General features: G+C 34.8%; 5 protein-coding genes and 1 pseudogene across 12 annotated transcripts; 3 read left to right on the top strand and 3 right to left on the bottom strand.

Moving 5' to 3' along the window:
• Window positions 1-916: 916 nt before the first annotated feature.
• On the top strand, window positions 917-7,784 carry LOC113716982 (uncharacterized). Of its 5 annotated transcripts, none has more exons than XM_072072225.1 (4): window positions 917-1,351; window positions 3,753-5,293; window positions 6,184-7,005; window positions 7,146-7,784. In XM_072072225.1, exon 2 carries the CDS (start codon window positions 3,783-3,785, stop codon window positions 5,226-5,228), a length of 1,446 nt encoding a protein of 481 aa, XP_071928326.1. In that variant the 5' UTR covers window positions 917-1,351; window positions 3,753-3,782; the 3' UTR covers window positions 5,229-5,293; window positions 6,184-7,005; window positions 7,146-7,784. The 5 variants fall into 5 exon arrangements, with proteins under 5 accessions (XP_071928326.1, XP_071928324.1, XP_071928328.1 ...); XM_072072223.1 differs by having other exon boundaries at window positions 3,748-5,293; XM_072072226.1 differs by lacking the exon at window positions 917-1,351 and adding an exon at window positions 1,427-2,415.
• A 151-nt stretch (window positions 7,785-7,935) lies between these two features.
• LOC140021444 (zinc finger CCCH domain-containing protein 17-like) lies at window positions 7,936-10,456 on the bottom strand (annotated as a pseudogene).
• Window positions 10,457-15,001: 4,545 nt separating this feature from the next.
• Window positions 15,002-41,608, bottom strand: LOC113719391 (DNA-directed RNA polymerase I subunit 2-like). Its single transcript, XM_072072220.1, has 27 exons — window positions 41,234-41,608; window positions 41,041-41,123; window positions 40,785-40,904; window positions 39,752-39,828; window positions 39,530-39,593; window positions 39,260-39,330; window positions 38,914-38,991; window positions 38,778-38,823; window positions 38,067-38,247; window positions 37,926-37,978; window positions 37,644-37,717; window positions 37,327-37,444; window positions 32,548-32,632; window positions 30,569-30,684; window positions 28,121-28,248; window positions 27,912-27,991; window positions 24,295-24,536; window positions 24,061-24,225; window positions 23,754-23,918; window positions 23,599-23,673; window positions 21,756-21,859; window positions 21,607-21,682; window positions 19,281-19,409; window positions 19,070-19,210; window positions 18,161-18,373; window positions 16,517-16,771; window positions 15,002-15,864 (listed from the first exon to the last, which is right to left on the bottom strand). Exons 1-27 carry the CDS (start codon window positions 41,451-41,453, stop codon window positions 15,451-15,453), a joined length of 3,573 nt encoding a protein of 1,190 aa, XP_071928321.1. The 5' UTR covers window positions 41,454-41,608; the 3' UTR covers window positions 15,002-15,450.
• Window positions 41,609-43,195: 1,587 nt separating this feature from the next.
• On the top strand, window positions 43,196-51,906 carry LOC113719589 (uncharacterized protein At2g02148). Of its 4 annotated transcripts, none has more exons than XM_072072457.1 (9): window positions 43,196-43,303; window positions 43,510-43,804; window positions 45,187-45,310; window positions 45,423-45,764; window positions 46,322-46,484; window positions 48,482-48,562; window positions 48,696-48,761; window positions 49,453-49,647; window positions 51,608-51,906. In XM_072072457.1, exons 2-8 carry the CDS (start codon window positions 43,601-43,603, stop codon window positions 49,616-49,618), a joined length of 1,146 nt encoding a protein of 381 aa, XP_071928558.1. In that variant the 5' UTR covers window positions 43,196-43,303; window positions 43,510-43,600; the 3' UTR covers window positions 49,619-49,647; window positions 51,608-51,906. The 4 variants fall into 4 exon arrangements, with proteins under 4 accessions (XP_071928558.1, XP_071928557.1, XP_027100618.1 ...); XM_072072456.1 differs by having other exon boundaries at window positions 48,482-48,605; XM_027244817.2 differs by having other exon boundaries at window positions 48,482-48,605; window positions 49,390-49,647.
• A 7,403-nt stretch (window positions 51,907-59,309) lies between these two features.
• On the top strand, window positions 59,310-60,038 carry LOC113718350 (beta-D-glucosyl crocetin beta-1,6-glucosyltransferase-like). The gene has a single exon (XM_027243261.1). It carries the CDS (start codon window positions 59,310-59,312, stop codon window positions 60,036-60,038), a length of 729 nt encoding a protein of 242 aa, XP_027099062.1.
• A 749-nt stretch (window positions 60,039-60,787) lies between these two features.
• LOC113717799 (UDP-glucose iridoid glucosyltransferase-like) lies at window positions 60,788-63,014 on the bottom strand. The gene is made up of 2 exons (XM_027242610.2): window positions 62,394-63,014; window positions 60,788-62,252 (listed from the first exon to the last, which is right to left on the bottom strand). Exons 1-2 carry the CDS (start codon window positions 62,896-62,898, stop codon window positions 61,351-61,353), a joined length of 1,407 nt encoding a protein of 468 aa, XP_027098411.1. The 5' UTR covers window positions 62,899-63,014; the 3' UTR covers window positions 60,788-61,350.
• Window positions 63,015-71,840: the final 8,826 nt, after the last annotated feature.

Here is a 71,840-nt window from a genome sequence, read left to right as displayed (position 1 = left end):
ACTTAATATTTAGTATTAGAATGGCATTTAACATTTTTTATACAATAGTGATCGGACATGTGATTTTTATGTGACTTTTTCTGATAGCAATTTGGGGAAAAATCATCAAGGGTACTAAATGTATTCAAAATTTGAAAGTTTGTGTACCAGATTTGTTTTCACCCAAAATTTGGGGATTAAAACAGCTCATATGTCAAAATTTGGGTACAAAAACTGCATTTTTCCCTACTCAATTTTCACATGGTAGAGGTAGAACTCTACCTTAGTCAAATTATTTCTTAACTATCAACCATGCAATGCCTCGGATGTTATTACCAAAGCAAATAATATACATCCGGAGCAAATTTGGTTTGAGGGACAAGAATACCCCTAAAAAAGGAAAAAAAATCAAATGTTACTAGTATCCCATTAATTCTCGTGGACCCAACATTCCTCTTTCCTTTTCCTATATTCATCTCTCTTTCCTTCATCAACGGTGATCAAGTGACAAGAAGTACAAACGAATCGAGTTCAATTAAGTAACTCATAAGCTTACTTGATTAAAGTTTGAGCTCCAACTCACGGTGATTGAATTCAAATTCAAGTTCGAATAACTCAGTCTACTTGACGAGTTTGAACTCATACCTAATAAGTGTAACTCGAAAGTTCTTTAGGGTACGTTTGGTTCTCCATAGAATTGGAGTATAGAATTGGAATTGAAACCTCAATTTCAATTCTTGTGTTTGGGTATTATTTTTCCTATAGAATTAGAATTGAATTGCAATTCTAAATCCATCGAATTCCGTAGTTCCAATTCTTTGGCTGGACCAAAGAATTCCAATTCCAATTCCACGCTTGAACTCTTAAATCGGGTCAATACGCGGGTCTTTTACGGGTAAAATCTAAAAAATGGGTCAACTATAAAATTGATGGAAAAAACTCAAACGTCTCTCTTCTCTTCCCATTATCGATCGCCATATCTAATGCTCTGTTGGAGCATTCCTGCCGCCGCCTCCTCCACTTGGGCTGGCCACTGCATAACACAGGTTGAAATTATGGGGTTTTAATTAGTATCTGTCAGCCTTCCCCTTCCCTTCCAGTGAATGAGTTGAGAATTGATTCGATGAGTGAAGAATGAAATTTCATTACCAATTTGGCAAAATTCATTGATCAATTCCATCTTAGCGTCCAAGGACAAACAAAAGTGCCCAACTTCTTCGTTATTTCCTTGAAGCTGATACTTGTTCAGGAGAGAACGAGGAATAGTCTCTATTATTAGCAGTCTCTCCCTAGCATCAGGCGAGAACGACATGGCTTTGTAATTTACTCCCTACTATTCCAGATTTTTCAGATAGAATTAGAGTATATAAAGGTAACTTCATAATTTTATTTTTTTCTATTAAACATTATTTTTTTAAGGTATTTTTTTGATAATTTGTGGTATTGATTGATTCTATGCGATTATTATTATTATTTTAAGCTTGTAATTTATGATGTTATGAGAACAAAAGAACAAGTTGGTCTTTGGTTTCCATTTTCTTGTTTGTTTGAGTTTTAGTTAATTAGTCAAAATTTGTCTTGGAACCCATTCGGGATAATGCCTGACTTATAGGATTTGAGAGTACTTATTAGGAACTTGGACATTTTTTTATTGATTCTGAGGCTTTTGGAAAAATCAACTTTGATTAGAAGTAAACAACTTTCATGAAACTTGAGAAGAAAAAAGTTCATGGAAATTGTCCTGCCCCTGATCGTGGTGAATTCTGAGCTCTCTGTTTTTTTGAATTTCAATTCTTTAGTTTAATCGAGTTCAATCGAGATTTACATATATATGTTTTTTTAATTTTTTATTTATCAATGTAAAATGCCTACATTATCTATTGATTAAAAGTATATAAATAAAAATTTATACCATTATTTAAACTCGATTAGACTCAATTGAATTCAAATTAAGCTTGATTGGTCTGGTGATGCCCAACCTAGCAATCCGATGTCAATCTCCGGCAGCCCCCTCCTCCGCTTTCTCACCAATTAGGCAAAATACCGCTTCTTCCATTCTTTTAGTACCCAGGTCCATCAGTTCATTCTGAGACTTTTCCTCCTCCATTAGCCCTCCCACTTGATGCGTCCAGTCTATTCTCATCTCTCTCTTCTCTCCGTCTGATCTCCTTAATTTCCTTCTTTATCTCCTCCGTCGCTCCAACGCTACGAATTTGCTTCCACTGCTACTAACTTGGCTGTTAGATACTCACATTCAGCCCCATCCATTGGCATAATTTGGCTTTGTTATGCTTTCATTTCTTGTTTGATGACATTTTTCCAATTGCAAGGTTGCTTCAAGTTTGGATCTTTTTCGTTTTTTCTTTTTCTTTTCGGATTTTATAATCGCCGGTTATTGTGCCCCGCTACCGCCGTTGGTTCGCCGGATTGTTACAGGTTGGTAACCGAAGCTTTTTTTTTTTTTTTTTCCCGTGTAGCCCTTAGTCTGCCTGTGTTAGGAAATCGTAGGTTTTTCAGTCAACTGAATTGAAGTGAATTCTTAACTTTAGTTGTGAAACCTCACAAATTCAGTTCTAAAGCTTCAACTTTGACACCATAATTAAGCGTTAATGTAGTGAGGGAGATGAGAAAGAAAGGTAATATGACTACATGGGTGTACTGGTGTTTTGTTTGATGCCCTTCAAGCTTCTTAATCAACAGAAATCTAATTTACTAAGCAAACAAATTTACCGAAGATGCTGGCTTGATATAAGAAAAAGAAAAAGGAACGATCATTGAAAAATAATTTTCTTCCACCAGATTGAATTTCATTTTCGTTTTAGGATTTTCTGAATGATCATGTACTTCGGAATTGGAATTTCTTATAAACTTGATGAATAAGAATTGAGCAACAACATTCCTCGAGCAGATGATGGAATTTGATTTGCATTTAGGATTTTTGAGTGAATGACTGCGTCCTTCGGGCTAGGAGTTTCTTTTGAGCTTGAGGAATGGTTTAGTGTACTGGTACAATTTGGAAGCTACCAGCAGTGTTTAAAGTTTACGATTTGAATTTTGGCCATTAAAGCGAATTAACTTAGTAATTGAAAGATTATTGCTAATGAATATCTAGATCGGTATAGAATTGGTGTAGGACTAAATGGAAAAGGAATCATTGTAAGCTTTACCTGGTATTAAGTTGCATCTTTTATGTGGACAAAAGATATTGCAAAGATTTCTTGACTAAACAAACAAAGAATATTGGGAAAAGCGGATAAACACTGATTTGGTGCTAATTTTGTTCATACGAAGAGGACTTCTTGTAAATGGGACAATTAGTTTATTTGAGTGATCCCTTCTTAATTAGTTCATTATTTAATAACAAAAGAAGATTAGAATGTAATCAAGGTTTTGGAGACTACAGAGTCCACTTAGTTTTGTTTCTCTTTTCCTCTATTTTTTTCTTTTTCTTTATTTTTGTTTCTTGTCCATCAATTTTCAGAATCCAATAAGATTAAATATCTCTTAATTTTCATTTGCTTTTTTTGTATTTATAGTTTATGGGCTTTAAGATGTTAGGCATATTTTGAGCCTATTGTGTACACAGTGATCTGTTCTGGATTTCTGAATGAGACCTACTCTTGAAGTGGCTTATTTTTTTCTCCATCATGTTTAATTTGGTGAATTAGTATTGCTTCTCTTGTATTATGCGCTTGCTCTCTTTCCCTAGTCTAAGCTGTAGTTTATCTCCAGTTTCTCTCCACCTAACCTAAGGATTCTGAATATCAGAACAGGAGTCAATTGGTTGAAGTTTGTTTAAACATATGCAAATAAACAAACTTCCTAACCAAAAAAATCACTGTGCCAGCACCTTAATGTTCCTCGCTTCTAGCTTCAGTCTACATGGAAGAGCTTGTCCTGCTGTAGGACACTCTTTCACCACTGGCATCCTTGGGTGTCTTAAAGCCTTATCAACTGCTGCTGTTTCTGGCGGTAATCAGGGCAGAACTTCCAATGATGACTACTTTGCAACCATTCATCATATATCTAACATTGTACGGCGAGATATCTACATGGAAAGAACGCTGAATAAAATGTGCATTTCCAACATTGTCAACTCAGAGCTGGTTTATCGAGTGCTGCGCAGCTGCTGCCGCAGTGGTATTGAGTCCTTCCGTTTCTTTAATTGGGCAAGAACCCACCACCCAAACTATGATCCAACAACACTTGAGTTTGAAGAGCTTCTTAAGACCCTTGCTCGTACTAGTCACTGGGAGACCATGTGGAAGGTAGCCCATCAGATGAAAGTGCAGAACCTCCATATTTCACCTTCTGTTGTTTCATTCATCATTGAACACTATGGTAAGCATGGTCTTATCAACCAAGCTGTTGAGCTCTTCAATCGTCTTAAAAACTTCAACTGTCCACAAACAACAGAAATATACAACTCATTGCTATTTGCTCTTTGTGAGGTCAAGAATTTCCAAGGGGCTTATGCTTTGATTCGAAGGATGTTACGCAAAGGTGCTGTGCCTGACAAAAAGACTTATGCAATTCTTGTTAATGGCTGGTGCTCAGCAGGAAAGATGAGGGAGGCACAGGAATTTTTGGAGGAAATGAGTAGAAAGGGCTATAATCCTCCCGTGCGTGGTCGGGACCTTTTGATAGATGGATTGTTGAATGCTGGCTATGTTGAATCTGCAAAAGGATTGGTTAGGAAGATGACGAAGGAGGGTTTTGTTCCTGATGTAGCCACATTCAATTCTCTAGCTGAAGCTATATGTAAATCTGGAGAAATTGACTTTTGCGTCGATCTTTTTCGTGATGTTTGTAGATTAGGGCTTTGTCCTGATGTGGAGACATACAAGATTATGATAACCTCAGCCTCGAAAGTAGGGAGGATTGATGACGCATTTCAGTTTCTTCATAGATCTATTGAGGATGGGATCCGTCCATTTCCTAGCCTATATGCTCCTATTCTGAAAGCTCTTTGTCGGAAAGGACTGTTTGATGATGCGTTGAGCTTTTTCAGTGACATGAAGCTGAAAGGACATCCACCAAATCGACCAGTGTATACTATGTTAATAAAGATGTGTGCTCGTGGTGGCAGATTTGTTGAGGCTGCCAATTATTTAGTAGAGATGACAGAATTAAATTTGTTGCCCATGTCACGAAACTTTGACATGGTGTGCGATGGACTGAAAAATTGTGGGAAGCATGATTTGGCTAAAAGGATGGAGCAGTTGGAAATATCTCTTCAGGGTGTTTGACTTCATTCAGCAAGTTCTATTAAGCTACATGCATATGACTTGGATTGATACCCAATCCAGGAAAGGTGCATTTTTAACATTTACCATACCCATGCTTGGAAATTCTGATATGAAATAGTAATACATAAAGTCTTGTTTTGCTCACATTGTAAAGTTGACAAATTTCCTTAATCATTACTTAAAAAAATATTGTATTACCAGAAGATCAGAAAATAAATAATTATATTAACAGTTATGTGCAAAAGAAGGGGGTTGAGGGAATTGCACTTCACATTCTTGATTGATGGTGTGACTTTTCTCGTAGGCCTTCTCCTTTTATTCTGGGACCATATAATGTAGCTTATAATGTATGCATTCCTAGAGGAGTTGGCTTTATCATGAGGAATTGAGATGAATATTGGAACAACCAAACATGAAATCTTCTGTAAGCCTTACTTAATGCTACTCTTTTGAATAATGTTTTAGTACTCAATCAAGGACTGTGCCAAGTTTTTTAATTCAGTCATCTAAAGCGAAGCGTGGCTGCTAATGCAAGTGCAAGACTCTATTTGAGGTTTTAGTGTCCGGTCTTGACACTTGTATTGACATGTTTCTACAAAGAAATCAAATTGAAGATTTCACATTTTTCAGCATGTTTACCATCCCAATATCAGTTTTATAATTTGCTCTGAACGAGTTTTTTAAACTGTCTTGCAAGAATGCATGTAATTGTACATATCCATGTCAAATTACTATCTGAGGGTATCTGTTGCTTATCTATGTAAAGAAAGGCCTCGGTCTCTCACTTGGAGTTAATATTAGAAGATAGTAGATGTATTTCGTCTGTGTTTGTCTTCTTATTAAGGTGTCTTTCCTTCCTGCTTGCTTGCTGACGTAAACCTTTGCTGTATGTGGATTCATGTCCTGGTTTAACTGTTGTTTCTAGCTAAAAGGTTGCTTTCTTGATCTTGAACAGGATAATTGTTCAGAAAGGGGCTTGGTACAGTGTGCCTCTCTGAACTAAATTTTGTACTTCTTAGAAGGTAGGCTGGTGCAAAAGAGGCAAATGACATCATTAATGCACGAGTCCATCAGTAGGTGAACCCTAGTCTGAATTTAAGCATAGAGGCAAATGACATCATTAATGCACGAGTCCATCAATAGGTGAACGCTGTTCTGAATTTAAGCATAAATGAAGCCCATTGAAGAATTTTCTACTGGATTGGTATGATTTGTGATTTTACTGGGGAAAAGCGGCTGCAATGATTCTGAGTGAAATATTGATGGACGAGTAAATGCAAATATGAGAGGCAATAGAAAGCAACTCTTGGCTCACGAGAGCAATGGATTGTCGCTGATATTTGCAGGAGTTTATGCAGTAGAGCTGATTACATTAACTTGGAGCAGACTGGGGGTAAGAATATCAAAAGTGATTTAATTCTCTGGAAAAAGACTTTGGTGCAAGAACCTGGGTGGATACCGGTGATGCTTCACAACCTTGCGGAATAGTAACACCAACAAATGGGACAATTGCTTGTGTGGTGTCGTGTTGGGGTGGGGGTGGGGTGGGGAGAGAGAGAGGAGGGGGCAGGGGAGAAGGGATTGGTCCACAATGAAATGCACTGTACTAGGTGAGAAAGTAACATGCAAAGTTGCGATACAACCTAGAGACATTGGGCGACTTGAATCCATACATGTAGCATGAATTCAGTGCCTTTTGTTGCTGGTCCTTGTCTAACCTAGGCTAATTGGCATTTGCATTCAAATATATCACAAAGGTTATGTACGCATTATGCAGGTAAAGAATGAAGTTGCATATCTGATTTCTTATTATATATAATTTCAAGACTAGGCGGTTAAATGCGTGCATTTCTTTTCCATTTTTTATTGAGATGTAGACTTTTTGGTGTAGCTTTGACTGTGTGCAACTGTATTCAGGTAAGCTCATGGTCTCTGATTGACACCCTGAAGGCTAGAACTATTCAGGAGGAAGAAGAGCACAAATCACTTAAAAATCAAGCTCATCAACTGGTCACTTGGTTTCATTAAAACAGCCAAATTATATGCTGGAACCGGTACTTGTTATCTGGATCTTTGGATAACACAATAAAGGTGTGGGCGTCAATCGATGATGATGGAAATATAGGAGTAATCCATGAGGTTAAAGAAGAAAGTGGTATAGTTGCTCTAGGTGGGATAGAAGATGCAATTGTAGCTAAGCATATATTGCTCTGTTCTTATAAAGACAAATCTGTACGACTATACGAGTTGCCTTCCTTTGCTGAGAAAGGCAGAATATTTTCGAAGGCAGAAGTAGAGACAGTTGAAAGAGGCTATGGTGATCTCTTTTTCACTGGTGATGCTACAGGAGAGGTGTCTGTTTGGAAACTGCTTGGCGAGCAGACAACTGCAGCAGAGGCTGCCTCAACATGAAAGCTTTCCTAGATTTTCCTAGTCAAATTGTAGAAGCAAAAAAACTCCATGCACGTATTCTTTAAGGAACTGTACAGCCGAGGATGGATAAAGTAGAACAGGTTTTTGCCTTTGTTAATCCATTCTCTCAGCAACATTGTTTTATGTTATGATCTTTTTTTTTTTCCGGAAATTTATGTTGCGGTCTTATATATATCAAGCTCATCAACTGGTCACTTGGTTTCATTAAAACAGCCAAATTATATATATATAAGACCGCAACATAAATTTCCGGAAAAAAAAAAAGATCATAACATAAAACAATGTTGCTGAGAGAATGGATTAACAAAGGCAAAAACCTGTTCTACTTTATCCATCCTCGGCTGTACAGTTCCTTAAAGAATACGTGCATGGAGTTTTTTTGCTTCTACAATTTGACTAGGAAAATCTAGGAAAGCTTTCATGTTGAGGCAGCCTCTGCTGCAGTTGTCTGCTCGCCAAGCAGTTTCCAAACAGACACCTCTCCTGTAGCATCACCAGTGAAAAAGAGATCACCATAGCCTCTTTCAACTGTCTCTACTTCTGCCTTCGAAAATATTCTGCCTTTCTCAGCAAAGGAAGGCAACTCGTATAGTCGTACAGATTTGTCTTTATAAGAACAGAGCAATATATGCTTAGCTACAATTGCATCTTCTATCCCACCTAGAGCAACTATACCACTTTCTTCTTTAACCTCATGGATTACTCCTATATTTCCATCATCATCGATTGACGCCCACACCTTTATTGTGTTATCCAAAGATCCAGATAACAAGTACCGGTTCCAGCAAATAAGAGAGGTCACAAAATCAGTATGACCCTTTAGCGTCTGCAGACATTGGAAGGTTCTAATGTCCCACACTCTTATGGTTTCATCCTTGGAACCTGAGAATAGCCTATTATTAGCTCCCACAATAAGGGAGAGAACAGCAAGCCTATGACCCCTAAGCGTTGCCATCGATTCAGTGCAGCAACTCGAATATTTCCATGCCAAAATTGTACCATCTTGGACACCACCAAAGAGTTTCTCATCAGAATCACCACCCACAACCATGGCCTTAACTAGACCAACTGCAGGAAGTGTAACTTCAGTTTGAGTCTGAATATTCCATGCCTTGACAGCATTGTGCAAACCAACAAAAACCCATGAACCTTCACTAATTAAGCATCCAATATCCCTGCCTTCGTTGGGATTAACAACATTAACACACCCGCCAGTGTGGCAATCCCCAATACAGAGATGGAAGTGCGATTCCTGTAACAGCCCTATTGTGCCGCCTTTCCAACTTTGTCAACAGGGAGAATCCAGAACCAAGAAACCATGTATGCAAATCATTGCATTTATCACCATGAACACAGTTTCCAGTAATCCAATACTTGCACAGCTTTTTCTGATCACCCTTTTCACCACTTGCTCCACCACCGGAGGCTAGCTCTGCAGTTCTTGAAAACTTACTTTCCTCCTTAGAACCACCACAACCACCACCACCACCACTACTGCTGGAAGACGAAACTTTTGGATTATTCTTAGAGCTGCTGGAGGAGGAGAGATTGGGATTGGTCCAAGTTGATCGCTTTGGTTGTGAAATTGGTGAATTTGAGTGAAGAAATCTACAGGGATTTCTGTTGCACTTTCCAGCAAGCCAATACTTACAAACTACTACTGGATAATCATTCTTGACATAGTAATGCTGGCACTGCTGCTTTCCGCCCAATCTATGAAAAACTGAAGATCTTGTCATGACATCCATGAAGAATTTTGCAAGCAGAGAAAGAACAGGAAGAAAAATCGAAAAGTCCTAGAGGCCAGGACTGATAACTGAAAATCCCGTCCAAAAATCTAGCCAGTAGAACTTACATAGAATAGAAAAGGGAGAAGCTTGAATCATCAGCAATGTGGATAGATTTTTAGTGTATCTATTCAGAAAAGGAAGGAATAGTTCCGTTGGGATCGGAGTTTCCTATTCTTCACCGTTTGTTTCCTAAATTAAGTCAAGTCGGTGTTTTTTAAGGTTTGCGACTTGCGAATACTTTCCTTAACTGTTTTGCTTTCCTAAATCATAGATTACTCGGGAGTGAGGAACGACGGTCAACGGATGGTCAAAGTTGAGGTCAAGAAATTGGCGTTAATTACATCCACCCACCCTTGTACTTTGGCCAAACTACAAACGTTCCCCCTGAGCTCTGGAAAATAACAATCAACCCCTTGAGCCATAAAATCAAGTAACAAAATGCCCCAGTCCGTCGGTAGACCAATGTTCCCAATCTAAGAGCTGCCAAAATCCAACTCAATCTTCCAAAAAATATCCCTTGGCAATCATTAATTTTTAATTTTAATTAAAGCTTAAAAAGAAAATAAAGAATAAAACTCAAAGAAACAACAAAAGTGGATGTAGAAATAGTTAAAAACTAACAGTGCCTTTGAGAACACCCAATAAAATTGCAAAAGATCCAACAACAAAAAAAAGCGCAAAACTCATCTCATCCTCTTCCTCCTCGTTACTAGGCTCTCCATCTTCTCTTCCTTCTCCAATGGATCAAAAAACTAGACTTGAGTTCATCATAAAAAGAATAGAAAAAGATGAAAAAACAAGTTGCATGGGTTAGGAATTCAGAAAAGGAGGTTAAAAGGTTGTTGTTTTGGCCATGGAAAGATTTAGAAATTGTAGGAATATTAAGGATGGTAGGAAACAAAAGAAATTAAGGGCTCGTTTGGTTCGCAGATTGGATGAGATAGGACGACTCATCCTTAGATTATTAATCGTGGGTTGAGTCATCCTCGAATTAATAATCCAAATCATCTAGTATTTGGTTGATTCTAAGTTGGATAGAATATATTGCAAACTAATCATATTCTGTGTTTGGTTGGAGATTGGATGAGGTAGGATTACTATTTTAATGACCAAAATATCCCTTAATTTGCAGGATCATTTTAATAAAATAATTTAATAATTTATAAAATTTATTAAAATAAAATAATTTTAAACTTTAGAATTATAAAGTAAATCAAGGGCTTTGATACATAAAAATTTGCATTCATTCAAACTCAGCCCATTTGGACCCTTAAAAATATGTTCTAACCTAGTTTTTGAATCTAAATATTAAATTTGATTAAATAATGCAAAATAGACAGCGGATCTAATACTCTCTAAGCCAAAGATTTTGATACAGATCTTATGAGAGTTGGTGAGTCGGAGATAATTTTGCAGGTGATTATAACTAGGCATATCAATTGTTAGGGGATTCTTGATTTATATTCACTATCCAAATTTAGACCTAGACCTTTATCAATTTAAAGGAAAAACTAGGGATCAGACTCATGAATTTGGATATCCATTGGGTATCTATAGGCATCTTTCTCAATATACATTGAATAACTAAGGTAAAAATATTAAAAATATATAAAGCTCAAAGATAATATAAATATCATCTAATTTTTGTTTTCAAATAATAAAATTAATATTTAAGAAGTTGAGGAGTATTATAAATCCAAAGAAAGAACTATTATAAACTAATTCTATATGCACACATAAGTTTGGGTAGAGTTTAGGTTTGGTTCTGGATTTGGGCATTGTCATAAAAAATCAAATCCTATTCAAATTTGTGATTCTCTTACAGGGTCTACATCTAGGTTAGAAAAATTAAATTCAAATCCATAAAAAGTATGTTAGGTCTGGATTGGATCGGAATATGATCCAATTCATTGACATGCTTACTCATAATTGAGCCACAATTGAGTTTGGCCTTGACAGTCCTACAGTTATTTTCAAGTTGAATGTCAAATTCTTATTCCTTGAAAAATAAAATAAGTTGAATGATATATTTTGCCTATAAAAAAAACCTCATCAGAGGTGGTGGCCAGCTGCGGTGCATGATGGAGCCAGTGACTGCTACCTAGCAAGTTGAGTATTTCTTTTGACAATTAGACAGCCTAAGGACTAAATTATAATTAACTTTTCTCCGGCCAAACTATTCGGGATGCTATAGTAAATTCACCACATCTTACCATTTTTTTTAAAAATAAAATTAATGAACATTACTAGTTCCCCAAATACAAATGCATAAGGGGAAGAGAAATACATTGGATGGTACTCACGGGGCAGGTCTTAAATTCGAAACTTTTCACTTTCATTAAAAAAAATACAAATTCATAAAAACTTTATCCTACTTTTGAATTTTCAGTCTTCCTATCAGTATATTTGTAATTTGGAAAAATTATTTAAAATATCCCTCACATTTCATCAAATTAATTTTTTTTGTCCTTTACTTTTAAAATATTAACTTTATACCCCTTACAAATTCAAATTAGCAAAATTTGGTCTCAACCTAATTTTCTAACCACTTTTTAGCTGTGTTTTGAACTCGGATCGGACAGACCGGTTCAACTGGTTGAACCAGGAACCGGATAGACATCCGGTCCGAGTTGCTTTAAAAAATCGGGAAACAAAAACTCGGTCAAACCCGGTCAAAATCGGGGTTTGACCGGAAAACCAGAAGAACCGCTTCAACCGGAGTTTGAGGTCTAAAGAAGAGTAAAGACGGATAGTGTGGGGACCACTTAAAAACTATAGCCACAGGACATGTACTATTCATAATTGCCGCCAAGAATTAACATCTCTGTCTTGTGTGCCGTTTCTGACCTTTGACCGTTGTTGTATTCTAAGCTTTTTTAATTTTTTCCATCTTTTCCTGTTTTACCCTTTTTGTTTTCCTTTTTTGATTCTTTCTTTTAATTATTCTCAAATCTCTTCACATATCCTACCATAGATCTCTCTCAAACAACTCCAATGGAAGATCTAAGTTAAAAAAGGGTTAAAACATTAAAAATAAGAAAATAAGAAATTCACCTAGAAATATTTTATCAATTTTATGATTTGACCCTTAGAGTACTAGAAAACTAGTATTACACCTAAAAAGATTTTAGAACTTATAGCTATAGCCCTAAATTCTTGTATTACTTTTCAAATAAGCCCTCCAATTTGGTTCTAAACCTGTTGAATATGCACTAAATTGTAAATTATATAAATTGCTACTCAATTATACTACCTTATTTGTATTTTCTTGTAAAGTATCTTAGAAATACCAAATATATATTGAACCTGCATTTCTTAGTAGTAATATATTTTTAGAAAAATTACATAATATATTAATTTTTAAAATTAAATATATTTATGACGTCATCCGGTTCTTGAATGGGTTCGACCGACCCTTGACCTCGACCGAGTCGATGGCCGGCTCAAGTTTCAAAACATAGTTTTTTAGTATAAAATCACCATGTGACCCATATGCACTCATTTTTTATGTACAAAAAGGTCATATCTCAATTTTTTAGTGGCAAAAATGAATATGAATTGGATTAGATCTTACTTTTTTAGAGAAAAAATGAATATAGTTTAAGTCAGATCCTACTCGCATTGGATAAAATTGAATATGGATTGGATTATTTATTTAAAATTGGGATTAGATTTGTAAAAGGGAATGGTCTTTTTTCTATTTCTTCTTTGACTACAGGTACAATCTAGAGACATGGATGGAAGCCTGGACTTGTTGGTAATATGTTGTGTGCTTTCTCCTAGATGGTTTGATAGAATTCTTGAAGTTCCACAACAAGAAAATTACTCTGCTTTATCTTCTCTTTTTTTGCAGGTTTAGGGCATCCACAATGCTATTATACCTTGTGGAGTGTAATCCATATGCCACGTCAACATTCCACTTTCTCCTCTTTTATTACACTTCCTCTCACAATGGATTACACTCCACAAGGTGTAATAGCATGGATCCACAATTAAATCAAATATTTATTTTAATAATGCATAACTCATATCCCATAAATAAATAAAGTAATTTTTAAAAATAATTTTGTTATTTTTAAAAAATAAAGTACTAACTTTCATTAAATTTTTTACCTTTTGAATTTTTTATTTTCTAAAAATGATATTATTAATTTTTAAGTTTGAATAAGATATCTTTTTCTATCTCTCAAAAATAATATATTGTTATTTTTTCAAAAATAATTAGGCAGAAAATTAAACAAATATTTGATACCTCAAATGCGAAGATATCATAATAATCCATATTTAATTAATAATTTGGAATGTAATTAGTTGAACTCCATAACATAATATTACATAATTTAAATCAAATAAAATACAAATAATGATTATGGGTTCCACAACATCATGGATTACACGAATAATAGATATTATGCGTGTAGTCTCCATGACACAGCTCCAACGGAAGACCGTGTCATGGAGCGGTGTAACGGGGGGCCATTATACCCCCCATTACACCGCGCTGTGGATGCTCTTACTGATCCATTATGCGTGTAATCTCCATGACACGGCTCCAACGGGAGACCATGTCATGGAGCGGTGCAATGGGAGGCCATTATACCCCCCATTACACCGCGCTGTGGATGCTCTTACTGAATTTTAAGGTGAAATTCCTTATTGTCCAGCTAAAAGACTTGCCACTCGATATAGTTATTATACTTGGTGAATATGGTGTATAGAGCTCCCAAACTTATGTCCCTGTTGTTATTCTTTTGTTAAACTTGCAGTTTCACCTCACCCTATCCCGATAAGAATGTTTTCTATTGTGATGCCCCTTGGAAACTATCAAGAGGTATCATTTGCTTTTGTTTGCTTACATTTCTCTCAATTAGAAATTGAATTCAACCTTTTCTCCTACTTTGGATTCTGCATTATAGGCTCATGTTTTTAAATCAAAATTCGGAGCTAGTGCATTATTTCTTGTCTACTACAACTCTCAATCTTTTACAAGGGTTGCTTTTGGCAATATGCACCACCACCTGCCTCCTTGGGTCTTTCAGCATCCTTTCTCAGTGCAAGATCTTGGTCCATCAGCATCCTTCATTTTCTCATCTAACACACCTTTTTTTCACGTATATATGTATGTTCAGTTGATAGATTGATATATAATCTCCTAATTTTTATTGATTTCCATTGATAAACATATATACATAGGCCAGTTAGTGCAAAAAAAAAAAAAATCAGTCATTGCGTACTTATTGTAATCATATTTGGTAATTTCTAATGTGATTTTATTTCTCAAATACATCTCACATAACATTAATCTACAAACTGCATTTTCACCATTCACTTTCCCATTGACACTCAGCTCTCCCATGCTTAAAAACACGAATGAGCCAAAATTGCTACCGGACACAAATTCCTGTACTGTATATTATCAGACATATATACTAACTATCCACCTCCCAAATACATTAATTTGGCATTGTCAGGAAATGTAATGCATGAGCTTGTTAGGCTCATATATAAAATATAACCTTGTGCGTGACTTGTTATGCCGAGAAAGCGGGAAACTAATAATCAATTATTTCTTTATACAATATCTCAAATCTCCTTTTGTTCTTTCATTGGAAGAGCTATCAAGTCAAACATATTACAAACTTGGAATCAGTATCCAAGGAACAAAGATTGAACAGCTAAACCTACTCAAATGAGACAAATAATACAATGCGATAATTTTTATTAAATACAATATAATGAGATGTTGCAGTACAAACAAGAAGAAATCCGCTCTTATAACATTTTATCGACCCAAAATTTGCAGATAAGCCATCTCAACTCTGACAGCCTATAACCCAGTAGTGTGCTGTCAAAAGGCTGCTACCAACAATCCCCCTGGTGCGCACCAGCTTATTGCCCGATTGGAAACTTTCGAGATAGTCTTTCTGCATTATGGATGGCACACTCCCACCTGTCTTACTCAAGCAGGTTTTGTTGCCAAATTTCCAATCAAATGGTTATTAAGCTTCTGCTCCACTACTCAACTGTAGGATCATTTTTATATTCATGGCTGCCAACTCTGCTGCTAAATATCGAAAGACATAAGGCATTGCAACTGTCTCCATTCCCTTACTTGTCTGGCAAGCAACACATATGACTTTTTTGGGGATCCTACCGGGTGGCAGACCAATGATCTCCCGGATTGCTCGTTGCTTTGTTGGGATGAGTGATGTTGTCAAGAGGCTTCCGCAAATAGAGCACACATCAGCAACGTGATGATCAGAACTAATATGAAGCCTGTCATGCAACAGATATGCTGCACCATGGGCAAGAAGGGAATCTCTTTCCATTTCCCCAAACCGGATACCCCCACCACGCTTCCTTCCTTTAATAGGTTGTCTGGTTATTTGATCTACCGTTCCAGTAGACCGTACCTGAGAAAAGAAAGGAGCAAGTTCAACGTAACAACTATGTCTATAACCGCCCAAATGCAAAGGAATTATACACAAAGAGCATATATAGATAAAGCCACGAGAATGTGAGGAAGTCACCATGCAAAAGCCAAACACTGTTGGAAACTCACCGAGAAGCAGATCAATTTTCCACAACGTTAGTTACTTTATTTTGTGCATATCATTCAAATCAATCCCCTATTACACCCACGTAAACTGACAACGTGGGACAAATTCAACAATCAGATTTTGTACGGTTAGTAACTAAGAAAATCAAAGATGCCACTGCAACTGCTAGCTCTTAAGATTTTTGTCAAAAACATGCCAAGAACTCGTCTACAAATTCTACCATGCAATAGAAAGGACAAGAAGCTGATTTTTCCAAGTAGTGAACATGACCAAGCAAGCCAGCTTAGGAAAATGGTACTAGTTACATTCTGCATCAAATGCAGAATTTGGACAACACTCAAAAAACAGAAAGCAATATTTGTCTTAGATGCATTTTCTAGGCAAATCCAAAGTCTAGATTTTGTACACTAAACACAAAACATTAACAATTAATTCATTAATACACCAGAACTTTCAAAGAGAACCAATATATTACTAACTTATTGTTTTTAACAGAAGACGATACCTGAAATTTATCAGATACCATATGTCGGAGTCGTTGATAATAAACAGGCCCAATGAATATTTCACATGTTAGTTCAGTTCCATAAACTCCACTGTACAGTACTTCTGAACCATGGTAGTTGAACCCATAAGCAGTCAACATTGAGCCAAGTTCATCAACCAGTGAACTTGATTCAGACTCCTGTCCTTCATTTCCCTTCTTCAGCAAGCTCGTAAAAGGAGTTGCATCCATAAATTTCCCATGCAAGGCACCACCCTATAACAAGATAGGGATGAGCTAGCTATTAAATCAATGATTAATCGTTACAGACAATCAAAGGAAAGACAAACTACAGGAAGTGGCTTAAATTAAATTTCATGTGTAATAAAAGATAAAAGGCTCCATATTGACAAGAATGGGAATGCTAAAACTATTATAACGTTTAAATGCATTAATCGACCACAGGCACTTGACCAAAATATACAAAGTTCATCATGAATTGGATTAGGAGAAGAAAAGGAAGGAATAAATTTTAGTTGAAAATCAACTCTTCATTATGATTCTGCCGAAGGAGGGCCTTCTTTTAAATTTTTAACCTACTCATAACAATTAACACCTATCTATACCTATGAACTTGATCCAAAAAACCATACAAAAGATAAGCATACACTTCAAGATCATCTATAGTAAAGGCTGCTCCTGAAAACAATTTTTAGTTGCACTGTGAGGTTCTTCCTAAGCCTGGTCGATCCTTTCTGTTCAAAGTGACCCATAATTGCATGAAGGTGAAGTACCCTAGACGTTGTCCTTATCTTCTTCCAGCAATAGTAAATCACATCTCAACAGAAGGCTTCTACGTTACGAGTCACTGCTCATTGCACTCCAACCAAGGCCAAGAAGACTGCCAAAGTCCACCAGCAGTTTGACAGTTTATTAACAGAGTACAAGTTCGCTCTTTATCTTGTAGACAAAGAAGAAGTAACTCATACAACTTAGGCTCAACTTTGAAAAATTGAATCCCATCTTAGTAGACCAGATTTACTTTGAGGATAAGTCCTGCACATGATGGCCTCTTGAAGAGCTATGGCAGGACAGACATTCAAAATCTCTGTGTTCTGACATTTATAATCGCCCAAGTTGGAATGCAAAAGCTTCAAAGCTAAAAATATTCTGTATTACATGCCTGCATATCTCATGGACGATATTTATTAGAAACAAGCAGTTTAGAATTGTAAAAATAGCAGTACAAAAAATATGTAAGATTCAAAATTAATACTATTTGGCAAACATCGAATAATATATTTTTTTTGCAGATTATAGGTTTATTCCCTGGAAAAGAGCTGCAGGCTTCAAGAGCTGGGAGAAAATAAAAGAACTCTGAATTTACTAATGCATTTGTCATTCCACTGACAGGCTCTAAAAGATGGTCGTGCTAGGCTAAGACCAGAAAGAAGCTCCGCTGTGTAACACAAATGTTAGGAAAAGCTTTGACACGTCATGGCTGAATGACAATGTCAGCAGTCCAAAAGACACTATGCAATATTGCAAATAATTTGGATTCATCAACTTGATCAACAGATGATATCCAACTTACATGTATTTCTGCTAAATTATGTACTTTGCACTATTCTAGAAGAGAACATAATGCAAGCTTGCTAGCATTACCTTAGCAGCAATAGATTCTAAAAGCATCCCAATTGTCATTCTTGACGGAAAAGCATGAGGGTTGATAATAAGATCTGGCCGCATTCCAGTGAGTCCTGCGAATGGCATATCAATATCTGGCCAGAGTTGAGAGCATACACCTTTCTGGCCATGTCTACTGCTAAATTTATCACCAATTATAGGATTTCTGGGACGTCGGAAACGTATATTAACCTGAAAAAGAAAGGGGGAAAACATCCAATTGAGCCAGTGCCACTTCCAAGAAATATGTGAGAAAAGCAGCCAGAAACATTTAAAGCATGCTAAAGCATTGTGCTAAGTAGATCAACATGATATGATTTTGTAAAAAGGTGAGGAACCAAAACAACAGGACCAAAGCTAAATAATCTGCATTGAACTCTCTCTCTCTCTCTCTCTGTCTCTCTCTCTCTATATATATATATAAAAGATGCAAGCATGTTCTTGCATGTTATGTTTCTCAAGCATAGATACAGCAATACACGAGCAAACATTCTCGCAAAAAAGAATAAAAGTGACCGCCAAGGTAACGGTTATCTAGCAATCAGAAGGACAATTCACATCGTCAACACTCAGAATAAAATTTAATCACATCATCAAACTACAAGTCCTCAAGTACTTCCTATCAGATATTAGATAATCTGAATTCACTTATCAACATAGCTGCTTTCTTTGGCACATATATACACCTGAGTGACAAAGAGTAGTCGACCAAGGGCAAAAAGTCAAAGACAAAAGGAGTAGAAAACCTTCAAATGCAACATATAAGTTCAACCAAAAAAATTTTTTCATGTGAATATTTAGAAACATAAACAAATTAGCATACATTCTTTCAGAACCAACAATAATATTAATTTCATGTTAATATTTAGAACAAGCAGGAAAACTCACCTTCTGTAAGTTATTCTTGTTTTTCACATCAACAGCAACATAGTCTACAACAACGGACTCAGATCCTTTTAACTTGGTGCTTGATGTTGAACTTGTTATCTCATTATAGATGCTGCAGTATGGTTCATTTGGCCTTATCCTCTGGCATTTATGCTAAAGAATCAGTAATTGGTGATGGGAAAGTTGTTTTGATGCAAGAAAGATTTTTTACCTGCCCAACATATGGAAGACCGTCAGAATCAACCAGATGCTGAGATGACTTGTCTAGGTTGCTTCTTCTAAATATTCTCTGTCCACGACCAGAATTGCTTCTCTGTTCAGTAAGGTCTATTGTTTCTGTCTGCATATTAGAACTCAAAGAAGTGAACAAGCAGAAAATGATAGCTGTGAATCAAGCAAAAACAATAACCTAGCACAACCAAATCAGAAATGAAAATGCATAATAAGTATTTGTGAAAGACATCGATCATCTCTTTCTGTTTATTCTATTTTAAGTTCTCTCTTTTCAAGGGGACAGGGAAGGTGATGTTTTTCAAGCATGAAATAACCCTAACAACATATACGATGTAACAATATCATCGTAGTCTAAAGCTGCAGTAAACAATTACTACAACTCAAAATTGTCCTAAATACTGTTAAGGGTTTGAAATGAAACAAGAAGACAAGTTGAAATAGTAGCACTCCTTGCCTCCTAAACCAGTCATTTAAGATGAAAACAAGACAAATCAATCAAGCAATAAGTACAAAGCAACAATATTAGCTAATTAGACTATGATATTTGATTCCTATAGTTGAAGAAAGACAAAAAATGAAGTTTGACAGTTATTGTAGTGTAGATGCGTATTACTTTAATGGATATAAGGAAATTAATTAGGAGAAACAAATCTAAAATTTTCCTTTTTTCTGCTTTATACTACAGTCTCGGGGAACCACGTCTTCCATCCTAAAAGATGGTTTTGTAGTAAAACAGCAAAAGAAAAAAATCAGCAAATGCCTGCGACATGGTTAGCAAGTATTCAGTGCATTCAAACCAGTGCTCCCATAAGGCACCTTAAACATCCACTACCAAGTATCATGAATTAGAAGATGTATAACGCCTTTTGGAAGAAGACAAAAAACACACTTGGAGAAGGTTTTGGTACAAAGGGAAGATTCCATTGTAGTGAATAATGTCTTCCAATATTAGCAGTTGGATATTGAGTTTGTCTAATGGTTTTCAGTGTGTTTTCAGCATGTGCAAACATGTAGAGTGGACACACAAGTGTTCTTGGGAGGAGAAAGTTGGTGTAATCGGCAAAGAAACTTTTTTAATTAAAACTCAAGAAGTTAATTGATCACTTGTTGTGGATAGCCAATCTTTCCAGTTCACCTCAACATTCCCTACTTGTCCGACCGTTGCTGAGCAGTTTTTGGATAGTAAGATGCATTCTTGATTCCTTTATTTAGTGATCTTACCTTGAGTAGCAATACTAATTGGAGCTAGAGATAATAATTCTAATTCCAATTTTATTTCTAGTGAAGATATAACTTCACTTAATTTAATCAAACCCCATTTCAAGATTCAATTCCATTACTCATGTATGACTGTATACTTCACCAACCAGAAGACAGTTCATATTCAACATTTCAAGCAAGTACTTGAAATGTTTCATACAAGTGCATCAACAAACATTCTCTTAAGAACACAACTTTTCGTTTCTAAACCAGAAACCTCTGAAGATGGTTTATTAATCCCTAGAATGCTTGCACACTGGTTCATTGTAGTGCAAGAAGAAAGTTTAGGTGAGTCTCTGAATGGTTTTTAGGTTATCAAACACATTGCCTAAAATTATTTTGAATTACGTTTTTCGGTTATCAAACACTCGGGGAAGTGCTATACGGTAGTAACAACCACTTCTTTCTAATTGCTAACTTAAGAGACTTGGTAATCACACAAGTAGAAATGGCCCACATTTAGCCCAAAAAACATAGAAGATGACCCAAAACACATTTCTTTAACATAGATATCTAAAAAACAAGCATAAGTTACTTAGCATAGCATATGATGCCTTACCTACCTGAAAACTTCTAATACTGGCATATATAGTTCACATGATTGGAAGCACTACAGACCATGTAAAGACATTCCCTTATTCCAGAATGAAAGGAGATACAGTCCATAGTCCCAGACCAGAGCCAACATCAATTACATTCTTGGGGGTCAATTATGCAAACTTCTATTAAATCCTAATTAGACTACATGACTTAAAAAAAAAAAAAGTACTTCGATTTTAGCCTGAACACTACTAACAAATGTTTGTTAGTTCCTCAATACTCTTAGCAAAAGATGCAGGATGATAAAAACCTAGTACCCCAGTAAATTAAGACAAGATCTTAGATGTAAAGCAAAAGTGTTGAGATGAAGATTGATAATGTTCAACAAACAAATCAGTGAAACAAAAATTAAAGTGACTACAAGTACAATATAAAAAGATCATTGCATACTGCATCTTTCTGATTGTAGTCAAGAAACTAAAACTCCAAGCACCACATGCTACCTGATATATGTGACCATGAAACATCCCACGTTCCACAGATGATTTATTCAAGACCATGGCATCCTCCATATCATATCTACAGGATACCAAGAAAAGTATAAGTACCTATAATATATAATTCAGATTTTCAACATGTTTATAATTCATACCCTGAATAAGCCAAAACTGCCACAATAGCATTTGTTCCTAATGGAAACTCATCAATGTGGTACTTTTCATATGCCTTTGTGCGTACAATGGGTGTTTGAGGAGTCTGTAAGGCACAATATCAAGCAGAGTCAAAAGAAGGGTTAATCAGCCACATTCAAAATATATTCAAAGACTGGAAAGTGAAATCAAAATACCCCCCAAAAATGAGAACTATACAAGTCATCAGAAGGGAGATCAGCAATCTGTTAAGAGTACGAAACTTGCTACTCTAACTTTTATGCTACATGACAAATTGTCCACCTTGTCTCCCAGAATCTTGCATGATACTCGCATCTCACCAGATATCAAGTATAAATGTCTCCCTCACTTGTATCAGCAGTTCCAAAGTAATTTGCAAATAAATATTTGTCCAAAGTCACAGTAACATGCTAAATTATCAAAGAACGAACCTTCTTTGATTGTTTTAGATGTTTCCATTAAGAAAATTGTTTAAAAAGCAAATAGCACTATACCTCCATTTTACGTATATTACTTATTGCTACTGCTGGCACATCAGCAATCTAGATATGCAAGTGTAAATTGATCCATCTCACAGTTTCATTGAGTTGGTTAAATGTTTGTGTTTAGGATACCTCCATAGTTGTTCGCAAACAGGTTAATTTATCACAAGACTTCTTACCACATCAAAAGTAAGGTCAGGTTAACTATGAAATACAACACATAGGAGATTCTTATTGTTTTAAAAAAATTAGAATGTAAACAGTGTGCCTGAACCTAAATGCAAGTGTACAACAATCAATGCCAATGATAATCAAAGACCTACTGAAAACTAAATATGAAAATTTCCCATTCTTAATTGATCATAACAGTAAAGGCAATCCTGAATCAAATTATTGCCTAATCTTGCAAGGAAAAACCTAATAAGCAAGGGGCAGAAAGACAATCAACCTATTACATATTCCAAAAAGTGATTGACTCCAAACACACAGATGAACAAGGCAATACATGGAACAATATCACCTTTAATGGGTGAAAAAACTGCTTCATGAAGATGCACACCTAGAAGTGACCACTTCTTGAGTAGATCTTCGGGAGACCAAGTCATTGCCATCCTAATAATGAAGTTAACATAAACTAAAGTATCATCTAAAAGAACTCAGGTATTATGAACAATACCATTATTCATCAAGGTTCTTAACCATGATAGGCACCCCACCACAACCACATTTATATCCTCCCAGCATAAGTTCTGTTTGGTACAATCATGAAACGATTCAGTGTGAAATCATCTCATCATTTGACCAGGACGATACTATTTATTCCTATCAACTTAACCTGAATTCTTGTGACACTTCTCATTGTTCACTAAAACAAAAATGTCATTGAAAAAGGAAAAAATTAGCGAAGTAAAATGGGATGAACCAGAAGGGACTGAGAAATCAACTCTTTGAATTATTCCATATTGTCCTTTCGTTTCTCTTTTCCTTTTTCTCTCTTTTTTCTTATTGACCAAAGTGAATTAAAAAAAAGACTCCTACAGCTCATATTTGGCTCTTCTATATAGCAGCATTTTCTGCTTTAGCTGCTCCACCACCCAGAGATAAAAATTTAAAGCAATCGTCTTACACATTTTTTTACATTTATTAAGCATGAAACAGTGAGAATATCTATTACCATTAAAAACTAACTGAAAGGAAAAGAATTTGATAATGAGGAGGAAGCAATACAACCAAATAATAATAGTAATAATAATGTTGCTCTGCACCGCCGCTACCAAGGAATCATTTTATTGGAAATGCCATTTTCTATAAAAAGCAAAAGGACAAAACTTTCAGAACAAACCTGAAGATGATAAAGCTTTTGATCAGCACGACTGTGTAATGCTTGAGAAGGGAATCCCATGGTTTGTTTTCCCATCTAGATGACATAGAGCATAAATAGTAAGAATAGCAGCACTTATACAAACAAATTAACTGTTTGAACCACATGTGGCAAACCTGGCACTGGTACATATTACGAGGGCTTTGATTGTGATCTGACCAAGGTGTAAGATTAGCAACAACACTCAATATCCCAGTTGGGTGAATTTCTTCATGAGTTGCAGGAAACATATTCTTCCTCCCACCACCTCCACCATCAGGACAGCTTATTTCCATATAGACCTGCACAAAGCAGTATCCTTATAAGAAGGCAAAATTCCGCACTACAATGGATCCAGTGCAAGAGTTAAGTACATAGCAGAAAATCTTTATGTAGTTACAGATGCACAAGTAGGCTGAAGTACCTATTGGCAATTATAACTACCTGTTCAAAGGGTCCGATAAGTTCAACCATGTTGCCCTCTTCAGGAGGGATCGAGATATTTCTGACTGGACGAACAAATCTTGAAGGAGATGTGAACAGGAATAAGCCAGGGTATGCCCCACACATGCTCAAAGGAACATATCCCACCTCGAGATCCTCAGGAATCTATTATTTCCGTACATTATAAGTACTGATTTAAAAACTAATTTTGAAACATAAAGCAACAGAACATACCTGTGCTGTTGCTGACAATTTTAATCTTCGCATGTGTGTGACTGCCTTTTCAACTAGGTCAGATGGTATTGAACCAACAACACGACCATCTAAAAGAACAGAAAGAACTTTAGGAGGACCAGCCTGCACAAGCTTTGGCAGCGAGGGTGTCATTCCAACACCAACAAGAACACTCAGAATTGACATCCTAGTTTTCAGGAAGTCTCTGACATTTCCCTTGTTATCGTAGTATGAAGTGATACCTGGCAAAATGTTACATTCCATTATAATTTAACCATGAAAAATACAGCTATCAAGTTTGCAAGCATTCCACGTTTCTTGTTAGGCACAAAACCTACATCTTGGCAATTCACACAAATTCAAATGACATCTTCTGAGAAGCAAAATCACAGGCCAGAATACACACACACACAACACAGCCAGTATCATATGTATACCAACCTAATCTTTGTTGAGAAAATCTCGTTGTTGAAAATGTCTAGTTACTAGGATCCTATATCAATTATGACTGCTCACAAGTTTCATTCTTTGCTTTGACCTGTGATGTCATATGACTGTTTCAGCAAATTCTATTTAAGTATTACTAGATCCTTCAATAAAGACTAAAGAGTAGAAGAAATTTTATGCATCTTTACCCATGCACCAAATGGCAATTTATTCACCTCCTACATTCTTGGAGATAGCCTGGTTCTTGATATTAACTAGAATGGAATAGATCCATGCATTTTGTACATCTTACATTTTTCAGTGGGGCTCATATGCTTTACATCCTTATTTAAGGCATGACTCTCCACTTTAGCTTCTGGCACCCAATCTGTTTAAGTACCAAGGCTACATTAGAGCTTTTAATCAATGGGTTCGGAATGCCAGTTGACAGAAGAGGGGTGCTAAGAGATTGCGAGCAAGGACTCCAGAATAACATCATTAACTGATTACTGAAATGTTTGCAGACAACTAAAGAAATCCCTTTTAATTGCCTAGCACCAGTTAGGAGACATTTTGCTAAATGCTTTTACATTTATCACTTTACTTTTTTTCAAATTATATACAGAAAGAAAAGCATTTTTAAGTCTAAGAAGTAATGCTACGATTCTTTAACTTTCACCAGGCTAATCAGATGTGACGTGCCTGACTGTATCTAAACATAATGCATAATAAACAGCCTATTAAGAGGCATATCTTCTAAGTTTTTGAGTGCCCATTAGGAGGCAATTGGAAATCAGTCCAGTGACAGGTCTCATTCATTTGATGGACTATACGGATTTTATTGTGTTTGTTATTTTATACCTTTCAACATAAGAAGGAAGGATGGAAGTTGAGATGGAGGTAGGAAGCTACATATCTGCAATGGTGGACAAGTGGGCAAAGAGTTGGACAAGATTAGTAAATTAAATGAACATGGAACTCTCAAAATCTTTTAGGACTAAAGCATAATGATATTCTAATATGTTGCAGATTAGTTTTGTGGGATTGACAGTTAAATTTTACAGAGCTTGACAACAAATAGTATATAAAATCTTAGAAAGTTAAAGCACAGCAATTACAAAATATAGCAGCTAAAAATGCTAGGTATTGGTTGGCCAAACTTCAGGTGCTACTTGTAATTGAGTTGAAAGACATTATCCTTACATGGTTTTCTTGCCAAAACTTACTTAGAGCACAAATCATCATATGCTCTATACTTACCTTCTTATGACCTTTCCCTGAACATCTTTTTATCTTTTAAGATTTTAATGAGGCATTGTCTTAACTATTATAACAGGCCAATTCTTCAAATGTCAACCAAGTATCATATGATTCTCGCTTTCCTAGCCTCCTATCATATTCTAAAGCAAGCAATTTAGAAGACATAAACCTCCTTCAATCTTATTCTATTAAAATATATTTTAGAAACATATTTCCCACATATATGAATCTCAAAGAAATTTTCATTGCACCAAAGAAGTACAAATAATACCAAAAGAAATTCAAGGCCCAAATGGATTTCCTTGCTTGTCTTTTTAAGAGAATTAATTAAATGAGATGGGCCACAAATAATTTTTTATGCAGTAATGCAGAAATTTAAGACCTTACTTGAATTCCCACTAAATCTAAGCTCTTTATTTTCAACCTGTGTTTGCTTTCAGAGCTCCAAGCCTTAACAAGTTGACCTTTCAGTATTGCTATGTCAAGATAGCATATGCAGTTGTTCAATTTGACCACTTGAAGATTGTCAGACTACATAGTCACTTGTCTTACTAAAATTCTTCAAGTCAAATACTAAAGACAGAAGCTCTTTAAACTAACTACACAATAATGATATACTCTACAAAATAACTTCACCCAAAGTAATAACAACTAATGGCCAACACATGTGCCCCTAGAATATAAAAAGGACATGGAGCTCACTATAAGAGGATTTTTCACAGACAATTGAGTTCTCAATTTGGTGAAAATCAATTTCCCTAGGACTATACTTAGCATCTATTTTCTTGGTGTTATACTTAGCATCTATTTTCTTATTTACTTGGTGTTATACTTAGCATCTATTTTCTCTGTTTCCCAATTCAGGTTTCCCTTGTTTACTTGGTGTGATACTCACTTTCCCTTTTCCCTGTTTCAGCGTACTCTGTATCAATTCAGGTTCCAAGTGTAGTAAACTACTGAAGTCAAAAGCACCAGCTGCATCATATATTTACAGGCTGTCATTTGCAAGGCCAGAAAACATGTTTGGTATTTGTCTGCTTTATATCCAATAAGCACAACAAAATGGATTGTACCATATAGGCTTGACTCTTTTACACAACCTTATCAATAACTCGATTCACAAAACAAAAAATATATTATATTTGAGTTAGGAGCGTATGAGCCATGAGTTAAGAGTTATCAACTTTGATAGATTTCTAAGGTACGCATGGCCTTCAAGTTAAAACTAAAAATCTTGTACGCTAATGAAGGAGCCATGGAAAAGAAGGTGTGTGTCTCCATTTTCTCAGCATTCTCTAGCCAGAACGCTCCTGCAAAACACACATGATCTCCATTGTTCTTTCCGCAGAACAGTTTTCACTATTTTTGTAACATGCAATCAGATTTCTGCAACCAAAGCAAACTGAAATATCATACGTCTTCAAGTGGTTTCAGGCCAAATTCAAAATTTAAGCCACATGTACGAGTTTTTTTCCCCCCTTTTCTCTTCTTTTCTTTTTTTGACAAGACATGCATGAGTTAACTCAAAACAATCCACATGTGACATCACTAGAGAGTATATCCTTGGTAATCTTGAATCACCAAAACCTTGAATACGTTGACCAAACCAACAGAGTGATATTCTCTCTTCATCAGAAGCCCAGCTGATCCATCAGTATCATATCTATTTAACAAATGTCAACCATTTTTTTGATTTCTCGAACAATTTCTTCATAATCTATCGTGTTTATGACACATTGTGAATTATCCATAACATGTGCAAACCCAGCACTTGCTAGAGATCAGCCATGACCATTTAGGAAATAGGGAAAGTTAAAAATTTCCCATCTTTTTAAGCATCAGTGCCAGCTTGATTTTCTCAATTAAACAAATATAATAAACGAGCATAAAAATCTGTTTTGGAGATCAATAAGCAGAGGAGACCAACTTACGGCAAGAAGAAGACATATGGTTCAGTAAACCACAGGGCTCCCCATCAGGTGTGTGAACAGGGCAGAGAAAACCCCAGGATCTGTAAATTATCAAAGGGTCCAAACAATGAGTGAAAAGCAGAAAGACAGGGAAACATACGTGCACAGCGAAAACCTCAAAGTGAATAACAATTTCAAGCAAAATATGAATCAACAGAAAGAAAACCCACTCAGGAAGCAGTTTCCGCACAGTTGTAGTGCGAAGACCAGCAAATGCAGAGCCTCGATGTACAGCTCGAAAGTGTGAAAGGAATCGGAGAAAATTTAGCCTCTCTGCCTGAACTGTCATACCAGCTCTCTAACAATCAAAACATTATTGATAGATTAGATCCAAAAATTTCAAGGTAGAACAACAAGAACAAAATGCATATGGTGATTTGTTGCTGCTCTTGGATCAGAATCCAAAATTGAGACCAGCAGTGGTCTTTCTATAAAAACACAAAATGTGAAGATAATAACTTCAGCTTCAGAAAAGCTGAAGCTTGACAAAAGCATTCATGACATCTCAGATCAATAAAACAATTTTAAAAGCAAATATCAAATATCCAAGAAGCCATAAAATGTGTCACAACCATGCTTCCACATAATCTAGGATAAAGAAACCAATCTTTGATGCAATATAGATGCATATTTTCATGCAATGAGAAGTAAAATATAGTTTGATGAAGAAACCAAGAGATATAAGTCTCCAGCATATTTTCATTAACATGCCTGTTTGAAAGTCTAAGTTGTTGGACTAGTATTATAGTTGTAGCTTATCCATCTACAGAATATTCTAGTTTTCATTGTGTTGAGCCAATATATATGAGAAGGCATTAGTTTCCAAGGTATTTGAATTATTAAAGAAGATACGCCTTTTTTTGTTAACATACAATCTCAAATGTATCTTTCGTCATATATGTTGTTACAGTCATGAGCAAGCTCAATTGTTCTTTTTTTGGTATTTATGGCATATTTTGGTGACTACACAGTAAATATCATATTTTCTTCGGAGAATTGGTACAATAGTCAGTACTAATGTTGTTCTACAAATCATACGTAAGATCTATCTTTTCACAGCATATCACTATCACATATACCGATGCTCCTCTATCTTTTCTTCTTGCTCTAAGAGGTTATTAGCCCTAGTCACTCAGCAACTGTTAACTTTAAGTCTCAAGTTCTTGAAGAAGTTCTACGGCAACCATAAGAGAGAGAGAGAGAGAGGAGAAACAAAAATTCCTTTTCTCCAACATTGACTCACTGCTAGATGGCTAGATAGTGAGCTGACTCTACTATGGCCAAGAACAGATGGATACACAAAATTTTCCACGTGCAGGAGAGGCCTAGGCCTGTCCTCACAACAACAAAAAGAAAAGCACCATGTAATACATTGCCTTTTATCATTTTTGATAATCTGTGTTATACTCCTTGTAATGGTGATCTCTCACAATAGTAACCATTTAAAGACCATAATACATGAATCCTGCTGATATGGATCATCAGACCATGTGCAATCAAAACAAACAAAATTTCTATTTCTGATTACACCAAAAAGAAAGGAAAAAGGTACTTTATCACGTTCTTAACAACTATCCTAGGTACAGCTCAGCTAATATGAAAACAATTCTAGTAGCCTCCAACTTTCTCCAATGCAATGGGAAAATAGATGTTGCACAGTAACTGGTCAAAAAGCATCCATCTAGATTCCCCAAAAACAAAGAAAAAACTAAGGATTTCTAACAAAGTAGGTCTACTTGGAGAATCAACCATGAATGAGGTCCACAAATAAATGAACAAAAAAGGGTACCCACCAGAAGACTTTATTGACAATTTTTCGGGTAACTAGCTTGTTTGATTTGAATTGAGTGGAATAGATTCTTTTGCTACTACCGTGCCTGTTGATAACCCATATTCACTATAGGGCTTTAAGTTTTTTATTGCTAGGGCTAGCTTTCCTAGTTAGTTTCCTATCCAGATCAAAGTTCTAGTGTCATCTAGCGTCAGGCTTCCTGTCATACTGTAGTGGAACAAATCTTTCAACAGAAAAAGGCAGAGAAGGGTTTCTCCCATACATATTTTCTCTTGCCCTTACACTACTTGGATCCACTTAGATTTTCAATATGTAAAAAGAATCACCAAGAAGGGAAGTAGACAAGCATTGTTCTTAACAAGTTAGCAACCCAGAACTAACAAGGCTTTCATGGCCACATCACTGATTTACCTTTTATATAATTTCCAAATTTTAGAAAGAGAATGTTATTTAAGTTCAGGATAATGTTGGATCATATTGGAGGTTAAAATGTATTGGCATTAATCTTTAACTAGAAAAAAAAAAAGGAAGCCCAATCCACTAGATACTGTTAAATCTCATCTAATGAAAGAAAGACAGGAAAACAGTATCCTGTGCCAAACAACAGTAGTTGCTCCTCATATATATTTATCTATCAAACAAAGTGGGAATTCAACAACACAATAGAGATAATTTAAACAGCAAATTGAATTGCCAGAATTACTTCTATACTTCGTAAAATCAAGCAAAACTCTAAGCAACATACAGAAGATAGCACCCCGACAATCAACTTTGCCCCCAGGACTACTCCGAAAAAATGATGAGAAGACCAGTAGTATGTAAATACCTGCTGCAAATCCAGCCCAGATTGGGTAAGCAGTGTTCCGGTCTTCAGCATGTTATCAATAGCTGAGCTGATCTGTTTAGGAGAATTTTTTTCGATAAGCTTCTTGATGTCAGCTACTGCAATAGCCAAAGCAGAAAAGAGATCAATTCTGCTGGTTAGATGTCTAGATTATGAAGATATCCTCCTTTGTGCTTCCAATGCACCCCCAAATTAACGATTAAATACGCAAAAACTCAATTTTGCAAGCGTCATCAATATAAGTGCCAAATAATGTCTTCAACCATCCTATTCATTTAGTAATCTATGGACCTAAAACCAATAAAATGTATATAATAAAAAGGTAATTATGCAGAAATATTCTTAGGTAAGTAATTCAAGGAAAATACAGTTTATATCAGTACAGTAGTTTTTGGAATGCTAACAAGTTTGAATTAACAAAACAAAAATTTTACCCAAGCACTATATGGTAAACATGATAGACATTAAATGCAGTCTATCTGCTGCTTTATCATCCTGGATCTTCGCTATATCCTAATCCCTACTCTCATAATCACCAAACACTCCATTGTCTTCATTTCTCTCTCCCTGAACTTTAACTTTGTTAATGCTACTATCTTAATGTCCTCCAAAAACCATTTGCTAATAATTGAGGCTACTTCTTTTACATGCTTTGGTGCATTTTGGTTTCACACAGAGAGATAAATGAACTAAAAAAAGGCTGGAGAAGCAATCGGAAAATTTAGAGGGACAAAAAACACACCTATTTTACACACCTACATGGCCAAATTTAGCAGGCCCAGAATACAGGATCTAACAAACACAAGGAAAGTCTTTACTGAAAAGGAAGGAGAAAATTCAGCTTAGAGTATTTTCTGTACTACCGACTTATTTTCCCACTTGTAATGCAAGGTGGAAGCGTACCTAATGAAACTTATCAGATCCTTCCTCTATCTCTGATATGCAGATTTATTCATCACCAAACAATTACTATTTAAAAAATGAGACGGCACCCCAGCTCTCAGCACTACAATATACAAAAAGACCTAAGTAAGGAAGTGATAGCCACCCAAAAAGAAGATACAACAGTAACACTTTCTACTCTTTCATCAATTGAAACACCAAATTAGTTCCTTAATGTGATACCCAATTGTTGGGCAAGTTTGTACAGCATATCAAGTCAAATCTTCAAGATTTGATGTTTCCATCAGCTCTATTATAGTTCTGCCCTATGTTATAGCAAACCTCCTGTAACCCAACAGGCTTGATCTTTATTTGCCTTTCCAAATGTCTAACTTTTGCCTAGTTCAATCTATATGTGAATTCAGGTGATAGAATTCTTTAACACGAATAACAATCTAATACAACTAGTATTTCAATTTGATAAGATGTTTTGCAACTACTTTCTTAACTGTTAGGAAATATTCAATAATGTATTGACTATAAAATCACTATTTTCTCATTCAATTAGCTAATTATTTAGTTAGTCAATTAACTTTGCAAGTTTCTTAACCTTTTTTCCCCTAGAAGGAACACAATCAGGATCTAGAAAACTAAAGGTCTTTAAGAATTGTGAATATTTGTTTCTAAGATTGATGCAATGTTGACGTCGTCTAATTTCTTTTACATGAAGTTGCCCTCTTTCCTGTCTCCTCTGCAAAACATTACGACTTGCTTTTCATCTTGTTTCTCCTTCTGCCTTTCCTGTCCTTTATCATAAGTTCCAAGTACATATTCTCCAGATCACTGTTTCTGGTATAGTTTATTAATCAATAATCATAACCTACAAATAACAACATATGTTCATTCACTATGAACTTCAAACTGAAAAAGAAGAAAAGCATATCAACCCAATCGCCAAAAAAAAGCATGTTAAATATTGTTACTTCAGGATAACAGAGGAAGTTTCAATCTTATTGATTTTTAGATGACCATGGAAAAAAGCATCCAGCCGGAATTTGAGAATCATAATAGTAACATACAGCTGTTGATGTCAAATTTATTGCTGTTATTAGCTTCATCTTGAAGGAGATTTTTCGTCTTGAGCAACCACTCTTGTAGCTTTTCCTGAAAAAAGGTAACACAAATAACAAAAATAGAGTTTGATAATCCATTTTGCTGAATATTGTGGTAATCCACTAAAAATTAACAATACCCTTATTGGGGGGAATTTGCTTGAACCCTTACAACGTCATTTATGCAGAAAAATACATGCTATGCAACGAGGGAAAAAAAAGAAAAGATCAAACAACATAAGGATGTCTAAATTAAATTAGAAGTTAGACCATTGACATCATAAACATTGAAATAGTAGAAAAGACAACTTCAAATTTGGAGCGCCAGTTAAAATGTGGGAGCCTAAATTTTAAAATTTGAGAAAGCCATTTTGCAATAGTAATAAACGTATAGTTTGACGGGCTACTGATCATGGTATTATAGCCAAAAGGCGGCAGACTCTTGGGTAAATTTGTAAGACCTGGATTATCCACTAGGTAGAATACAAAGCTGGCCACTCAAATCAGATGTGAGTGCTTTCCTTTTTTACCTTGTTTCTTTTTTGGAACTTTTTTAAGTGTCAGTCTCTTGATCATTCCTCTACTTTCATTGAGTCCAATTTCAGTTGACTAGTTTCTCCTTTTCTGGATCATGATTATAGTCACAGATATAATTTTTACACAACTTTTTCTTGATCATTTGTTGATTCCTTCACTTTAACAAGTCCAGTTTTGGTTTATTTCTCATTTCTTTTTTATCTGGAGAAATTTTACTTCCACAGGGTGAGGTTTCTACACTCTGGACAATGGGGAATGAGGAGGGTGACGCGATAGAAGGAAATTTTTAACAAATTCATACACTATGGTTTTGTTGTTCTCTTTTTCTTGTGGGGGAAGGTGGATAAGACTAGCATATGAAACATCTACCATTATGACTTGATGAACAATCACATAAAGTACGGACAAGATATAGAAAAAATGTTTGTTTTAGTGAAGCTAATTCTGCACTTATAAAATCTCAATCAGATGTGGAATTATTTTTGTACTTGTTAAACCCACTCATCCTCCCATTTTGATTGCTAGGACTATAAACAACATCCAATACAAGACCTTAATTATGTCTTTAAAACATCAATAGCCAACATCTTAATAGCATTGACATTTTAAATTTTATTATATTTCTACAATTTTTTTTGTTAAGCATATTCCTACAAGTGTTAAAGAAGATGAATTTGAGGCTACATGACACACACAAGGTCATAATTTACCACAAAATAGCACGAGATTTCTCCCACCAATAAATGAACTGATTATATATATGACCTGTGTTTTGGGAGAAAGGAGACCCCAAGGCATTGTTTGGATTGAGGGAATGGGAGGGAAACAAAAGGCAAGGAATTGGAGAGATTTGATTTTTGTTGTTTGGATTCATTTTTGAGGAGGGAAAGGAAACGATAGGGAGGGAAGGGTCTAGTTTTGTTGAGTTATGGCGAAATGAAACTAAATTAGTTGAAATAATTAAATTTTTTTTTAAAGATCATTTTTCCCTGTCTTGTCCAATAAATTAACACTTGAATCTTTTTCTTTCCTTTCTTTTTCTTCTTCAATCCAAACAAAAATTCAGTATTTCCTTTCTTTTCCTTCCATACTTAATCCAAACAAGGTAGATGAAAATCACTCTCCTCTCCTTTCTTTACCATTGGTATCCTTTCCTCTCCTTTCCCTTCATTTCCTTCAAACTAAACGGTGCCTTTACAGAAAATCATACCCCTCTCTAACCTAATTGTCAAGTACATAAATTTCTCCATAATTGACAAGTTTTGGCTGTTGAGGAATTATTGTTTTACTACTCTTTTGCACAAGACAATGCAGTTTTTCTCAATCTACTAATACATTTATAGATAATTATTATCCAGATATATGTTGACTTTGGTAGCTCAACCTGGTCTGCTACATGTAAAAGAGAACAAAGAGTATGAGCTAGATTCAAGAGTTGGTCATAAAAGAATTTTTCAAAATAGTTGTCTGTAGCTACCAAAACTCAGCAACTGGATTACGTGAGATTTGGTGTTTCTTCTTATCGTGGCAATCGCACTATATAAATGGTGTCACAGGTGGAAGCACAAGAAATGGAAAATCCCTTTAACCCATGATCAAAGGTTTGGTTTTTAGAATAAACCAATAAAAATCTCTTGATAAAGGGGCTGGTTCAGCACACACCCTTAGTAGTTCTAATTGAAGAACTAACAACAACAAAGCTTTCATTAGATGTCAAACAAAATTACACATGATAAGTCTGCATACTTCTAGAAATGCATATGTGAGATAGGATTTAATCTAATTCACATCTCTAACTATTCCTAAGAATCCTAATCTAATTGCTTCATTATCCTTGCCTTGATTATAATGGAAGTAGACCTTATCCTGCTAATTTTAAAAAAATTCATCCTGCATCAGATGGTGCTGCGTATGTTCTTGAGAGACCCCAAAACAAATTAAGATGTTTCAATGTTGAGAGAAATGCATGTCTAGTTGTGATTGCATGGTTTGTTAACTAAGTACACATGCATGTTACAAATATGCAATCTATGAACTCTCAATTGCTAGCCAGCCAAGCTGCTTGGTGAATTACATCTTTAGGTCTTTGATCCCCTATGTGTTGTCTATCTCATTAATGACTATCAATGAAATAAAGGTTTAGAAAACCTAGAAGATTAGGTAGTCAAAATTTGAATTACAAAACAAAACTACTTACAGCTATACTAATCCATAAGTAGGGTTGATTGAGTTTAAGCTTGCAACCCACCTCACTCTTGCGATCCTAGTCATGCCCTAGCAAGACATAATACAGCATACTTTCCAGGACTTCAAGTGGTGTAAAGCCAAGAGCAGATTTAAACCCTCTATCACTTTGTTTTCCAGTCATGCCCTAAAATCTCTCCAAGACAAACTCGAGCAAGACATAATAAACCATGCTTCAAGGGGCTTAACAGGTGTAAAACCCAAGAATAAAACATTTCCATCTGCGCCTCTCCAAAAGTGAGATAATATACCGTACTTTCGAGATGTAACACCCAGACTTTCTTGGTTCATATCCCAAACAAAATCCAAAAGGAACAACAGCAAAACAGATTTGAGCTCTCACTCTGCCCTCATTGCTTTCTTAAAGCCAAAAGGAACAACTGCAAGACAGTTTTGAGCACTAACTGAGCCCTTGCTTGTTTTCCTTTACTGTAAAATTGCTGGCTTAGATGCCCAGGAACTAATATATCCTACCGCTTGAAGAAGCACTATCAAACATCTATGGAAATTTTAGTAGGTTTTGTTAGGGTGTTATCTCTTGCTTGTATATTAATGCACAAAACTAAAAACTGCCTTTTAAAAACTTTGATCTTGTTGCACTAGATAGATTGTGCCTCTCACTAGAAGTCCTGACTGTGCAAGTATTAGTCTGCTACTACTATTCTTAAAGTAAGAACCTGCACCACGATAAATCAACATAATAACCAAACACCATGGTCTACTACAAGCAACCTACCACAGGTTTACCAATTTTCATGCAATGCATTTTGCCACTTTTAAATAAGTATCATAAATTTGCCTTCTGTCTCCTCCCATTTCCGCAGCGATAGTGAATTTCATTAATGCCCAACCACCTATGATTCCCAACCCAAACCCCAACTGAAAATGGAAAAAAGAGACACGCAGAGGAGGTAGGCAACAGGAAAACTAATGAAAGCACAACACTTGAGAAAGATTTGCAATTCTCCAGTCCGAGATTTAGTTCATAGGGATATGAAGAAGGCTTGGCTCAGGAATATTGTCTTGCTTGCAAGTCCATTCTCGGATCCATTATACTGTTTTTTTTTATTTTTTGCCAGATCGACTTTTAAAATTTTTTTAAAGGAGGATTTCCTGAACAAGACTAGAGTAGAATGCAAATTAACAAACCAGTTTATCATAAAGTTTCTACATCTGCAACCTCAAGAGTAGAAAATAACATGAATGCACTTTGATAGAAAACTTTGGTAGTTTGGTGTGAGTATAAGGTAGCTTCATTTCCACATAAAGTTTCATCTAAGAAATTTTAGAATAAACAAAGCAACCTCTCTTCATAAGGCAGCAAAGGTAAAAGGCCTTTACTGCAAACTATACCTTATTCATGATATCGGTTTCCTTTAACACAATACATTGGTTATGGTGGACCTTCAAATGACACTGCCATCTCAACCAAGATTTCTAGAGGTCCCTTGGGCAAAATGGTTTCATTTGAAAAGCATTTTCTTGCCATGCAACCTGGAATTTGGCAACCAACGGGACGTAATCCAAAACTAACCATGTGGAGAGACATTTACTAAATGAAAGAGGGGGATGATTAAGTTAGAGTATGATAAACCTAATCCATTTCTTGTCAAGCCCCTGGTCCAACAGATACAGCAGTAATAAAATGATAATAGTCCTCAACTATCACCACTTGAAAACCAACTTGTGACAGGGCAAAAGGCCAGTAGCAGGATGAAAATCTTAAAAAGCAGGATTTGATTATCAACAATTAGCTTATTCAACAGAGAAATACGGTCCATTTTTTAGATAATTTCTTAAACATCTGCATCAAAATCTATATGTCCAATAAATCACATGTACCACTCTTCTTCTTAAAGAGTTACCACAAATTGTAGCCATAAATTCTAGAAGTGTTCATTAAAGCAATCACAACAACATTTAACCCTTCTATAATGTAAAAATGAGAAGTGTTCAGAGCTGGACCTTGAGGTAAATGGTGATCAAGTGACCAGGCAACAAAACTTCATGATTTTGCAAAGAATCTGGATTGTCTGGCATAGAAGTATGATCTACCAGAGAAAAAAGCTTCTGCACCATAAATCTAGAGAGAAGAAGATGAAAAAACGTATATCAAGGCTTAACGTGATATGCATATGACAAATATACATACATACATACATACATACACATATATATATATATAGGTGTGCATGCGTCTACAAAGACAGAGACAAAGGGAGACAAACACACTCTATCAACACATGCACACAGTCACTCACAAACAGAGAAAACGAACTAACATGAGCAAGTTGAATTTGTCATGATTGTTATCAAGATGAACAAATATGTAGTCCTTCAAAACAGCAGCAGCAACCTGCAAAAAGGAGAGGTAAAGAACCATTACACAGAATAACGTAGAGACCAACAACTAGAAGTTAACCAAACAAACAACCGAATATACTTCTGACAATCCGCATATCCAGATAACAAAAGCTGATTAAGAACTCATGAGAATCATTCTCAATAAAAATTAGGACATAAAACTGTCTAAGACCTAAAAAAAAAAAAAAAGATGGACTTACAACAGAGGGACTTTCATTCTCCAGTCCAATCATAACAGGTTGAAAGTGTTCCCCTGAAAAATGATGAGATTCATAATGCATGATGCAAAAAAAGAGAACTTTAAGCAATTATTAGTGCCAATGGACAGAACCATTACGCACCGATGTGTTGCAGGCACTGTTTATGAGTAAAAAGAGACAGGTCCTGAACCTCATCAAGAATAATTTTTGCTCGTTCTCCAACAAGCTGGGAGCCAACAGAGCCTTTTACGCAATCGTAATTATCATCATAACAAGACGTCAAGCACGCAAAGATTTCATGGTCCGTGGTGTCAGCTAATGCCTACAAGGAATAACATCAGATATGCAGTAAGCAAGAAACCCACAAAGTAGATAGAGAAAAATAAGGCCTAGTAAATCCTAAAATCACAAGTATCTTAAAGCCTAAAAAGACTTGATATTCTATAGAGCTGTGACCAATCTCACTGTTAATAACAGAAAATGCTTTTCAAGCTAAAAGAATATGAATCTAAAATAAATCTACTAGTGATACATTAAAATTAATCCTGAAACCATCAAAATTGTCCTACAAATAAGTAGAATTTCCAGAGAATCTATTTTATCCAATATTCTACAAACACCTTTATCCTCATCTATGTATTAGCAGCACTGGAATTTACCAATGTATCATTAACTTCTCTTACAGCCATTCTATCATTTATTTTCACTCTTAAACATAATTAGTGGAATAGAAGGTGAGCGTGGCCATTTTTCCCTTAGCAGAGAAGAAAGACATTCTACAAAGCATGTCACTCAGATTATGCATCAAGTATGAGAAGCATGCATAGATATAAAGATGATAGTGAAAAATACCTTTAGCATAACACCAACAGGAAGCATGTATTCCCTTCCTTGTATCCTACAATGGTACAAATGGTAACATTAGCCAGGACTTTTTTTTTCCACTGTCCCTGAATAACTTCCATGAAATTTCAGAAACAATCCTCACCAGAAGGCAAGTCTGGCACTTCCGTTACTAAGATAATACAGTCTCAGTGACACTGCTGATTGGTCCTCTCTAACACATCTGGAAATAAGAAAGAGGGGAATACTGTTAATAAAATAAGGAGCTCAGATGCTGAGACACAAGTATAGAGCTACTTTTGAAGCAGTGTTTGGTTTTCTTAACTGATAGGAACTATACATCTTGTACAAGTGATATCATGCATTGTGACTTCAGCATACCAGCTCAAAATGCATACAAGTAATGTAGAACTACAAGTAATTATCGTACTATCAAATAATTATGTCAATCAAGGGGAGGGAAGAAAAAAAAGCCTTAACTCAAAACAAACCTTATGACAACAGCTTTATCAGTGTATCCTTCTCGCCGTTCACGAAATGAATTTCGTACCATACTCGTAGGCTGGAAATTAGACATGGAACCCAAGATGAATTATTAGAATAATAAAAAAAAAGTAACATCAAGAAAATGTTTCATTTCCATTAAAAATTAAAAGTCTTTTATATAATTGTCAAATTGCAAATCAACCTTGAATCTGAGCTGTTTCCTTAAAAGAATCTACTAAAACCTGCTCTATTAACACCATAAATGCCCTACTTACATAGTTTCGCTTTGGCAAAATCAGAAGTCGAACAACTCTTTCAAGCCCATTCAAAATGAAGTATCTGATAAAAGAAATAAAACTACATTACATTCAAATGCAGATTATATATTCAATATATTATTAATAAATTAAGCTGGTTGAAAAATCATGTCAAGTATATCAAAAACACGAGGCAATCATCAGCCAAGAGCACACTAGAGAAATCATTAGCACACTTACCCACCCATTTCTGACTGCTCCTCTTTGAGAGAAACTAGTTTTTTGGGAGGAAGATTCCTCAGGTAACAAAGTTTTGACTGCACAAGGCATAACCAGAGTCCAATATGAGACAACAAAGAAATACAAAGAATAGTCAGTAGTTAGCTAAATATCACATACGATGAAAACTTTCACATTAATATAGCATGGCATGCACTGAACACATATGTTGCAGCTGAACTCCGTAGCATGGAAGTCAAAGTTTACTCAGTAATGCCACTTAAATCTTTGAATTCTGCCAACGAATACCATCTCTGACAATGTAAGTACAACTTGCATGAGATCCTTCCTTTCCAAATGGTGAACTTCAACGTGTTATAGATGAGAAATCACAGTCTCATGATCATTCAAATTTACTTATTCTTTTTAAAACTTCCAGTGGTTCACGGCACAGCTTACCCAATTAACTTCCATAATTGGGCATCAAAGAGTTGAACTAACGAGCTTATCAAAATAAAAATTGCTGACAAAAAAGATTCATCATATACTTGGCCTAAATAGACCTAAATATCGAATTACTACAGATAACCTATCTTATATCAATTTTTTTTACCTTAATGGAGTAAGGTTCGATACTTTCCACTCTCAAGTTCCATCATCTTCCGCGAAGATTTGAGAGGAATTATATGCATTTCAAATCCAATACAAAGAAGGTTGATCATCTTCATCAAGGTTGGGATTACATAAGCCAACTAAAGGGGACTTCAAATATGATAAGTGATGTATGGTAAAAGTAAATAATGAAGCATGGGCCATACTTATGCCATTGTTCTTTGTTCTGCAATAAAGAAAGCAGTTTTACTGCATGAATAGTCTGAAATCAGTTCATCAGTGGACAACTAGCTTCTTTTTTTTGTTGCCTAATCTTAAATTATCTCACAGTTTGGTGTCTTTATTCACTACTAAACATGTCACATATACAAACAATTAACGGTTCTAAACTACAAAATTAGCCACCTCTAAAGTTCAAAAAATAATGTAAAAGGCCATTGACCTTCAACATAATCGGGAACTGCCCAAAATTGAATTTTTCTCGTATGACAGCTCCATCACCATATTGAAAGCAGATGTCCATCATGAACGTCCCAGTATATGATATTTTAGCTTGTCTGCACTGAAAAAAAGTGGCAAATTCAACATCAATACATATATATACGTATATATATATATATATATATATATATATATATATATATATATCACAAAAATCCTTTTTTGGGAAAAAAATAAAAATAATCTTCAAATTGTACCTCAAATGGATATAAAGCATCCTTCATTGTCCTTAACTGACGTTCAGTTTGCGGTGGAAATATTTCCGGTTTTCCAAACCAAAGTATGGTATCAGTTAAGAAGCCAAATCATGCTCAGACAAATTCAATTTTTTCTCAAACAATAGTCACAACAAAGAAGAAAAACCAGTAATTAAATGATAAAAAAGGATATTTCTAAGCTTTTGATTGGAAAGCGGGTGGAAAACTTGAACAGGCTTTATATTGAGTAGCATAGTCTCGATTCCATATTCAACCATATGGTCGAAAGACTCGATGTGGTGGCGAAACAGCTCCTCCAATGCCGAATAGTCTTTCTCCTTCAATAAGTGCGGCGCCAGAGTCCTCTTGCCATAGGCATAATTACTCTCGTTATCGTTATCGTCACCACTCATTTTGATCGTAGGGAGCTGGCGGAGGAAAGTGAGGACGTTTCAGGTGACTTTGGCGGTGGGGAATTTGGGGGAACGGCGGCGGTGACGGTGGAGAGGGCGGTTGAAGGAGGCTCGTTGAAGGAGAGGGGGTTTTAGGGGTTTAAGGTTCGAGGGGGGAAAATTAAATCAATTTATAGTTCAGGAAATTGCAATTAAGGCCCTCTTTGTTTTGCGGTGATCTAATTTAGAACCGCAGTTTTCAATTTTGACAATCCTTACGGGCATCTACAGAATTAAAACGGTTTTCTTATTTCTAATAAGAAAACCTTTTTATTAGTTTGGGAGTTTAGAATAGAAAAGAAAAGAAGAGAAAAGAGAAGTTAGAAAAGAAAAGAAAGGATGAGAAAGGATCCAAGTTTCTATCTAAGTTGTTTGAGAGTTTTAAAAAAGAAAAGAAGGTAAGTAGTTTTCTTTTGTTTGGGAGTTGAAAACAAATGAAAAGAAAAGATACTCAAATAAATTACTTTACAAATTTGTCATTTTTGTAAACAAATGTGAATTAAATAAGTTGAGAAACTCATCGAAAATTTAAAATTTTTGTATCATGATTTTGAGGGCAATGTTGTCATATTAAAAAGTTCACTTAAAGCATCAGGTCTTCCTTCCTTTTCCGTCCAACTTGGGCAGAAAGTTTTCCAATACATAAAGGGAAGTGAAGTCTTTCCAAATCCTTTTTTTTCCTTCCCACTTTTACTCTCAAACGATGGAAAAAATTTAAAATCCTTTCAAAATCTTTCTTTGCTATCCATTTCCTTCCTCCCAAACTAGCTATAAATGAATTGTAATAATAATTTGCATTCCGCTGTATGTGAAACAAAGTCAAAGTGGCATGCTATTCTTTTGTCTATAATCAACTTTAAATGTCATAATCTAATATTTTGACTTAAATGATTGTGATTTTTTCCAGAAAACTTTAAAATGTAGTATTTGTTTATGTTGTATGTATTGCTTTTTTCTTTTCTTGTTTGTCAATGTTGTATATACTACTTCGATACATAGCAAAATGTTTATCATATTTTAAGTTCAAACTAAAATTGGTACATATTTTATACTCTAATGGGGGGTTGCGGGAAAAGGTAAGGAGGGGGGAAGGGGACGATAAGAAGGAGGAGGAGAAAGTAAATGCAACGGAGGAAGAAAAAGAGAGAGGAGGAGGAGGAGGAGGAGGAGGAGGAAGAGGGTGTAGAGAAGACAGAAGAAGAGAGATTGTGATAATAGTCAACGGTGCTAAAATTTTAACAAAATTTCAAAAACAAGTTAATAAAAATTTAAATTTAAAAAATATGAAAAAATACATAAAAAAAATACTTAATTCATGTGGACTATTTACAATGAAAATTTTGTTGAAATCCAATGGCACAGTGAAATGTTTCAAAAATACTCCAAAAAAACACTTAATCCATGCAAACCCTTTGATAGTAAGGTTGATTTTAAAGAGGGAAAAGCAGTTAGTGAGTTTTATTTAAACACCCCATTATTTTTAAATTTCGATCAATATAAGTTCGAATTTGAGTTTTGATTGAATGAGCTCGCAAGTTACTTGATTAAATTTAACTCGTTTACATCCCTAATCACAAACACGTTTTTTATCACATTTCAAATTAAATATATAGTACATGATAAAAATTGTTATAATATATTTTTTAAAAAGAATAAAAATTAAAATTCACACCGTGTCAAAAAAATTTTTTTTTTTTGAAAAACACAAAGCTCACTCACTAAACAAAACCACGTCACTAGTTTTTCACCCTAACCTACCGGCTTGGAAATTGCTCCTCGACCTCAGGCTCGGAATCTGCTTCTTCACCCAGGTATGAGACACCCCTCTCTCAACCACAGGCTTGGAATCAAACTACACACAGAAGGCACACGAAACACACACTGACAGTGTGACCCAGTAAAACTAGCCGTTACAATTTTACAAAACCCTACTGCGTGAAGAAAAACACCCACACAAGCGCGCAGTGAAAGTTCCTCGATCAATCGATGGCTTCTGAAATGTACTTTTTTGTTGCAGAGAAGTATTTTAGGGTGTATAAGAGGGGGAAAAGGAAGAAGAAGAGGAGGAGGAAGAGATTTGGGGGGAGAAATTGGAATTGGAAGGAAGGATGGGGACTAGGGTTCCGGTGGTGGAGCACTATAATTTAAGAGCGGCGAATTCGTATATCGGCGGCTCGTTGCATGATCTTAATGCGAATGATATTGCTGCCGGCGCCGGTGGTGTTGGTGATGACGTGGACCGCGGCGGAGGTGGTGATGACGTAACTGATGATAGCTTGGATAATGATGAGGATTCTGCTGCTGTCGTTAGTGTGAGTCCTATTCAAAATTTCTCTGGTTTTTTCTTGTGAAGTTGAGAAGAGAAATAGGAAATTGATAAGTAGGAGAAGTATAATTTTTTTTTTTTTTTTTTTACATTTTAAAGTTTAGATTTTGCGATGTAAATTTGATTCTTAATAAGGACTGCTTATGATATAAATACTTGAAGTCTTGTGTTTACATGTTTGAATGGCGAATTGAACACTCGAGAAAAGTTGATTTGGATTTTGGAGAGACAGAGCCCTAGTTTACGAAGGATTGCTGTGTTGAAATGAGTGTCATGGACCTTATTTTGGGAAAGAGATTAAGAATTTAAGAGAATCATCGGTTATTGATGAAGATGACGGTAACTGATGGTAATGAAAGAGCTTTGCTTTGATGAGAGCGGGGAAAGAGTGTATCCTGGTCTGAATAAACAAACATCTGACTTAATCCCGTATAAGTCTGCACCTCAGATGTACAATGACTTTTTAGAAATATAATGCCCAAGTATTTCATCTCTCTGTGGAACTCTAATATCCTTGAAGATTCTGATCCTTAAATAGCTACTAGAAGCATTTGAAGAAATGACAGAGATCTAGTGTATCTAAAAGGTGGTGCAACTGGATTGGAGTATAATATTACTGTCTACTCTCATTCTCCTTTTTCTATCTGAGGATCAGACCAAAGGTTTCTTTTTCAAATCTGAGATTTTGAACATGCTAAGTTGATTGATAAGAAGATAATGAGGAACGAAACAGGGGATGGATCAAACTGCATAAAAATCTCTGCACTAGAGAAAGAAAAGTTTTTGCTAACGGGTAATGGTGTAGCACCTCTTTCATTGTTCCAAGTTTCCGTGAATGAATCCACAAAAAGTTGAGCTAGTAGGGAAGCACACAACTTGCATTTATAAAATTACCTGCATCTAAAGCAACGGTCAAACAAACAAGGAAAGCATTATGCTCCTTCTGAAGCATAGTGGTACATTTGTGACCACTGTTATCTGTTTCAATAGCAATTTATCGTAATCACCATCAATTGAGGACACTGTAGTGTCTTTCTTGGTTATATTGTTCTACTGTAAGGGGAATCAAACTATGTACATTTTTAAGTCCTCTTCTTGAATGAGATTACTTGCCTCTTAGAAATGAAAATTATGTAAGAAGGTAGAATGCCCTCTGCTTTTCATGTGAGATGATACATAAAGCAAAGAATTTTTTTCTCTGGGTTGGAGACCTATTTAGTCCCACAGAACAAATTCTTTTCCTTTACAGTTTTGATTATGCTTCTAAAACATATGTACTTCTGTCTTTTAAGTGATCAATCATTAATTCAGAGAGTATCCGGCCGCAAGAAAGTTGTTGAAGTAATTTTGTTTTACATTGACTTTCAGGATTGCATGCACGAGTCATACAGAAATTCCTTGCCACTTCACAGTGTAGGGGTAGAGGAAGATCGGACTAGCCTTGAAGCTGGTGGATCTTCAAGAGGTCCCTACAATATTTTGACCACTGAAGGTGACTGCACCTTCTGTTTATTTACTTACTGTGTTTGGAGTAATATTAGAATTTATGTTGCATGTTTAAAATTTTTAACCAATATCTGATCTTTGATTTGGATTTGAAGCAGATGTATCACCTATTGAAACAGCAAGGGCAAGATTTGTAGACATCATTGTGGACCATTTTATAAGTCCGCATTTGGTTGAAGTGTCGGATACGGAGGCTGACTATTCACCTCAATCTGTGCAAGATAAGTTAAACAAGAGAAGATCAAGGGAGATTCGGTATGAGGGTGACGCACGGTTTGTTTTGCCCTTGATGTATATTGCTAACATGTATGAAACTCTGGTTAATGAAGTCAATTTAAGGCTTTCTCCTTTAAATGGCATTCGTGAAAAAACTATTGGTGTGGCCCTTGAAGCAGCTGGTGGCCTGTATAGAAAGCTTGCCAAGAAGTTTCCGAGAAAAGGTAGGAAATTTTTTCTGTTTTATTCGTAATTTGTGATGTTGAGGTTAAATGATTTTATCCCTTGATTAGACGCTTGATTTGGCATTCGATTCAATTATCGAATTGAGCTCCTATGGACAAACATAGTTAACTAACTTATCATTTTACATCTTTATCTCTGCTTTTGTCTAACCCCCTTCTATTTACTTTCTTCATTGTAGCAGTTGCATCATCCTTTTGCTTTTAGAGTTGAAGGGAACTTCTATGACTTTCAGTTCATTGTAGAGGATCTAGTTGGCATACTCAGGCTTCTATTTCCTCTTTTAGTTAATGTGTTGATAATGTACATTTGCTGTTGTTTATTTATTTATTTATTTTTGTAGTCCAATGTCTGGCTCCCAACATGTTTATTTTCGGTTTATTGTGACTAAAAGGTTAATGAGTGGACAAGTCTTCATGTTTAATGTTTATCTCAAATACACATTTGCTATTTACTTACTCTTTCAATTAGAGGTTCCGTTTACTAATGTCTTCCTCCTCCTAATTATTGGCTTATTTTGGATATATTGGACAAACAGGGCCTTGCATATTTAAGAGACGAGAATTGGCTACTTCTTTCGAAACAAGGTCAAGATTCCCTGAGTTGGTAATACAGGAAGAGAAGCGTGTTCGCTTTGTAGTAGTAAACGGCCTAGTGATCGTTGACAAACCAGCAAATATGTGTATCGATGATGCTGAATGGTATATGTTTTTTATTCTTTCTAGTACATTCATTGGCCTTAGTCACAAAAATTGAGCAAACGATAATCTATTCTTTTAGCTCCACAAACTGCTTTGGAGGGATGATGCTGCATTTCAGTTGTTGGGACTCATTTGATATCTTATGGTCTATATGGTCATTTGTAATTTAAAATGAATGATTTGGTTTTTGAATCAAGTTTTGCCTTTTTAGATGTGTGAAGGATTTTTATTAACTAATAATGGGTGAGGCACACCCTATGTGTATGCATATTTTAAAAGAAATAATAAGTAATAAAAAAGATATAGAATAGCAAATTAGTTGGAGGAAGAAAGGGTGATGAAACTTTGTCCAAGTCACGTACAGGCTTGGGCATTAAATTGAAGATCGTAAACAGTTATTGTTTGGTTTTTTTTCAATGATGTATGAGTGTCATAGTTTTTTCCTTGGTGTATGAGTATGGTTTAGTGGTCATTTTTTAGTGGTTAAGCATGAAGTGGTAAAACGGGTATAACACAAAATTACGCACTTTTTAACTGGAAGCCGTGCTGTATATATAGAGACATTATCATATTTGTTCTGTGTCTGGCTCAAGTTCATGACATTGTATTAGAATAAAGATTTTGCCTCAATTAAGCATCTGTTAGTTTTAGCAGCATTACTTTGTCATATTCTTACTAGGTCTAGAGTTTGTATTGGAGCGCGCTGTATAGAGTTGAGAATCCTAATTTGTTTCACTCTAAAAAATAGGGACAGTGTTGATAAAAATTAGTTAGTGAACTTTTGGACAAAAGGAAAGATCTTGATAAAGATAAAAAAGAATTAATTAAATTAAAGTTTTTCTTTTGCCGAATTATTGATTAGAAGATTGGCTTGTATGAATCGCTATTGTTTTGATACCAATAACTGCTCTAATTGGAGATACCCTTGTTTCTAGTACAAAGCTTCCTATAAAATGTGAAATGCCCTACCTTTGAGTGCAGTTTGAATTATTGATTTATGCCTTGTAGGTCTCATTGGAGATTGTGTTTGTCTGGTTTTGTTTAAACACTTGAAAACAGAATCCATATTCAATCCCTATCTACTGTGTCTTCTGACGATGTTGCATTATACTTTAATTGTTCTGCATCACTTTGATGGTATGAATTATTAGTTAACTTGTGTGTGGTATCCAATGATCGTACTGGGACTTGAGCTTGTAAACAATGCTGCAGTGTATAGTAGAGGTCCTTAAGCTAAAGCAGGAAAGATGAGAAATCAATAAGCATTGATCATGAAATAAGTAGAGCTCTTCATGTGACCATACCTGTTGGTATTCTTTTACTATGACTCACAGTTGGCTAAATGGAGAAGATAGCTTTGAGTAAGATTATAGTCTGTAAAATGTTAAGAAAAGGAAATCCTGCTTTTGTATATCGCTCGTCCTCTAAAATTCTTCCAACAAATGAACCACGCTCTCTGCAATTTTAAACAGATATTGGATTGTAACCCTCTGTTGGGGCTCAAAGTGTGCTTTATGGCCTTCTTTATGCTGATATTGTGAAGTGACTATGTGAGTTGAATTGCTTCAGACTTTGTGCACACTTGTAATTAATCTTACGAGTGTCAGGTTATCATTTACCAAAAGGAAATTGGGTTCTGTTTGATTACCTGTACTTCCTTGTCAAAAAATTAGGCTGTGTTTTCCTTGCTTTCAACAATTTATTTTGTTCAATGATATGAGATTATAAATGGGCCTGACAACTTCAAAAAATGTGATTAACTGTTATTACTCAGACAACTTGTTTAAAGTTTTTTTTTTAATTCATAAAAGTTGATGTTTGGTAGTTAGTTATCGTGCTACTATGATAGTGTGCAGGCAAGTTTTGGATTTTTTTGTAAAGACATTAATGTGCTAATGCTAATTTCTGCTGCAACTTCGAAGAAAGATAAGTTGTCAAGTTAGCAGTTCTGTAAAAGTTTTAAATTGTCTATTCAAAATGATAGCTCTTTTATATAGGTTTAAAAGATTGACTGGACGGACCGAAGTTGCTGTCTCTGCTAGAGACTACAAGTTTTATGCCCCAAGACACAAGTATAGGCGAGTTGCAACAAACTCCATTGCCAATATTCCTGGTTTGCCTGTAGGCTTCTGAGCATGTAGCTAATACTGCTTAATTAGTTACCATCATTTCAACCTTAACCTATTTGGTTTGTTTTGATACATGTTCCAGAACTTCACTGACACAGATAACTCTTCTCCAATGGTTCCTGCTCAGGGCTATCGTTCTATCAATGAAGTAAGATTTCATAAGAAATTTCAGTTAGCATGCGTTAAATTTCTTATTTGAACCTTTTTTGAATAATATTTTGGATATCATTAATAGTATGTGTGAAGTAGCTGCAAGATTGTTTAAAACATGCATGGAGAAGAGCGTTTGCAGAAGTGATGATGCATTTCAAATTGAAATTCATTTATATGAGGCATGCTGTCTCATTCAACACTGTTTGGGTTTCATATCAACATAGATCGTAACAGTGGTCTATAAACAATCTTAATTTTTTTTCCTCTTGGTGGCCTGCATGCCCTCCGTTGATTCCCTCAGTCCCATTGAGACGTAACGATTTTCTTTTTGGTGCATGGAAAAATAATGTAAAAACGTACTAAATCTGTAGAATGAGGCTGAATATGATGCATTTTACCTTTTTAGGAAATAATTTTCTGGATGTGCTTTCCCTTGTATGGTCTCTCATCCACTTTTATTTGATTATTGAATGGGATACGGTCCAATATTCTTGTATGTTCCAGAAAATTAATGGAGATGTTTTGAGTTTGTTGGTTTTCGTCATTTCGGATCTTCAATTTAGCTTTCATTGATATAGAAACATTCATAACTGATCTTTAATATCGGTCTTGAAACTATAAAGCCACAGAACACACAGCAAACGTCATCAAAACAACATATCCATCCCTTGACACATCAGACTCAGTTTCATCCTCTGCAGCATGGACATCCACACCATATTGATCAAAGTCAACACGCTGCCCACTATTCCCACAACCAGAATTGTGGTCCACCAGCGCACTTGTCTGACATTTCACAAAGTCAGCAACCTTCTACAATTCCTCAGCATATGCATTGCTTACCTACCTTGAGTCATGTAGGAGGACGTCTGCATGTACTGGTGAGGCTTTTGCTTTTCTTGATCTTGAACCTGTCTTTTATCTTCTCATGCATTTTCACTTAACATGAAACTTTTAGAGAAATTAGAGAACTGGGTGTTTTTGGCTGCCTAATTAACTTATTAAGAGGGCAAAATTTTGGGCTATTTAATATGAGGAGCATCTACATCAATTAGTGTACAATATTCACAGCTCCTGACACCAGGGAAAAAAGGGTACATTGAAGTTAGTGTAAGTGCCCTTAAGAATAAAGCTTGCAAATATGCACTATTTTTGTATTTACCTTTCAAGTGCACCCTTTGCAAAAAAAAATTGCCAAGCTTTTACAGATTTCTGAATGCTGAATACTGTTCTTTTCATTACTTCTCAATTTTAGAGAATTTGGAATACTTTTCATCCTATCACACTCAATTTAGTGATGTACTTGTTAGGTTTTCATGTTATGTGCCATTAAGGTTTTGAATGAAGACTTCATCACTTCTATAATAGTAAATCTAAAAATTGGACTTAATTAAATGACTTTGTATGAATGGCATCAGTACTAACAAGAAGTTGAGATGTGAAACTTGATCAAGAAAGGGAAAAAATGCTGTTGGAAACATGTGATGGATACCTAAATTATTTACTTTTATTTTGGAGGGATTGTTTCGCGCTTAATGGAGGAAATATATATATAATTCTTTAATGTTAAAACTTCAATAAAAATATACTTCAAAAGGTGAGGTAGTGGACATTGCAAACGTCAACCTTAGTAATTGATACTGACTTTTGCTTCATGTTGAGCATATAGCACAAGAATAATCAATCTAAAGAAGAAAAGAACCCAGTACTAGTGGAAGGAAGGATTTGCATCTATGGATAGTAGAGAAGTAGATGTGGAGAAGAGGAGCAACAACATTGTACTTCATAAGAATTAGTTTTGACATAGTGTAGAAGAAGACTGGGGCATTTAATAGTAGAGGTAAAAAGTCTTGAGACTCTTGTTGGATCCAAATGATAGAGGGAGTTTGGCACCAGAGATCTATTTTCAAGCTGATTTCTTTATTTGATGTTGATATTGTTGACATTGACTCTAAATTTACATTTTGCAATTTCCAATTCCTTAAATTGGGGTTTTTAAATCAATAAAAAACATAAAAATCATCTGAATAAGCCTCGATCATTGTGGATTTTACAAAATCTGTGTTGAAAGTTGTTGTTGATTTTCAAGAAGTCTGATTTTTAAATCTGTCTATAAAATGTCAACTTTATTGCTGCAACTTTTTGTCCAGCAGCAATTTTAGCTTTGAGCTAAATCGACCACAAATGCAAATTGGGACTTGGATTGATATATTGGGGAGTCCTTGGGACAGGATATTGACTTTAGTTCAATCTTAAATGGGTTCAAAGGCCAAATCTAGGGACCCCTAAAGATTCACTTAAATCACAGAAACAAAGGTCAACCAAGAAACCGATGATTTATAGTACATATTGTATTAGCAGGATGCAAAATTGCAGAAAAGTTGGTTTTTTGAAGTTGATTGTAAAGTTTCTTTTTTGAAAATCGACCTCGGATGTTGATTCCCTGAGCATCAACTCTGAAGCTGACTAATTTTGTATTTATGGAAACAGATTATAGTCTCTCTCTCTCGGAATAAAAACTCTTTAATGAGTGTGAATTCTGTTGTAAAGTGTGTAAATTGAGTATTGCAGGGACTTTATTTAATTTTGGATTTGCTTCCCTTTCTAATGATCTCATAAAGTGTATATATAGGAGGTTTTGGTCTTTCCCGAACCTTGATTTCTTATATAATCCTTGAATGCTTATTTTTTAAAGTTCTTTGCATTAGTCTGGCATCAAGTGGGAAACTGTTGCTTCAAAACCATTTCTGTAAACATGTCTAGTTTGAATACATTCTCTCTCTTTTCCATTGTTTTTATTTGGACACTTGTTAACTTCTTCTTCACTTTTATATTCGACAGCCAACAAGCCCTGCAAAGTATTGCGATGAATGTGGAGCTCCTTACTTGAGGGAGACCTCCAAGTTTTGCTCAGAATGTGGCACAAAGAGGTTAGGAATTTGAGAGATTCCAGATGTTTGTTTAGTTTTAGATTGTATAATTAGCTTCTTTTAGCAAAGCAAATGTACACTTTCCAACTTCATACCTGTATATATTTTTGAGTTAGATAATGTATAGAAATTTAGGTTTTCCAGTTCTTGCAACGTTGGAAGGGTGATCGGTTATGGTCTTCTAATTTAATGTAGAGGCTATTCTTCTTAGTTTGACTTGTTTCCATCCATGTTTCAATCCATTTCAGCAATCTTTATGCACATATATATATATGTGCTGACGTTGATGTGCTTTCAGACTAAGCTTCTCAAGCCAAATTCATCATTCCACATTTCTAAATCTGCCTTGGCCTCTCATGTCTAGTAGATCTTTGAAGTATTAAATGGCTTAAAAATGCCTCACTATCTTGCGATTTGTTATTGAAGTTTCATTAGTTACAAACTTCAAACGAAAAGCAGGAAAGAACGAAACAGGAGTAACTTTGCCTGTAAATTTTTAGTAATTCAAACTTGCATCAAAAAGCAAAAAAAGAAAAAAAAAAAATCCTATTAGTGAACTTTTAGGTTTGTAAGACATTACGTACCATTGAATGCTTTATTATATCACCAATAAAATCGACAGTACTACCGTGTGTCAACTCCAAAACTCATGATCCTTAACTTGAGTTTATCAGATGTGAGGTAGAGGAAATATGAATTGTTTTAGATGGTGTACATGTTTCATAGAAAATAATCATATGGTACTTTGGAACTGCGAGATAATGGAGGGGTTGAATAAAACTTTTCACTATTTCCAAATGGTAAGTATAAGTAAGCGCTACTGATGTTATTTATAGGGGAATAAACATCAAGTCAAATGGCCAACTGCAAAGTAGGCTTTGATCGGGTGGCTAAAGTTGAAATTTTAGCATTTAGAGGTTATATGTTTCAATTCTCTCTTTCTCCTTTCCATTTTTTGAATCTCATTGCTCACTCGCTACAGAAATCTATCTATGTTTCTTCCTTTTGTGTGATCTCAAATATATCCTTAATAATTAGATTTCTCATTTGCCAATTATAAGTAGTCACAACCCTCTTCATGCTACAAGTTTTCAATTGGTGCCATTTCTCATCCGTCAAATACTGCATGGTAGCCACAATCCTATTCAAACTACAATTCTTAAATTTTTGCTAATTTTATCTGCACATCAAAAGTCACAGCTAACATAAACCATATAATATGAAACACTCCTCCTACCACTATTCAATTATAAAACTAAATACAACAAATCCTAATTTCTAGGTTATCTATTTGTGCTTTCGTTTCTCTCAAGCAATCCGAAGGAAATTCCTTCTAGAAGCAAAACTCTATTACTACCAAAATTTGGAGCACGATCAGTTTCGTGCTGTGGCAGTGACTTCTCAAACGTTTTTGTTATAAGTAATTTCTAGTTTCTAGGTGCCTTACTTGTCTTGACGATCATGAACTTTTTTTTTCCTTCTAATTTTACGCTTGAATATCATAACTCAATCTTGTTAATTGAGCATTTACAATTACAGCATTAAATTATTTTCAGATTTCCAATTTACAAATTTAACATGGTTCAAGGAAAGTCGTACATTTTCAAAAATATTTCTTTCTTCTATTTTTTTTCTTTTTACTTGGCAAAAGCAGACGTTTGAGGAATTGTTTACTTGATACTCTTTCAAAGTTCAAAGCTTTCGTGTGGTGATGTCATATTTTATTTTGATTACTTCAAAGAGGATATTTAATCGAATTATTTGTTCGATGTCTTTTTCCTATTAAAATTTTTATGAAAGAATCATGAACCCAATTTTAAGGAAATGAATTTTTTTTTTTAAATAGCATTCTTATAACATTTGTAGATCAAGTAATCATATACCAATATCATAAATTTTGACTAATGAACTTGAAAATTTATCTTTGTAAGGCCTTTGAGGATGTAAGATTAATTCCAAGTATAATTATATTGAAAACGACAAATAGATTTTAGCAATTCGATCTGTTCATTAGCAATTCAATTCTTCAAGTAAACATTGTTGCACAAGGGGAAAAAATATAGCATCCTTTTGAAGAAATCTCGAGAACCACTACCATAATCACTTAATTTCTACCGACAAACTGTTTTGCAAAACCTTAACTAGAATTGATGCTAGCATGAATAGCTAATTGAGAAAGTTGACATACCAAAGGACTAGAATTGGTAAAAGGAGGAACGCAGGTAATTTTGTGGTTTTCTTTTCCCTTTTCAGGTAGAGGAAATGATACAAAAGAAAGGAATATAGGTAATTTCTTTACTGTTTTGAGGGATCCGCACATTCTGCAATGGGTCTAAGGTCATAGCTATTTAAATTGCCTACTTTCTGCCAATAATCTTTTCTTAAATAATATATATACGATGTAAAAGATAAGCAAGCATCTTTTTTTTTTTTTTTTTAATTCCCATTTCATTTCAGGTAAGGAATTATTTCTAGGAGAAAGGAATAGAAGTAATTTCTTGCTGTTTGAAGGGATCACTTCATTGTTGATTGATCTAAGGCTAGAACTATACAAATTGCCCATTTCATTTAGCTTGGAATGTTACCTATGATCTGCAACTTCTAGCACTCAAAAACTCAGGAGAAGTTTTTTAGGTTAAAAATGGTGGGAAGAAGACGATTTAGATTCAAAGGATTACCAATCACTAATAAATATTTTAGAAATCTACAAGAAAGTGATAAAGCTCATTTCCTAGAGACTTTGGAATTGAACTTGGGAACCCCTGTAACTAAACATAGGCACAACCAATGACGTTGATGCATTTGACATGGAATTTGGTATAATCCGGTGAGGGAATTTTGTTCCAATTAGAAAGTCTCAAGATTGCATAGATTGTAACTCATAGTTAAAAGGAAGGGTCTTGGAGAGGCGGTTAAATGGAAGGCATAGATACTTCAGTGCTGAGATGTTAAAGATTTTCCTGATATGGAGGTCTATTCTAGCAAATCTTTAAAAATTAAAAAATGGTACGTTGGGCCAATGTAGCAAATTGAGTGATTTATAAACTGTGGTGCAGAATGCTAGAGTTAGTTAATTTGCTGATTCCTTATTACTTTATAAAGAAAGTCACTGATTAAGACCTAAATGGAATCCAATTTGCCGGTGATTAATGCTTTATCCTTCTACTATTAAAAAATTTAAAAATAATTTCTTTCCTGTCAAGTTGTTATCACCAACTTCTAAATCTAGGCAGATAATTAAAGTCAAATTCCCAACTACCTTTTGTAATGCGCATGCCAAATTGTAGTATTAAACTGTTAAATAGTTCAAATTCAAGTACAATTTTAAAATGATGAGTAAAGGTTTATTTTCTATAGGCGTTTTTTGACGTTTGTAGAAGCATGATATATTGAAAGATTTTTCAATTAGATTATTGCTGTTGGTCATTTCATCAGCTATGTGATAAATCTCTGCTTTTCTCCACCCGGCATTAGAATTTTGTACAAAAATAATCCATTTGTTTTAGCATGCAAACTTTTATCTTAATAAGTCTATAAATTCTTATGGGATAATTTCAGAAACTTCCCTTGAGGTTTTTAATAATTTCAGGAAGCTCCCTTCAATATTTTAAAATTACACATACCTCAGAAACCCAATAGAATACAAAAAAATCAACTAATTTTCTCTTTTAGATTTTTAGGCTTCTACCTTCTATCTTTGCTCACTTTCCCCATACCCATCTTCCTACAGCCACTTTCCTAGTCCCCTCTTCCCAAATTTTCTCCTCTACTTCAAGACCATTGTTTGTCCATCAACCCTAGCTTGTGCTTTGTTCCATTCCTTTCCCTTCTCCTTTTTTTATTTCCCATACATCTCCCCTTCTCTTTGCAAACGTGACTAGGCTCATCTCTCTTTTTTCCCCCTATTCTAAGTGTAGTGGGTTTGATTATTTTGCATCTATTTTATTCGATTTTGGTTGATTATGGGTGATAAAACTTGGTGATGTCAAATATCAAAAGTTTGAGAGATGGATATTGGGTTTTAGACAACGATTTGCTGAAAAAAATGGCTGTAATGAGAGGAAGAGGCAAGGGGATTTGAGAGTGGGGTTGATTGTTGACGAATTATTGTTTTGGGCAAAATTTGAGGTTGAGTCTTATCAAATTTGGTAGCAAGTGGCGAGATTTTTTCAGGTTGCGGGAAATAAATTGGATTGTGGTTTTTTGGGTACACACAGTTGTTGGAATTGGTTTTGATTCAAATTGGGGTGGTGGCTTGACATTCCTATTAGTGTTGCTTAAAAGAACACAATCATCAAAATTCCTTATTTTTGTCTTTTATTTTTTTTGGTAGAAAAGATTTCATGACTTTCGTGATAGTCTAATTTGGAAGAAGGCAATCAATGGATGCAATCAACATTCAGCAAAGCTCTTGTTCTTTTCTTTTTAATTTTTTGGGTAAAAAGGGTAGTTTAGGGTATTTGAAAGAAATGATAGCCTATTGGACCTATTTTGAAGCATAAATAGTGAAAGTAAGGGAGGTTGGTGTAATTTCTGAAATCTAAGGGGAGTTGTCTGAAATTGTTTGAGACCTCAGGGGAGGTTTCCGTAATTATCCCAATTCTTATTGTTCTATTTGCTCAACTTCATTACAGTGATTGTTGAGGGAATTTATGGGGACAACAACTCTTTGTTATTAACATTACTGGGGCTTTCACCTAGACGAGAATACAATCCATGGATTCCACAAGTAGATGAGTATAAATAATTAAATATCTTATTGTCAACTGCCACATAATACGTTATATATAGCTTTTTTAAATATATTTTTTCGGACATGTAATTGAGTGTCATGTTTATTTGGTAGGAACTTTGTTTCTCCACGTTAGCATGGGCTTTGTACTGATATTCCTAATGGATTTTTGGCTCATTGTTAATTTTTGTACTTTATAGCTATTTGAAAAAAAAGGTTAAAAACAAAAAAGTCCTCTTTGGTAGATCTAATATACAGAAAAGCCCTCCATGGTTTCAAAACATATAAAACGACGCCTCATATTTTAAACTAAATTATAAAACTCACGGAATCCAGTAAATTTAACGGAATCCGATAAACTTAACAGAATCCGGTAAACTTAACGGTAAATTTAACGGAATCCTGTAAGTTTAACAGCCAAGACCATCATTTTCGTTAAGTTTACCTAATTCTGTTAGTTTACAATTTAGTTCAAAATATGAGGTGTTATTTTGTACATTTTGAAATCACGGGAAACTTTTCTGTATATTAGGTATATCATAAGGAACTTTTTTTTGTTTTTAACCCTGAAAAAAATTATTAAATACTACTAATTTCCAAAGTGAGGAAAAGGTAGAGTAGCGAGCAAAGGAGGGGAGGACAGATCAAGAAAGAGGGAGAAACAATGAGGAAGGGAGCATGATAGGGCCAGAAAGAAGGGGGTGGCGGGAATGGTAGATGTGGTGGTGAAGAAAGCAAAATCCATGGGTCCAGATTTTATTTTCCTATCAACATTTTACTAGAATTGGGACTTGAACTTGGTAATAACAGAGGTATCGTAGACTTTTATGCAATTGGGTTCTTTATGCTATTTGAGAAATTTTAACATGTTCGTATGTGGTGTTAGTGGTACTAATTAGTGGTGGAGATGGTAATGTTAGTAGTGGTGATTACTGCTTAGTGCTAAGAGAAAGCAACTGGAGCTACTAATTAGTGATGAAGATGGCGGCAATGAATGGCGGAGATGGTGACTTCGTGTGTAGGAAATGTTATTGCTAAAAAAGGGAAGAACAATCATAAGAATGAATTAAAAAAAGAAGTGAAACAAAAAAAAAAAGAGAAAAACAAATACAAAGGAACGAAAAATATAATATGGATTAATCGAGTGCCACAGGAATTTTCTGGATTTTACCCAAAATTAAATTATGAATCACTTCACAAGAATTCTTTTTAAACTACAAACTTTGAAAGTAACAAGCTATTAAAAATTTGAAAGTTTGTAGCATGATATTTCCATTTGGAGTCTGGAGTTCAATATCAACATTGACAATTTTTTTTTCCTTTCTCAATTTTCCTTTTAAGTTTCCTCTCTCAAATTACATATTAAAGGAGATAGTACACATTATTATTTATAAGTTTATTTGGGATAAGAACAGCCCATGTACTCTAATCAACTAAAGATTAATGAGAATATGAAATATATCATATACTAAAAGTTCTAAAGTAATAACAAAGACAAGAGACATGTACATCTTCTTAAAATGTGGATTCAAAGACTAAATTGCCATTACAAATTACCAAATTATAACTAAAGTTAGATGTGGTACATAGGGGAGAAAAAGTTTATGAAGAGGAGCGACACCTTAAATTTCTAAATGCATGATTTTTTTCAGACTGATTACTAAGAATTGAAGCCTTCTCAATTTCTAGCATGCATTCCCATGTATAAATTTAATCATGAATAAAAAGTAGATTACATAAAAGATAACACAAATAAGTTTTTAAAATATATGTTTTTTTTTTTATTTGGGTTAATACCACTTTGTCCTCTCAAACTTTGGACGATTACCCACTTCAGTCCCTAAACTTCAAAATGGGACATTTAAGTTCCTAAACTTATAAATACCTCTCACTTAAGGAAAATTGTTAACAAATCCTGAATGCCGTTGGTGATCGAAGTGTCCCATTTTATAAGGGTTTAGGGATTTAAGTGTCCCATTTTATAAGTTTAGGGACTTAAGTGGGAGGTATTTATAAGTTTAAGGACTTAAGTGTCCCATTTTGAAGATTAGGAACTGAAGTAGGTAATCGTCCAAAGTTTGGGGGGACAAAGTGGAATTAACCCTTTTTATTTTAAAGCATATTTCATTTAAAAAGTTATTTCATGAAGGCTCATACATTAGAAAGTGATTTTACATAATGTACTCCAAAGTGATTAAGGTAATACTATGAAATTTGGATGAGAACATTAATGGTCTTTAGAAAAAGTCAAAAACCAAAAGAAAGATCAAAGGTTGAAGCCAAAGTTCCATTTCTTTGAACTAATTTTAATTTATTACATTTGATTGATTTAAATTAAATACAATTCATGGTATGATCTGTCCTTTCAACATACATAAATACTCTGAAAATAACTAATTCCAAATGTTATTATAATGCATATGTTTCAAGAATAACTAATTCAAATTTTATTTCTTCATCCTAAAAATTAAACTACCAATGATTAACCCACATAATACCGGTTAAAAGAAAAAAAAAAGTCAATTGACAAAGTTATCAGTCTAGTCGGCTGCTGGTCTCATTTATTTGATGACAAAGTGACACGTGTTAGTGAGTCCATATGCTATCTCATGATTTGGCATTGAATTCATTTGACTTTTTCTTTTTTCCAATTCGAAGGATATCTAACGGCTGTTTATTGACCGTGCTTTTATGGTAACAATAAAATAGTCTGGCTGGAGTAATTATGGTCTCATCAAAGGCTTCTTGATTTCTTTAATTCTTTTTAACATGACAGAATAAAAATCCTTGCTCTATTTAATCAGCCCCAAATGACTCATTTCTGCACGTAGACCAAAGTGAATCAATCAATCAGGATGGAATCCATTGCAGTTAGTGCAGAATGGAATCAGTCAATCAATCAATCAATCCGTTTCCCAACATCCATTACCGGGATTTTGAGATTGTCAAAGTTAGTGCAGTTAATGAAGGTATTCCTCCTAATCGAATGCTATGTCAGCTCCCAGCAGGACCAATGCTGGTTAATACATCTAGGTGGATTGAAGGGACATATATGGATCATGCTGCTCATAATCTTAACCGAAAGATTTTACCTGTCGGTCCATTGCTTCAATATCCCGCTGCTGCTCCAGAAGGCGAGGAGCAGCATCAGAATATTGATCTCATACAATGGCTGGCAGAGAAAGAAGAACATTCAGCCTTTTTTGCTTCCTTTGGGAGTGAATATTTTTTGACCAAGGAAGAGATCATAGAAATTGCTTTCGGGCTGGAGCTTAGCGACAATGTTAATTTCATATGGGCCCTAAGGTTACCAAAAGGGGAGGAAAACAGGGTTCAACTTGAGCAGATTTTACCTGAGGGTTTTCTTGAGAGAGTGAGAGATAGGCGTAGGGCTGTTCAAGGAGGGGCACCACAAGCATTGATTTCAGGCCATTCCAGTATTGGTGGATTTATATCTCATTGTGGTTGGGGTTCAGTATTAGAAGCAATAGAATTTGGTGTTCCAATTCTAGCCATGCCAATGAACTATGAACAGCCTCTCAATGCCAGGCTGATGGTGGAAAATGGTTTAGCAGTGGAGATCATGAGAGATGAAAAGGGAGACTTGTGAGGGAAGACATAGCACAAAGTGATCAAGAATGTGGTAATTGGAAATGGAGGAGATCCTATGAGGAGGAAAATGAAAGATTTGAGGTAGAATATGAAATCTAGTCAAGAAGAAGACTTGGATGAAGTAGTCAAAATGCTAGCCCAGCTTTCCAGGAAAAGTGCTGATTCTGATGCTATAGCTACTGCAAGAGCAAAACTTGTCTAGCAAAGTTAAGTTTGTTTCCTTAGGATGAGACGTGTAATTGTACACCATCTTCAAGGATATGACCATGTAATTGCTTGTAATGATTTGATGTTCTGGTAATTTTTGGGATTGAGGGATGTGGACATTTGTGGTCTATGTAACCTATTTCTTAAAATCTAAAAGGGAAGGCACTTACAAATAAGAAAACATTCTTAACCCTAACGCCACGTTGATTTGCACAAAACTATTCATAAGCAAACTAAATAGGACATTTGAGCTTGAGCCTCACAAAATGCTCACGGTTAGAAAATCTATATCTTAACATGAGCTTGCTGTGTTGTTGAAGCTAAGGAAGAAGGAAAAGCGAATGAATTAGAAAAGAAAATTATTAACTTCTCTCTTCTAACTCAATTAAATCCGATGTGTATTCAACCAAGAGGGATCAATATTTGCATCGTTTGAAGAAGAGGAAGAAAACTTTCTTTCTCATACCATGCAAGTGACAATTAATAGTATTCTGTTATATGGCTAATACCAGATTAAACGTATACTTGAACATGACAACCTTAACAATAGACTGGATCTTAAGATTGAGAATAAAACTTTGATCCTCTAAATTTGACATGATCCTAAAATTTTACGAAATTTTGCATATGGATTATCCTCAAGAATTTGTGCTAACAAAATACTAGTACTGAAACAGTATCTAGATGAATTGTCCCTTTGCGTTTTAGACAGTACTATGTCAATGCTAGAAGGTTTTTACCTGGGAATTTGCTATGCATGCAAGTCACTTTCCTGAAAAAGAATAAGAACCATATGAATATTCAATCCCACAAAATTCTCTGCCTATTAACTTCAACATGCTATGGCTGCAGAGATCCAGATTTTTCTCTTTGATGCTTTTTTCTGTTCTGTTTTATTCGTTCTCTTTTGTGGACTTGTCAGTCTTAGGTAGTGATAAGTACTCTGAGGACTTCTGGGAACAGCAGCTCAAGGTTATAACTTCCAAATCTTTATACCTCCCTATTGAGATCATATTTTTTATTCAAAAGTGGAAATGTGAAATCCATGAGCATACATAAGTAGTATGATTTGATATGGTTGCTGGAACATCGGCTTGACCTTGTCATTGCCCTGCTGCTGACGAGACTGAGGTGATGAACTCTGTCAAGTCATTTAAGGACTCATACGAAGAACCACCTTTCTGCAAACCCGCTTCTAGTTTATCTTTCATAATTAACATTCTTTGCCTCATTTCTTTGCCTTCTACCTCAACCATTAGTCGTCTTATAGATTTCTCAATGCTCCCTCTATCCACCACGTTCTCAATTTCCAGGCCTACCTTCCATTCATAAGTCAAGTATCTTGCATTTACAATTTGGTCAGCAAAATGTGGTCTGCAAATCATTGGAACGCCTTCGCAGATGCTTTCTATTGTTGAATTCCAGCCGCAGTGGCTCCAAAATCCCCCCACGGCCCTATGTGCCAAAACTTTTTTCTGAGGTGCCCATTTGAATATTAGGCCTCTTTCTCCTAGTAAAGATTTGAAACTGCCCTCAGGAAAGTGATCATCCAACTGAGATCCATCTATAGAATCTGACCTAAGAACCCATATAAATGGAATGCCACTGTTTGCCAGTCCCCAAGCTGTTTCTGTTAGCTCTTGTTCATTTATGCACGCGATGCTGCCCAAGCTTATATAGATCACTGAATTTGGAGGTTGCCTTTCGAGCCAAGAAATGCAACTCTGATCCTCTTCCAGGAAACTAGTAGCTGTGGCTGCAGCCTCCAACTTGTGGAGAGGCCCAATTGGGAAGCATGGAACTTTGTAACATTGCTGAAGCCGTGATAAGGTTGAATGCTCAAGACAATCTGTTGTATTCCAAATGGTGGCCACAGAAGAGCGTATGTTGATTGAAGAAGCGTTGAAATCCATAAGCCATTCTGGGATTGCATTAGTAATTGGATAGGGTAAATCCTTAAACCTCAAAGGATGGAGCTCTGGCACAGGTTCCTGCAGCCTGGACTCTGTGAATCGCAATATTTCAATTTTTTGCCGCCCTAAGTTCAGATAGTGACTAACTTACTGCTTAAAGGGCTCAAATCTTTCGTGTAAAGATTTCTTTTTTTCTTTTAATTGAGATATTAAACCAAGAGTTAGCTATTTACCTGGAAAAGGAATACGATTTTCTGCTTGAAGTTTGCAGATGCAGTGACAAGATAGCATGTAAGCAGCCATATTAGGCCTTAAAATAATGCTTGGAATCTTTAGATGAGTAGAGACCGAATCAACAAAGAACAAGAGTGCATCATATATCATACAAGAAACCTGGTAGCCCTGCAGCTTCTGATCTTCCATGAGTTGAACCATGTAGTCCTGCAGAGGTGCTCTGCAGTTGCTGTTGATAGCGGATATGAGATCCAGTAAATTGTTGATAGAGGCCTGATAGCCAGATAGATTGTCCGACAAGGCGTGAAAGATGAATCCAGGATGGTTTAGAGGATCGGGTGGTCTGAATTCGGAGTGTGCAACTACAATTGAGAACCCTTTAGAGTAAAGAATACTCCCCAGCTGAAGCATTGGAGTCATGTGCCCCTGAAGGGGCGGCGGAACTAACACTACTGTATGTTTTCGAGTTCTGCATTGTTCCATATCTCTCTCCATTGATCCCATAAAACTGGAGGATGGTAGTTACCAGCTAGTCCTTATATCTGTTTCATGAAGCTCAGGATCTTGATTTTCCGTGGAGGTGTGGAAATCAATCGTTATGATGACCACACCTTGGGGAGTCAACATTCACTTTGGCTCATGAGTCATGACCGAAAGCAACATGCTCTGATTTACTCTACTCAACAAGACTTGCTTGTGGCTTAAAAGGACGGAGATTTCATGCTTTCATTTGCCAACGACTAGCATTCGTCTATGTTGCTTTTCAATTATTGCAGTGTTGTTGAATTTGCGCTATATTTTGGCTGACGCTTTAACCAATCATTTTGAATCTGGGCTATTTCTTTTCTTGTTTTCTTCAATTGTCATCCGACAATGACCAATATTCGTCTTTGCTGTCTTCCTATGACAAACGTGCTTTTGAATTTGGGCTGTTTTTGACCAAATCAGTCATCAAGTAAGCACCACTGGGCCTTTGGCCCTGTGGTCACCACCAGCTTGGTGGTGTGGGAGGTCGAGGTTTAACCCTTACCTTCTACCAAAATTTGTCACAATATGTGGCGGTCTTAATTGGTCTTCTTGGATGGAGTTTGTACTCATATTGAGTCCCCTTTCCCCTTCCTCTGAATTAGGCTAGATTAAATTATAGGAATTATAATTTTGCGACCAAAAAAAAAAAGTTATCATGTAAGCTATTTTTTACAGCTACAGCTGTATTAAGGGACCATTTTGGCAAACTGTTGAGAAGTACAAATCTCAGCTGTCTTTCTCATATTTTCTCTAGAAACTAAAATTACTGCACGGATTAGGCTCCCTTCTCCTCCAATAATTAATATGTTGAGCAATCTCAGTGCTCTTCCTCATCTTTTCTCTAGAAACTAATGAGTTTCTAGAAGAGTTTGGATAGAAAATTATTTGGGCTAATTTTTTGAAAAAAAAAAAAAATATCGTAGCACTGTGTTTGGATAGTAGATTATTTGTGATAATTTTTTGAAAAAAAATACTGCAATATTTTTTTGATGTAATGTATGTAAGATAAATAGACAGACAATAGTCTCTTATACATATTGCATTTGGCAAACTTGTGAAGCAAATGCCATATTATGTTCAAATAAAGATTGATATACTCTAATAAAGATTGATATCACTAGACTAGTGTTCAACTAATATAAGCTAGACAGCCTGTTGATTCCACGATTGATACCCATTTCTTCTTTAAATTGTTAATTCGGTGTCAAGTTCAGGATTTGACTTCTAACTTGACAAGATATGAGGAGGGAAGGGAAAGTAAAAAAAAAAAAAAAAAAAGAATAGTATTTGTATTTTGAAATTTTTTTCTTTCTTTTGTACAAGTCCAAAGAATTAATAATGATTACAGAGAATTGGAGTGAGATAGAATAGAACGAGGGAAAAGCCCATTGGCCACCCAAGAAAAGTACTTGCAAATCATCAGAAAAAGCACTTGAACACTCCTTTATCATTTTATTTGCAAAAATAGTGATTGTTTCAATTCGGCCAATTATTCTTTTGGGTGTTTAATTCAAGTTCCACACCAAAGATTACTTAGAACACATTCGAGGATCATTTTCACTTAATTAATCCAAATGGAGCCAAGGTCGTACTACTTCAAGCCAAATATCATTTTTAGTACATTTTCCACAATCTTTTTTCTTCTATATATAGTAATTGCTAAATACTCTGAAAATTCTTAAAACACAAAAGGTATTCAGTTACACAAAATAACATATACCATTCAAGGGAAATGTTTCGTCCGTTTAGATTATGTGTTTTTCAAAATGTATTTTGGGGTATCTTTGGAGTTTAAAATTTTATTGAGATTGTTTGAAAAATTTGAAAAACTTCACCACTTACAATTATCCACCATTATCCCTCCCCTCCTCCCCCGCAACCACCAGCCTCCCTCTCCTCTTCCCCCTTTCGTTCAACGCTTCAAATATTATGTAGCACGGGAATTGGCGACAAGAAAAAAAATATCATAATAACAGTTGGTGACAAAAAAAAGTCAATAAATAAAAGAAGAAGATGTAAAGAATCACCGGAATTCACCTAATAGTGAGAAACAACTCTAAAAGCCTTTCCTGCCATCAATTGACAACTAAAATAATCAATAAAAAGAAGAGGAAAAAAAACCATATAATGCTCTGTCACCCATTAAAGTAGAATTGTTTCTTTATTTTCTTGTATAGGCAAAAAAAACTCGCAAGTAAACTGTATTCTATTAACTGCTGAGTTCATGCTTATAGTCATCATTTTGTTATTAAAAATTGTTATTAATTTACTCAATAGTATGTTATTCTCTTGAATTTCTACTAATTATCAAGATAGAAATATTTAACAATCCAATACCTTAAAAATATATATATATATATATATATATATATATATTAACTTTCGTCAATGAGGACACATAAATAAATTAGTAGAGTATAAAATTAAGCTTCGGAACAATTTCATAAACCTCCCTGACACTTGTGACAATTTCATTGAGTTGGGACACGTGCCCCCTTGGACCATATATGGATCCGCTGCTGGAGAGGAAACCTTTATGGTAGGAACCTGCCTATGGTAGGAATGCCGGCAGAGAGCGACACGTATTGGGGGCAAAACGGTCCAAATGGAGACGTTAAATTGTTGGAGAGCGCGTGCATAGGGAATCAAGTAGAAGCGTGTACGGATGGAAGCAAACAGCAGACTGACTTCCGTGCTATGTTATTGCAAGTCTTTCCTTTGTACCAAATATTTGGTGACCCCACTTCTTCCCCATAGCGTCTGAAGTAAGCTTCAACTTTGGCTTTCCATTATTGAAGTTCGGCTTCCACTATGGACCCGAATACCGGATGACACAATGTAACTACATTCATTTTATATTCATTTTTACATTACATATGCATGTCATTCTTTCTTTTTAGTGGTTGCACCTTATATTCGTGAACTATCTGTAGAAAAAAAATAAAATTTTAGACTATACTAAATTTGTTATACCAAATATGTTATTCTTATTATTGTATTATTTGTTACGCCACTTTTCTCATTTTGTTAGGTCTACATTAATGCAAGTTTAATTCTTATTATGTCTCGTGTATCAGAAAATACATATTATCTTATTGACGTTGATACGTCCAATAGGTAATCAAATTGATGCTAAAATTTTAGAATGAATAAGTTGCTTTTGCATAACGGTTGTAAAGGTTTCTTGAGACTTTATGAATTATTCTTCTTGCGTTTGCAAAAACAATTGCAGAAGATTTTTTGTAGTGGAAACGGAGTTAAAACTTGCTATAGGTTACTTTCCTGTATTTCAATTTTATCCTAAAGGGTAATTTGCTGTTCAACCTAATTTTATTCCAATTTTATCCAACTAGTAAATTAACTTATGAAAAATAGTGAAGTGGATAATTTATGGAGGCAAGCCGTAAATAGTGGGTGGTTAACTGTAAAACGCCTTTATGTTTATTTTATTTCGATAAATAAATTTGCTTTTGAGAAAATGGGTACTCTTTCCTTATAATGCAAGAAAGCCATAAACAACGACTGTTTTATTAGAAAACGGGCTTATTTTCTTTTTTTTTCGAAAAGAAAATTTGTTTTTGGAAAAATGAGTGTTAAAATAAATTTTCTTTTAATCTGATCAATAAATTTTATCTAGACATCCATACAAAAATTTATTTATCGGATAAAATAAAAATAAACCTGTTTTTGAATACAACACTAGCTCTTTATGGCTTTCCGCCATTATAAGAATAGAGTACACATTTTTCCATAAAAAAATTTATGGATAAAATAAAATTCTGCATAAACCCATTTTCCAATAAAACACTAGCTCTTTATGACTTTCCTCCATTATAAGAACACAGTGCCCGTTTTTCTCATAAAAAATTTTATTTATCGGATCAAATAAAAATAAACCCGTTTTTCAATAAAACACTAGCTCTTTATGACTTTTTTCCATTATAAGAACAACGTACCCATTTTCTATAAATAAAAAATTTTATTTATCGGCTAAACTAAAAATAAACACATTTTTCTATAAAATACTAGCTCTTCCTGACTTTCCTCTATTATAAGAATAGAGTACCCATTTTTGCATACAAAAATTTTATTTATCGGATAAAATAAAAATAGATTCTTTTTGAATAGAACACTAGCTCTTTATGGCTTTCTTCCATTATAAGAACAGAGTACCCATTTTTCATAAACTAATTTATTTATTGGATAAAATAAAAATAAATCTATTTTTTAAAATAAGCACCAGCTACTTATAGCTTTCCTCCATAAATTATCTATTTTCTTAAGTTAATTTATTAGTTGGATATAATCAGAAAAAAAAATTAGGTTCAACAGCAAATTACCCTTTACGATAAGATTGAAATACAGGAAAGTAACCTATAGCAAGTTTTAACTCCATTTCCAATACAAAAAATCTTCTGAAATTCTTTTTGCAAACGCAATACACCTAATTCATAAAGTCTCAAGAAACCTTTACAACCATTATACAAAAGCAACTTATTCATTCTAAATTTTTACTATCAATTTGATTATCTGTTGCACGTATCCACCTGAATAGGATATTATGTATTTTCTGGGACACGAGACATAATAACAATTACACTTGTATTAATGTAGACCCAACAAAATGAGAGAAATAGCGTAACAATTAATATGTATTTGCTATGTTAAATATATATATATATATTGATTGTAGTACTTGAGAATATTATAGATATTATCAGTTTTTCATTTCCATTTTTAGATACTAATAATTGCAACCATTGTAATCAATTTTCAATTTTATATTTTCATTATGATAGGTAAAGTTAAATATATTGGGTGCATAGATATGAATTTAGAAGTTGGGTATGGGGGGAGAAGGGAGGGAAGAAAATGGTGAGGAGTTGAAAAGCGGCGAGAAAAGTTGAAGAAGAAATGTGGGTTACAATGATGGGCAGAGTAGGGAGAGAAGAAGAAAGGAGATTGCAGGGATATGACAGAGATGACAAAAAAAAAAAAAAAATAGAGAGAGTGGTACCATGATAGAAGATACGAAAGTCGTAGAAGGCATCTTATGACTAGCTGACGGATAAGAAAAGAGAGATATGATGGTGATTTTTAATAATTTTGAGAACTCTAAAATATATATTACAGAGATTTTTTTTGTTAGGATCCAAACACGGAATAAATAACTATTGAGATATCAAGTGCACAACAATTTAATGGCAAATAAGCCACAAGCATGAAAGATAAACGACACACAATATTTAACGTGGTTCGGCTCCACCATTGAGCCTACGTCCACGGAGAGAAACCTGTTCTTTATTATGAGAGGAAAACCCTATACAAGAATACAACTTGAACCAAGCCCAACCCTTGTATACCATCTCTTATCTCTCAAGAACTCTCTTTCACACCCCATGTATAAGGCTATATGATGCCCCTTGTGTCTCCTTGTGTGTTTCTTTTGTGTGTTTCTCTGTGTAGTATGCCAACCCATCTATTTATAGGGAATATTACTGTCAAAAAACCAAATAACAATTGAAAACCAATACTATTTCCTAAACTTACATAGAATAACTTCTAATCCTAAACTAAATAGAATATTTCTTGGCTACTATTTCAAGTAACTAAAACCAATTAGGAAACTAGTTACTTCTACACAAAATAAGAATTCTACCTAAAAGAAATTAAACCAATTTCCTAACATTTTTAAATATACGTTAAAGTATATAAAAAAAATGCTAATCTAAATGCAGTCAACAATTTTAGAGGTACAAGACAGGAGAAAGATTTTTTTTTTCTAAAAATGGAAGAAAATAAATTGGTTATAATTTATTTTTTTATATTATAAGTTTTGATATATGGGTATGACATAATATGTTTTGTTGGGTACTGATAAATTGATTTTTTTTAGAAAACTCTTCTCACCTTACCACCCAACCTAACCCTCTCCTTAAATGCGTTAACAATTTCTCTATCATGTAAATCATTATAAATTAAAATTTTTTCAACATGTTAAACATGCACTTCTTTAAACTTTTTAATCTATATATATATATATTATTCTGTACCACAATATATAAATATATACAATATTATTTTAATTTGAAATATAATCCCGTGCATAGCACGGGTCAAAATACTAATATATATGTATTGCAGAAGGAATTTTGGATAAGGAGCTTTCCAAATTGTCATGTTGTATGAATACTATTTTATTACAATTTTACATTTCTAAAATTAAGAAATGTTTACCTGACAACTAATCCTATAACTGGTCGTACAAATCCTATAATCATGCTCATGTTTGTCCCACATTTCCCTCACGTTTTCCCTCCTAACCCATAAAATTAAAACTCCTAAATTTTAACTAACAGATAATAACCACCCATGTAAAATGATATCTGCAAATTCCAATTAATGTCTCACATTTACTGCTGATTTTACTGAGACTAATAACTAACAGTTATTACTGACATTCACATCTCACACTTACCACAATACTCATAGTAATAACTAACTGTTAATTTAAGAAATTCGTAACTAGGAAAGTCACATATCCAAAATTTAGGAGCATGTTTCAATTATAATTTTCACAATTCAACGTATTTTATAGTCATAATATAGTTTACTCTCACAATCATTTACAAAACTAATGCTCACTAATCCAATTCACCCATTTCATTTTTCATCATATAAATTCAATACAGTGAAAAAATTATGTTTCATACATTCACCATAGATAAATCTCAGTTACAAACATTTCAGTCAGTGACAAAGCCAACATTTTATTTTAGAGGGGCTAAAATGGGTACTCTGTTTTTATAATAGAGGAAACCCATACTGAGTTACTGTTTTACTGAAAAATTAATTTATTTTTATTTCATCCGATAAATAAATTTGTTTATGCAAAAATGGGTAATCTGTTCTTATAATGGAGGAAAGCCATAAAGAGCTAGTGTTTTATTCAAAAACGAATTTTTATGCTTTTTATCCGATAAATAAATTTGTTTATGTGAAAATTGGTGTTAAAGAGGTGGTATTTGATGGAAAATTGATACTTTACGATACCAATGGATAACAGTTCAAACACAATCACAGATTTGACATTTTAAATAGTGAAGAATCGGTTCCGTTTGGATTAGATATTTTTCGGGATATTTTTTTAAAAACAGCACTATAGTCCTTCGAACATGAACTACAAGTACTGTACGTATCTACTATTATTTTCCCTTTTAGACCATTCCTTTTGACTTATGTGCTTTCTCATAGAACATTTTCATTCATTTTTTTAAAAAGCAAAAAATATTAATTAAATATGTACAAATCGAAAAAAAATACTATTTTAATTATTGTCACTTTGCTCATATGTTGCAAGACTGATAAGAAAACCGTGAAGCGTTGCTATATTTATGAATGATAACTTTTCCTGTAAATGGCTAGCTCTTTATGGCTTTCCTTTATTATATGTCAATGCACCTGTTTTTAACGATCATTTTACATCTCATTTATTTAGTACTTTAAATAATGATATTCAGAATGTTTCTTTCCCTTTTATACCAACTACTTTAACTTGTGAATTTTTGTGCTCTGAGGAAAAATGTTTTCGCTTTGTTTCTTTTAAAACTCCAAAAGAAAAAATTAATTTCCCTACAAATTTCAAAAATACTTATTTATTCACATACGATCAAGTATGTATACAAGTATATTAACAGTACATACTAAGTAAGGTACTCAGTTTTAATCATTAATAATACATTTTAGTGTTATTTCAAATAACACAAAAATATGGCCTTCGTATAAGTTTTTTAAGCATAATACAATATTTTAGCCATACATTAGCATATTTTTGTCATTAATCAAATTAACTATGTTATCAGTAAAAATCACTATTTATGTATACAAACAAACTTTTACTTCAAATAAACTTACACCCTCAAAAGTATATTTGCGATATACTTTTGTAATTTATCTCTTTAAAAAGTATGTTTCATATTACTTACAATTTACCTTTTCGATTGCAAAACTTACTAATTTATTACGTTAACTTACTATTTTATATGAGAAATTTAATCCCTTATTTTTACCTATAATCCTATTCAAGTGGATAGGTCTAACGGGTAATCAAATGGTCGCTAAAATTTTTATAACCAATTACATCATGTCTAAAACTATTTTGTTTACCGTAACGATAGTTATGAGACCATTTTACCGGATGCTTAAGCTGAACACTTGGGTACTAAATTTATATGTGTATATAAATATAATGAAGGCTTCAATATCTTTGTGTTTCGCGTTGCTGTTGAACTACTACGTTTACCTCTGCTCCACTTTTCCTTCTTTCAAGTTATTATCCCTGACACGTGTGACATTTACATTTATTATTTGTTAAAACTTCATTACCTTCTTTACGCATATTTCTTTGTCCAAGGCATTTCCAATATTTTTCCGTTCCTAACGGGTACAACTGCAAATGCATAAATGACAGTGGTTCTGACGTGTAATTACCCTTCCCTGCCCCAACCTACTAATTTGGAAAACGGAAGTCCGAACTTGTGCTTTTTTTGCTTCTGGCCATAGACCAAAATTTGAGATTTGCTCTTCACGCGTTCTCCAATAATTTAACATCTCCGTTTGCAATCCATCCACCTGCAAACACGTGTCGGCCTCTGGAGGCCTTCCTACCATAGGCACGGTCAACGCGTTCCTACCATAAAGGTATCTGTGGCTTTCTCGACCAAATCAATGAGATTGAAATGAAGTGAAGATAGGCTTTCTCGGTACCTTTTCTTGTCTTTCCGTCGTATTAAATCAAATATTTTAATAATAAAATTTTAATATATTTATATCTATGTTCATCTAAAATTGATAATTTCATTGAATAATTTAAACAATTATAACATCCCTATTTCAATTGAAAATTAATTGATAACCAC

Source organism: Coffea arabica, chromosome 11e (assembly GCF_036785885.1).
Source record: "Coffea arabica cultivar ET-39 chromosome 11e, Coffea Arabica ET-39 HiFi, whole genome shotgun sequence".
NCBI classification, from domain to species: domain Eukaryota; kingdom Viridiplantae; phylum Streptophyta; class Magnoliopsida; order Gentianales; family Rubiaceae; genus Coffea; species Coffea arabica.
This window is presented reverse-complemented; position numbering and strand designations above follow the sequence as displayed.

Coding starts and splice junctions, on each gene's coding strand:
- LOC113718350 (XM_027243261.1), top strand. CDS start 59,310: ATGGAATCAGTCAATCAATCAATCAATCCGTTTCCCAACATCCATTAC.
- LOC113719391 (XM_072072220.1), bottom strand. CDS start 41,453: ATGAGTGGTGACGATAACGATAACGAGAGTAATTATGCCTATGGCAAG. Junction 41,124..41,233: donor TTCCAATCAAAAGCTTAGAA/ATATCCTTTTTT, acceptor CTGATACCATAC/TTTGGTTTGGAAAACCGGAA. Junction 39,331..39,529: donor TTTTGCCAAAGCGAAACTAT/GTAAGTAGGGCA, acceptor TCTAATTTCCAG/CCTACGAGTATGGTACGAAA.
- LOC113719589 (XM_027244817.2), top strand. CDS start 43,601: ATGGGGACTAGGGTTCCGGTGGTGGAGCACTATAATTTAAGAGCGGCG. Junction 45,765..46,321: donor CAAGAAGTTTCCGAGAAAAG/GTAGGAAATTTT, acceptor TTGGACAAACAG/GGCCTTGCATATTTAAGAGA. Junction 48,606..48,695: donor CCAATATTCCTGGTTTGCCT/GTAGGCTTCTGA, acceptor TACATGTTCCAG/AACTTCACTGACACAGATAA.
- LOC113717799 (XM_027242610.2), bottom strand. CDS start 62,898: ATGGGATCAATGGAGAGAGATATGGAACAATGCAGAACTCGAAAACAT. Junction 62,253..62,393: donor AAATCGTATTCCTTTTCCAG/GTAAATAGCTAA, acceptor TGCGATTCACAG/AGTCCAGGCTGCAGGAACCT.
- LOC113716982 (XM_072072225.1), top strand. CDS start 3,783: ATGCAAATAAACAAACTTCCTAACCAAAAAAATCACTGTGCCAGCACC.